The sequence below is a fragment of the Camellia sinensis genome, chromosome 1, assembly GCF_055761805.1.
Source record: "Camellia sinensis isolate YWXY chromosome 1, ASM5576180v1, whole genome shotgun sequence".
In the NCBI taxonomy this organism is placed as follows: domain Eukaryota; kingdom Viridiplantae; phylum Streptophyta; class Magnoliopsida; order Ericales; family Theaceae; genus Camellia; species Camellia sinensis.
In genome coordinates this window covers 150378594-150450682 of record NC_138961.1, presented here as the reverse complement: position 1 = coordinate 150450682, position 72089 = coordinate 150378594, and the positions used below count along the sequence as shown (strand labels likewise).

Sequence of the window (72089 nt, the reverse complement as noted above, 5' to 3'; positions counted from 1 at the left end):
TTAGACCTTAAAACCCTCTCTTTCAAAATATTTTTGAAATGTTTCTACGATGTTCTGAGGCTCGCATTTCATTTAAAATTGCACTTTTTGGCAAAAAAGGTCATATTTTACTATCATATCTTATTAAAAGAAATCTTTTTGCTAAAATAAAAAAAAAAAAAAGTGGGTTCCTAAAGATATTTTAACTCTATCAAATTCTAACTTTTACGGGCCCAAGAAAATATGGGTACTAATAGAAAAATCAATTTTTTGTAGGTATGTTTCAAGACAAAATCCAGTAACAATAGATGGTATCTCAACCGTGTAGACACCCCATTTTTGACTGTCCTTAAAACTTGGGTGCCTTTGATTGATCACTCAATGATGAAAGTTGTGTTGTGCAAATGTTCGATTTCTTTAGTAAGAAGAGTTCTAAATCCCAACCTTACACCCCATTTTTTACCAAAACTATTTTGACCAAAACTTTTTTTAGACCTTAAAACCCTCTCTTTCAAAATATTTTTGAAATGTTTCTACGATGTTCTGAGGCTCGCATTTCGTTTAAAATTGCACTTTTTAGTAAATCGAGTAAGGACAAAGTGGAAATAAATGAAAGGGAGGTGAAATCTTTGAAAAATCTTTTAAACATCTCATTTAGAGGTTTGGAGTTCAAGAAAATTAGAGGAGAAGGAAGAAAACTAGTTGGGGAAGAAGTTGGGCTTGAAACTGTAAGGGAGAACTGGGCAGCCTCACTAAATCAGGTCTATCTCTTTGTACACTTAGACTTTAGCTGTGAGGCTACAACCATTGGAAAGTGGACTTTCGGGGCTTCATTTCAGACCCAAGAATCTCCTAAAGCCGAGTCCGGATGAAGGAGATATAGCTGTTTGAAGTTAGGCATCAATCTGATTAAGTCAAAACTGAGCAACCTTCACTAAAATAGGCATATCTCATTTCACACCTATAATTTAGATGTGAGGCTACCTCCATTGGAAAGTAGACTTCCGGGGCTTTAATTTAGACTCAACAATGACCTAAAATCGAGTTTGGATGAAGGATATATGCCCATTTGAAGTCGGGCCTAGAAGCAAATTTTTCTTGTGGCCGGCAGGTAGCTGGCAATCACCATTGGTGGACAGCTAGCCACCATTTCTGACCTGCCGGCCACTGGTGTCCAAGCCAGCCACTGGTGACCAAAAATAGATTTTTTTTGCAGATATTTTCCTCCAGCTATTTCCACACTGTTCTAACTGTTGTTGAATATATATTTTTGACCTAAGACTCATGTTTTCTATATATACATGACCTATCTCTCATATTTCAAGGTTAGAAAAACTTTGGGAGCAAAAATAACCTCTCTCTCTATAATTTTCTCTCTCTACAATTCTCTCACTCTTGCAACTTGCATAGCTTATCCCCAAACACTCTAAACCAAACCTAGAGAACTTCTTGCTTAGGTTATTTGAGCTTGAATTTGAGCTCTTGAAACACTTAAGAGTGTGAAATTGGTGGTTTATGACTTACGGGTTCATTCCTCTTCAAGAGCAAGATGAACCTGTGCAACAGTGGCCGGCAGGCCACTTTTCATGGCTGGCAGGTGGCCGACAAACCACCTCCATGGCCGACTGGTGGCCGACAACCTTAATCTTTGGCTGGCTGGCCACTGATGCAAAATTCAGTAGAGTGTTGGTAAGGTGGAGCAAAGTTGTTTTGGAAATGTTCAACTATGCAAACAGAGGCATACAGGAGCAAAACAATGGTCTTTTCAGATGGAATCCAAGCATGCGCATGCACATCTCTCATTTCCCGAGGCAGAGTAGTTAATTGCGTAGTTTAATTATTAATTGCACTTGTGTTGTAATTATTTAATTAGTTAGTTAACTAATTAGTTCATTTGTTGTTGTAATAATTAGTTAAGTAATTTAGCTAGTTATTCATTTTGGTTTGGTTTAATTAGCTTTAGCTTAACTTTAATTAGTTAGCTAGTTAGTTAGTTTATTCATTCGGACTCTCCTTCGTGAGAGTGTAATGTAATAATGTGTATGTCTTCCAACCCCACGTCTTTCTTCCTTTTATTTATCCGCTTTTGATGGTTAGATTAGGAGCATCACGTTTTAATTAGCATATCCCATGTTTGCATCCATTCATTTCTATTGCATGCACCGAGGCTCGGTTCATCATTCTAACTGCATTATCATTTCAATACTTCTTTGAATACGTGCTTAGACCGCATGCTATCAAATTGTTGCAAATAACATGTTATGTAGCCGAGCCTATCCAATTACATATCTCATGCGTTGCATTAGCCATCTTGTATAGTTAGAAATCATGCATATTTTTCTAACTCTTTTGTTTTATCTTAGCTTGGAGTACTAGGTGAGTTTTTAGTGCTTTAACATACTTGCATGAGTGTGAGTGATGCCATGTCTAGCATGCATGCCATGAGGCTAAGTGCTTACTTGTTAAACTATTTGAGTATTGGTGGATGAAGGCTTGTTGCTTGAATTGGAATGATTCAGTGAATGTACGTTTAAGCCCACTTTGTCAAGTGGCAAATTCACAAACTTTAAGCCCACTTTGTTAAGTGGCAAAATCAAACCCTTTTCGAAAAACAAACATGAAATTGAAATGTTTCAATTCTTGCAATTTTAGTCTATACTTGGATGTGTGCATCATATAATAATGCTAGCTTCATAAACTGGAATAAGAGCATATAATGTTGATAAAAATCGTATCATGATTAGTAGAGGTCGATCTTTGATCGAGCGAACGGGGGTGTTCAAATGTATTCATGACCTTCCTCTCTCGTACCCAAGTTCTTGAGCCGAGGCAATCTTGGTGATGACGGGTACGTGGCCTTTGGCACGAGTCATGGCTTTCCTAAATTTTTTAAAAATAAAATATTTAGGCAGCGACTCTATATCTGGGAAAACAATCCAATTTTGGCAATTTGATTCAAAATCGATTTTTACAAAAGATTTGTAGGATTTGGACTCTTTGTTGTTTATCAATTTCACATTGCACTTGTGAGATTAGATTCAGAACCGTGGGAGTCCAAACTGTAGGACTTTCTTTCAAACTTCCGAAAGGAGGCGCGAAAAAGTCAAGCTACAGTTTCTGGCAACTCCGCTAGGGACTTAGAGAACTTGACTCGAACTCATGATATGAAATTTTATCTACATTTATATGTTTCTTTGCATTGCATTTGCATTGGTGCGCCTAAGTCACTGTGTTTGCCATCTGCTATTCCTGAACGGTTTGCTGGAGGCTTGCTTGAAAAGCTTGCCAAAAGGCTAACCGGTTGCGGGCTCTGCCACGATAGGAACATAACCCTTGGATCTGGACTACCGCTGTATCGTTTGATCCTCGTTTTACTTCTCGGTGTTAGGTGTGAGAGGTATATTAGGTAGTCTTGCTGAGGTGCCCTTTTTAACCATTCGCCCGTTGCATATCAAAAAGCCATAATAACTTATCCGAATTTGGACAGGATGCTCACCCTTGTACAGGATTACGTGAAACCGCTTGTTTGATATAGTGAATCCTAGATCACTACAAAGCTAGAACAGGGAAACCCTAAACCTCTCATAGAGGTGTTTTGAATGCTTTTGTGCAAAATGTGAAAATCTTTGGGAATGTATGATGCAATCCTCGGAGAGTCTTAATATTGAGGCGATTCCTTTCAAACTTGAGGATCATATCAGAATTAGATTTGGGTTGAAATCCTGGGGTTTGTGTTTGATATGAGTGAATTTTCAGCAAAACCAGAACCATGGTCCAATATTGTATCTTGTTTTATTTTGACTGGCATACCTGGTATCCTAATCTGATGAGAGGCATTTGTTTCTTAAATGCCAGGTTTGTTTGAACCAGAAAAGGAGCAGTGCCAACCTTAACCCATCACAGTCCATCCAATCCCAGAAAAAAATCACTCAACAAAGGTCCAGTCCATCTGATTCCGAAAAAGCCAACTTAGAAAAGATCCAACCAATGCAAAAAGACCCACTCTAAAAAAGCCCAATCTAGTCAAACCCGTCTAGACCAATCCAGTTCAAATCCATCAAATATAACCGGGTTAAAATCCTTGTTAGTCAGCTCTCAACTTACACCCATCCATTTTCCCAAAATTGCCAACTCAACTGACAGACCTGTGATGCACAGAGTCCGGAAGAAGCCATGATAGCGGTGTTAAACCAGGGAATTGCCATGCAAGATGAGACCAATGCTGAAATACAATGCCCATCTGGGGCATCTACCACACATCCAGTCTCGGGCCCCCAGCTGAACTTTGATCCACCTCCACCAACTGAAGATTTGCAAGGTCCAAATTGCCGAGAAGGGTTGGCTCAAACTCGAGTTTTCAGACCCTTAGTGTAGCCTAATGAGAGGCTTTATCCCCTTGACATTAATGATCTCGACCCGATCTCGTTAAAAATTGCTAACCTTGAGAAGCAGTTCAAAAAATTAACTTCATTCCTGACATTGAGGATGGGTACACCGAGGCTGCCGTAAGACTCCCAGACAGATTCAAAATGTCACACATTGACCGTTTCGACAGGTCTGGAGATCTTATGGTACATATCCGACTTTTCTTCGACGTTCTGAAACTGATGGGTCTAACTAAGCCTCATAAACTTTCTCTATATGGAAGAACCCTGTCGGGTATAGCAGCCACTTGGTATGCCAAGTTGAAGGATGCGGTGAAACAGAACTGAGAAGAATTGGCTAAGGCATTTGTTGATCAGTATTCTTACAATACCAAATTGAAATGACCACTCAAGAGCTTGAAGCAACCCACCAGAATCTTACAGAATCTTTTGTGGAATTTGTTGCAAGGTGGAGAGCAAAGGCAGCACAGATGACAGATCGCCCTTCTGAGAGGGACCAAATGCGGATAGTGGTGCAGAACCTTGAGCTTGATATGCTACAAAAGTTAATAGTTGCTCCACTATTCACTTTCAAAACTTTGCATAAATTAGGGGTTCAGATTGAGAGTGCATTTAACGAAGGGATTATTCCCAGAACAAGCGAACTAACAAGGAGAGTGTTTTCAAGAAGTACCATTGCTGGCAGTAACACTATTCCCAAACCCACTGAAATCAATACTGTTGTCTCCACTTCTAAAATTGCCGACCCATTTGCCAATATAAGCCCACAAACAGCCAGCCCAGCTCAAGCTCAAGGTAGAACGTTCAGCCCCCTCTATATGAGCTTAACCAGCACACTAAATTCTTAATGAAAAAAGGGTATCTCAAAGCCCTTGATCCTCAACCTCTGTCTGACCCACTCCCTGCCAGACATAACCCCACCAAGTACTGCGTGTATCATCAGTAACACGGTCATGGCACCAATCGTTGTTACTGCCTTCGTCATGAGGTTTAGAATCTTATCGACAACCAGATAATAGCTCACCTCAAGACCCCAATGTTACCACCAACCCACTTCCCATCCATGACCAAATATCTCCTACCCACCTTAACCTCATCCATATACTCCTATCTACCTTCAACCCCAGCATATACATCACCCCGGCCCATTTACCAAAGCCTGAGGTGTTCATTCCAGAAAATACTAATTTGTGCATAATGGATGCACCCAATCATATTCAACTAAGCCAAGGGCGCCAAATGGGTGAATCCACTACTGTTGAGATGTTGGGAATGATTGAAAACCTTTAAGGAACGATGGTAGATTTAACATTTAGGGTTTCGATCCTGTCAAAAAGCTCTCTAATCTTAGGGAGAGTTACAATTGAAAAGGGCCAACCCAAAACTATCTCAAGTTTGGGTGATGACAAATTAACAACAAATGGTCCTCGCTTCGATATAGCCACCCAATCCCTTGGCCAAGCAAAAGCAAGTAGCAAGAACAAAGCCGAGACAAGTATTGATCCTTATGCACAACTCTGGTGGGCTATTAAGACTTTGAAGGTCAAAGGGTTGAACAAGTAGCAAGTGCTTAAAGTCGTTGCAAAAACTACGGATAACACTTTTGTCGCTCAGGATAAGAGCATTTTGAATCAAGGAGCAAGCAATGAAAAGGGATGTTTTACTAGAAACACCAATCCTGATCCCAGTCCCAAGCCCAAGAATACTCGACCAACACTTGCCGACCCATTTGCCAACGTTTCTAAACCTAATGATTTCTCCTCCCCGAAACGAACCTTCACCCAACTCCATATGAGCCTAACCTATGCACTGCGGGTACTGATGGAGAAAGGGTATCTCAAACCACTCAATCCTCAACCTCTCCCTAATCCTCTCCCACCTAAACACGACTCTACCCAATGTTGCACATTCCATCAGCAGCACGGTCACCATACTGACTGCTATTTTCGCTTTCGCCATGAAATTCAGGACCTAATTGACAAAAAGGTCATCAACCCACCTAAAAATCCCAAAGCTATTAATAACCCTCTCTCTGACTGCAATAGATTGCCATTCCATAACATAAAATCCATACAGAGCTTGCCACCAACCAACCATTACCCTAGCCAACACAGCATACCCGCCACTGAGCTCAAACCCATTGTGTTTATCCCTGAATCTTCTGATTTCAATCTGAGCAAAAGGAACAAAATCTTTGAAGGGATGGAAAGTTTACTCAATCTTGGCGAGTTCAAGCTTGACGAAGCAGTGATGCCAGCACTAGTGGTTAGAATGATGAACCTCAGTCTCAGCTAGAGGAATTGTCAAAAGCACTTGGGAAGGACCTTCTGAACTAGGGCATGGTGTGAAACAACAATTGTTTCAATCAAGAAGATGTGTGGGGACAACATAATTCAGAGGCTTAGTCTGTGAGACTCAGTTTAAAAGTCTGAAATCAATCCATCTGGGTGTAGATGTGTGTTGCTGAATTGAAGGTAGGTCTGGACCTTCTCGTGGGCTACTTGAAGTTGTTTTTGAAATTCTACAGATGGACTTGGAGAAAGAAAACCCCCTTTTCGTCTCAGAAATGCTTATTTTGTTTTGAGTTGTGTTCTGCAAATAGTTATGTTATGAGTTTTATTTTTTTTTTGTCTTTTCTTGAGTTGTTGCGTCAGTTAAGTCATTTTCTTTGCGTTGCTCTCGTGTACCCTCAGGTCTTCATCTTTATAAGAAAGTAGGAGTCAAGTTTCTGATCATTTTATTGTGCCCATATTGATGCATGTGTGACCTTTCACAAATAGAAAAAGGCTTTCAATTTATTTTTGAATGAGATTCTGTTAATAAGCTCGAATATTGAGAAGGATCCCTCGAATAGTTTGAGTGAATTTTGACTTATCGGCGCAAAGTCATTCATGATTACAAAAATTTTATGTTGTTTCTTTTGCAAAACTTGCGAAGATAGATTCAGAATTGTGCGTGGTATTTTACATTGTCCTGGGAATTCTCTTCGCCGTTAGGTGATCATTTTGGCAAGCATAAGGCGGCTTTCAGACCTATAAGTACAAGGTAGTTTTTAGACCTCACAAATCATAGAATTTCTCCCCTGGTGTTTCCATTATTTCAAAGAGAAATAAAGGAAGAAAAGGAAGAAAAAAGGAAAGAAAAAGAAAAAAGAGGAAAGACAAAAAAAGAAAAAAGAAAAAAAAGAAAAAGAGAGAAAAAGAAGTCAACCATTAAGCCAGGGGCACTCATTGGAATGAAATCCAATCAACTATGAGAAAGGGAACTTCTGTCTGAATTCGGGGAAGCTGATGCAAGAAAGTACTGCATTGTAAGAAGAGTCAATTTTACAAATGGGGCGAAAAGAAAAAAAGAAGGCATGCATAAGAGAATGGAGAACAAAGCTCAAATCAAGGCAAAACTAGTTCCAATGATTAGGGCAAGGATGACTATTGATCAAATTAAACACAAATGTTGTAACATTATCCTTGAGAGGCTCGCTAGGCTGAAAACCTGAAAGGGCAACCTAGAAAAAGTTAAAGCATGAAAAATAAGAAATCAAAAAAATATAGCTCACAAGGTTGACAACCCCGAAGGGGGCGACTTTGGCAAAAGTTAGAGCGTAAAAGGAGAGTGTTAACACCCGAGTGAACCTCAGTCATGAACTACGTTGACCTAATTCCCATTCTTGGGATACGTAGGCAACTTCATCCTGAAGTTCAGTCTTAACCATATCCATCTCATCCATCTCAACTCAATCATCTTATCCAATTCACGTCGTCAGCTTTGCATCAATCTATGAGCTACACCGACTGCTGTGCATATCATATACTTGCGTTGGGTAAGAAAAAACTAGCTTGAATCAACAAGTGGAGAAATTTTCAATACTTGAACTTATTAGTAGAATCTCTATCTTGAGCAAAAAAGAATCAAAACTCGATTTTTTACGAAATTGAGCTTTAAAGGGAGCATAAGTAATACTAGGGGCACTATGAATGATCAATCACCTTGAGTCTTTTTCTGCTTTTGTGTCAATCATGAGTTATGTTGTGTCATGTCTGGTGTTTGTCTCAGTATGTCATTCTGTATCGAGTCACCATAGCATGTCGCTTTTCATCGAGTCATCAAAGCGTGTTTGTCACTCAAAAGCACTCTTTATCGAGTCACCATAGTGTGTCTGTCATTCAAATTTCAACGGAGTGACATGGTCAAAATTCCATACACAAATGTTCGCTCCAAACTCGAAAACAAGTCCATGCGAGGAATTCATAAACGAGTTGAGAGTGCCCATATAAGGGGCATCGCATTCATGATCATTGCAAAGTGTATATGAGGAATCTATCACTGCTTTGGAGGAGACATGAGTAAATTCTCAAAACATGCTGGAGTAGAGAAGAAGCATAAATCTGATGGGTTGACAACTCTTCTCGGATCTGATGATCCCCACTACATGTGCCTACATAATGATGAAAACAGTGGCCAATGACTGGACACTAAGGGCAATTTTCAATACATCTGATCAAGCCATCCATCGAACAAGGGGCATGAACCCAACCAGTGGCCAATGGCTGGGCACTAGGGGCAATTTTCAGTATATCTGATTGGGCCATCAATTGAACAAGGGGCATGAACCTAACCTTTCTCTCCATCTGCTCAGAACCATTTGTTAGGCATTTTCCCCTGGATTAGGGTGGGCTCACCCCCATGTTGATTTTGATATGATTCAGTTTTCGAAAATTGTCTCCAACCATTTCAAAACTCTCTTGGGATTGCCATCTTCCCTCTGATTAATACATGTGCTTTGTATTATGCTTGCATGTTTCTACACTCTGGTTGAGTTGAACTGCGTAATTGGTTGCTCTTGCTCTTGACTTTGTTCTGCATTTAAACATAGTTTTGTCAAGTTGCCTTCCTTTGTGTTGCATGTCAATGAGTTGTGGCAAGTTTCCCTACACTCATTTCGTAAGGTATATGACGCATTACTCTTAGTACTACTCATTTCCCTCTGCATACCATGCATCGCTCACCTGCATCACACTATTTTGTGCATTTCACTTTGCATTACATTGTTTTGTGCACCTTGCATTGCACTATTTTGTGCACTTTGTATCACACTAGCCTATTCACTTTGTACCGCACTATTTTGTGCAGCATTGCATTGTCTTGTGCATTCAACCCACATAACACTATTTTGTGCACCACTCGCACTGTTTTGTGCACTACATCGCACTGTCTAGTGCATTTCAACCTGCATCGCACTGTCTAGTGCATTTCAACCTTACATCGCACTGTCCAGTGCATTTCAACTAACATCGCACTGTCTAATGCATTTCAACTTACACTACACTGTCTAGTGCATTTCAACTAACTTCGCACTGTCTAGTGCATTTCAACTTGCATTGCACTGTCTAGTGCCTTTCAACGTACATCGCACTGTCTAGTGCATTTCAACGCACATCGCACTGTCTAGTGCATTTCAACGCACATCGCATTGTCTAATGCCTTTCACCTACATTGCACTGTCTAGTGCATTTCAACTTACTTCACACTATCTTGTGCATTGCACAGTCTTGTGCATTCGTTCTCACTCGCACTATCTTGTGCACTTGTATCGCATTATCTTGTGCACCTATATAGCACTATCTTATGCACTTCCCACCGCTCTCTTGTGCGCTCTCTGGGTCTAGGAGACCTTAAATCCTCTAAAAGTGCAATTCCTTTGGTGTTTGTCGTGCCTGAACGAATTCAAGTGGTCTAGTATAGCCACCTGCCTATGTTTGCGGTGAGTTCCTAGGAGATCAACTGAGACGGTGGAAACTAGAGTTCGAGTGGCCGAGGCCTAGAACGCAAAGGTTAGGAATTTCAGAGACTAAAGTCTAGTTTAAATACCTAGGGGTGTATCCTTGGCTTGAAATCTGTATGGAAGCCCCATAGGTTTAGGTAGCTTGTATGCGCCTCAATTCTGGATACTGAACCAACCTTGTTTGTCACCTTGTTGAAGAATAGGGAAAGTTGCGAGCATAACCAAGAAGAAAAGTAGTACATGTGGTTTAGAAGCACAAGATACAGAAAATGAAGATCCCTGTAGCCCGCCCGAACTTCCTCCGCGGCCCCCCTTTCAGAGAGGGCGCGGATTTGGGTTCATAGTTACTACAGTTCGGACTCCTGTCACGGTTCTGTATCTAGTCTCACAAAGTGCAATGTAAGACTGATAAATCACCAAAGAGTCCAAATCCGGCAAATCGTTTTGGAAAATCGATTTTAATCAAGAAGTGCCAAATATAGACTGCTTTGCCAAATTACAGAGTCGCCACCTAAATGTTTTATTTTTTGGAAAATTTAGAAAACCCTGACTCGTGCCTAAGGCCACGCGTCCGTCATCACCAAAGTTGCCTCAGCTCGGGAACTTGGGTACGAGGGGGGAAGGTCATGAAATGAGCACTCCCGCTCGCCTAATCAAAGGATTGGCCTCTGCTAATCATGATATGTTGTTTTGAAAACACATGTGTTCTTATTCCGGTTATTTAGCTGACTTACTACGTGATGCGCACAGCATACAAGTACAGACTAGATCGCCTGAATTGGAACAAAACAATTCAATGTTTGTTTTCGAAAATGGTTTGAATTTGCCACTCTCAAGTAGGCTTAGAAATACGGATTTGCCACTAAACAATGTGGGCTTAAAACATGATGATTTGCCACTCTAAGTGGGTTTAAAACTCACATTTTCATGAATTGTTCCAATTCAAGTAATGAAGCCTTTATCCACAGGCATTCAAGCAGTTAAGCAATTAAGCAAATAGCCTCATGGCAAGCATGCTATCATGGCAACACTCACACTTATGCAATGATGCTAAAGCATAACACTTACAGTATACTCCAAGCCAAAACAGAAAACTAGTTAGAAATATGCGTGATCCTAACTATGCTAAATGCCTAATGTAACACATGCAAAATGCAATTAATAGGCTCGGCTATCTAAGATGGCATATGAAATGCAACACTTGACAACATGCTTTGAAACACGTATTCAAGTAAGTATATCGAAATACAATGCAGTTTGAATGATGCGCCGAGCCCGGTGCATGCAAGATGCAAACATGCAAGGCATAAGGTATGCTAATTGAAATATGCCCTAAACTAACCATCAAAAGTTGATAAGTAAAAGGGAGAAAGAAGTGGGGTTGGAAGACATGCACACACACACGCACCCTTATTATAACAATATGCCCTCGCGAAGGAGGGTCCGAATGAATAAGCTAAGCTAAGCTAAGCAACTAATCTAATTAATCTAATTAGACTAATTATTACAAACCAATGAAGAAATAGCTAAACTAAGCTACTTAATTATTACAACACTTAATTAATTAACAAATTAATCAAATTACAAATTCATGCTAACTAACAAGAAAATGCATTAAACAATGCTGCCTCAGCTCTGTTGGAAATTAGGAGATGCATACCTCGGCTCCCGTCCCGAAAAGCTCTCCAAATGCTCTTTAGAGGCTCTATTTGCAGGGTGTCTTCAAGGACTTGCTGTTGAATCTTACCAAAACAAAGCTGGGGAGTGCACCAATGGCCTGCCGACTATGAGGAGTTACCGTCGGCCATCTGCCAGCCAAGGATGGGCCTCTGCTGGCCAACAATGAAAGGGTGCCGGCCATCAGCGAAACACTGCCGGCCACTAGTGTGCTGTGACACCAAGCTGCAACAGAACACAAAACAGAGGAAATTGAGGGTCTCCCTAGGGCATGTGTGTACTGTGCCACTCCTTCTCATCTCAAAACATCAAGGGAGAGGCACCATTGGATCCAAAACCACCAATCAAGCATGCAATGCATGATGGCCAAAGATCCAATCTTGCACACATTTCAATAAATGCAAGACAAACAAGACTCTAAGACCATTACCTTATCATGGAAGATCAAAGGCAATGGAGACAAAGGGGGTTGGCTCACTTTCATCACTTTGAGTATGAAGTGGACCAATCAACCTTGTGTTCAACATAACGTTCAGTTGAACACGATGCGATACAAACAACATGCTATGCAAACAACATGCTAATCTTAACACATTTTACTTGATTTATTTTGTTTACACATTTTAACATTACCAACCATTCCTTAATTGATTTGTCTAGATATGAAAGTCCTCTAATGATAAGGGGTCAACCAAAAGGGGAGTTTAAGGCATGAGAGGGATGATGCCTTTGACTAGGAGAAACCCTCAAAAGAGGGTTAAAGCCATTTGGGCATCAACCCTACCTCATGTTTAAACATAACCTTAAGACCAAACAACCCTCAAAGTAAGTTGAAGAATGAAGAAATAGGGAAGGTGGTAGCCATGCAATGCATGATATGGAATGAAACGCAAGACTCTAACATGCAAACAACGCATGCACAACATGCTAAGAAACTTAAGCATTCAAACTAGTGAAGGACACAACACTAGGACCATGCAATACCATACTCAAATGGACAAACCAACCATGGACAGACCTTAAGCATGCCAAAACAGTGGCCAAAATGAGCTGAAATGACAGCATGAAAAGCAAGAAAAAGCATGCTCAAATGATGGCTCGCAAGCAAGGCACAAGGCTCAATACTCAAAAGCACTTAAAGAGTGAAATATATGAGAGTATGACAATGACATATGTTCTAAAATTACATACAAAATGATGCCAAAACATGCAATCAACACAAGTACAACATGCTAATGGCCTTAAAACTCAAAGCTAATCAAGAGCATTTACACTATGGCTATACAAACCAAGGCATGCATGACCAAAGCTATTCAAAACAGAGCTAGAGCATGCTAAATAAAGGCCAAAAACATGCTGGAGTGGAGTCAACACACGCTAGAATTATGGACTAAAACATCAAGCATGCAAGGCTAGTGAGCAAGATTACACTGCAAGTGTAAGAAACATGCAAGAAGTGGCCAAGCTAGCCCAAAACAGAGTTAAAACATGTTAAAAAAGTCACAAAAACATGCTTAGATCAGGTCCAAAGATGATAGAAAAACATGCTCAACAAGTAGGCCAACAAGACATGCAAAGGAGAAACCAGGAGAGGGGATCACCCCCTCCTATTTTGGTCCTCAAAACCAAGTTTTTGCCACTGAAAATCCCCTAGATTTTAGTGGTTAAAAGGCCAAAAAGAGATTGTTTTAAAGGCTTTTAAACATGGCACAAAGCTTGGCCAATAAGCCACAAAAGAGAGAGGACCACCCCTAATCCCAAAAGGGCCTCAAACAATCATTTTTAACACTCAAAAATAGATATTTTTGTAGTTGAAAGCTAGGCCAAAAACAGCATGCAAGGGTGGCCAAACCAATGTACAAAAACAAAGCTTAAAGAAGTAGATTCTCACCCTTGAAGCACAACTTCAAAACAGCAAGCAAACAGCCAACTTCTGAGCCAAAATCAACTCCAAGGAGCTCCAACAAGGTCTCTAAGAACCTCAAGTCTAAGGCTAAGGTGTTTGGCTAGGTGTTTTAGTGCAAAAGTGAAAAGAAAACACACTTTCAAGCTTAAAATAATGAGAGAAAGGATTCTAGAGAGAGAGAGAGAGAGATTTAGCTAAGCCAAAACTTTCTCACCCTTTGCATGCAAGAGGAAAGCCTCTATATATAGGAGATACAAGAAGCCTTCAAAGCAATCCAGCCCTCTACGTGCAAGCAAATGGCCTATCCTACAAACAGCTGGCTCAAAAATATCTAAAATATATCTGTTGAAATAATAGTGGCCGGCCGGCCATCAGTGGTGGCCGGCAGTGCCTCATTGATGGCCGGCAGGAAGGATCCCATGGCCGGCAGCCCTTGATCATGGCCGACAGGCCATCATGAACATCAATATGAAGGGACCAAAGCATGGTCCAAAAATGAGACATAATGGAAATAGGGTCTGGAAGGATCAAACCTGGAGCATTCCGTAGCAAAAGTCGAGCGTTGAGCGAGCAATCAAACTTGTTGTTAGATGAACCTACAAGAATATCCAAGTCTTAAGGACGGTCAAAAATGGGGTATTTACAATCCCTAACAGCATAAGGTGAGTCATCGCTGATTTCCCCTGTAAGGTACTTTCTAAAGCATCACTTCCTAGTTGCATCATCATATCCATTATAATCTATTACATCTATCGCATTGCATATAGAATTTATTCCATGCATCTACTACATTATCCATTACATCCATTACATCATACCATTTTATCACCTGCATCCTTTCCATGTTTAGCTTAGTTTGGCATGTGCTCATATCTTTCCCTCGTTGAAACATGGTTCTGTCATGTGTAAGTACCCAAGTTACGCTGAGGCCAGTATTGAGGGTGTCAACACCTTTTCTGTGTTAGACGTGGTATGTTTTGTGTCTATGCCTTTTATAGGCAAGATGTGGTTCGGCTTGCGCCTTTTATCCACTGCATCCAATGTATTCATTGCATCGTACTTTGTCTTGTTGCATTAAGCATTTAAGATCATTATCTTTTCCCAGCAGATCATTCCTCACTTATATCATACCACCCAATTATTTGTACTCTTTCTCTTTCTACGAAAAACATAGTTTTGCATGTGCTCGCACCCTTTTCACGTTAAAATATGGTTCTGTTATGTGTAAGCATCCATGCTACTAGGGGTGGGCGCGGGTCGGTTGCGGCCACGGAACCTCCAATTTACCATCCATCCGCTAGATTGGCGGATTAGAGAAATCAATCCGCATCCGTCCGCCAATCCGACAGATGTGGATTGAGCGGTTTGGCGGATGGATGCGAATCGGTTTGGTGGTTTAAAATTTTATAAATTTTCAACATACTTCAACTTGTGCACTTCTTCAAAAAAAGAAGAAGAAAGTATTATAGTCAATGACTTAAAAAAAAATATTACAATCACTGCAAGTCTCATCCAAAGCAAGAAAGTTTGAAACTTTAGAATATCACAATCACTGAATACCTCATCCACATACTACAATCTCAGCATGCCTCATCCACATAAAGTATTACAATTTGTGGTTCTTAAAATATAAAAACAATTCAAACCACCAAAACTATGAACAGAGCAATAGTAGAGATTGTATGTTTCTGTATTGTTACATCTATATCTGTTTTTGAAAACAAAAACCAACCAACATATATCATATTTTCTATTTATTATTTTTAGAGATAGATTTAAAAACCAAAAAATATAGATAAATAATATGTTTATTTTTTTCAATTCAAAAAAGATATTCAAGTTGAAAACTTTTTTTCAACAGAATATTTAAACTCTTTTTTAACTGAAAACACAAACAAAATATTTAAACAAACTGAAAACACAAAGTCTTATAAATTACTAGGGGTGCTCGCGGTTTGGCGATTCGATTGCGGCCAAAGGAATCTCAAATCCGTCATCCGTCTGCCAGATTGATGGATTGGAGAAAATCAATCCGCAACCGTCCGCTTGTCATCACGCATCTGTCCAAAATGCGACGGATTGGTTCGGTTCAGTCAGTTTTGACGGATCGGTATATCCGCTGCTCACCCCTACATGCTGCGTTGAGGCCAGTATTGAGGATGTAGGCACTTAGCCTGTGTTAGGAGTTGTTTGGCTATGCCCACTTCTTTTCTGTATAAAACGTAGTTTGATTTGCATCTCCATCTCTATATGGTATTTGTGTGGTTTTACACTGCTTGTGGTTTGATTATTTCCTTATCTTGTATGTCATTACATTGTTTTGTTTCATTGCATTGTGTATCATTTGCATATTGCTCATGAACTACGTTGGTTTGATTACTTGCAACGGGATACATAGGCAACCATCAGGTTCAACCAACTACATCTACATTTTGTTTGTTTGATGAAGTATTACAGCCTTGTCAAAATGGGCCGTCTTCAGGCTTTGGTATTCACTCACGTCATTTCATAGCTTCAAGCTCTGTCAAAGAGGGGCAACTGTAGACACCCCATTTTTTACTACCCTTAGGACTTGGGCACCACTGATTGATCACACGATGATGAAAGTTGTGATGTGTAAATATTCGATTTTTTCAGTAGGAAGAGCTTTGAAGGGCTCTAAATCCCAACCTTACATCCCATTTTTGACCAAAACTATTTTGACCAAAAATTTTTTTAGACTTTAAAACCCTCTCTTTCAAAATATTTTTGAAATGTTTCTACGATGTTCCAAAGCTCACATTTCGCTTAAAATTGCACTTTTCGGTAAATCGAGTAAGAACAAAGTGAAAATAAATGAAAGGGAGGTGAACTCTTTGAAGAATCTGTTAAACATCTCATTTAGAGGTTTGGAGTTGAAGAAAATTAAAGGAGAGGGAAGAAAACTAGTTGGGGAAGAAGTTGGGCTTCAAACCGTAAGGAAGAACTGGGCAGCCTCACTAAATCAGGCCTATCTCTTTGTACACTTAGACTTTAGTTGTGAGGCCACCACCATTGGAAAGTGGACTTTTGAAGCTTCATTTTAGACACAAGAATCTCCTAAAGCCGAGCTCGAATGAGGGAGATATGGCAGTTTGAAATTAGACATCAATCCAATTAAGCCAAAACTGAGCAACCTTCACTAAAATAGGCATATCTCTTTTCACACTTAGAATTTAGATATGTGGCCACATCCATTGGAAATTAGACTTCCGAGGCTTCAATTTAGACTCAAAAATGACCTAAAGTCGAGTCCGAATGAAGGAGATATGCCCATTTGAAGTCGGGCTTGGAAGCAACTTTTTCTTGTGGCCGGCAGGTAGCCAGCAATCACCATTGGTGGACGGCCAGCCACCACTTCTGGCCTGCCGGCCACCTATCGGCCACTGGTGACCAAAAATAGATTTTTTTGTAGATATTTTCCTCCAGTTGTTTTTATACTCTCCAGCTGTTTTTGAATAGATATTTTCAACCTAAGGTTCATGTTTTCTATATATACATGACCTATCTCTCATATTTCAAGGTTAGAAAAACATTTGGAACAAAAAATAACCTCTCTCTCTACAATTCTCTCACTCTTGCAACTTCCATAGCTTATGCCCAAACACTCTAAACAAGACCTAGAGAGCTTCCTGCTGAGGTTATTTGAGCTTGAATTTGAGCTCTTGAAACACTTGAGAGTGTGAAATTGGTGGTTTATGACTTAAGGGTTCATTCCTCTTCAAGAGCAAGACGAACCTGTGCAATAGTGGCCGGCAGGCCACTTTTCATGGCCGACAGGTGGCCGGCAGACCACCTCCATGGCCAGCTAGTGGCTGACAACCTTAATCTTTGGCCGGCTAGCCACTGATACAAAATTCAGTAAACTGTTGGTAAGGTGGAGCAAAGTTGTTCTGGAAATGTTCAACTGTGCAAACAGAGGCATACGGGAGTAAAACGGTGGTCTTTTCGGGTGGAATCAAAGCATGCGCATGCACATCTCTCATTTCCCGAGGCGGAGTAGTTAATTGCTTAGTTTAATTATTAATTGCACTTGTGTTGTAATTATTAATTAGTTAGTTAACTAATTAGTTCATTTGTTGTTGTAATAATTAGTTAAGTAGTTTAGCTAGTTATTCATTTTGGTTTGTAATAATTAGCTTTAGCTTAGCTTTAATTAGTTAGCTAGTTAGCTAGTTTATTCATTCGGACTCTCCTTCGTGAGAGCGTAATGTAATAATGTGTATGTCTTCCAACCCCACGTCTTTTTCCCTTTTATTTATCCGCTTTTTATAGTTAGATTAGGGGCATCATGTTTCAATTAGCATATCGCATATTTGCATCCATTCATTTCTATTGCATGTACTGAGACTCGGTTCATCATTCTAACTGCATTGTCGTTTCAATACTTCTTTGAATACGTGCTTAAACCGCATGTTATGGAATTGTAGCAAATAACATGTTAAGTAGCCGAGCCTATGCAATTGCATATCACATGCATTGCATTAGCCATCTTGTATAGTTAGAAATCATGCATATTTTTCTAACTCTTTTGTTTTATCTTAGCTTGGAGTACTAGGTAAGTTTTTAGTGCTTTAACATACTTGTATGAGTGTGAGTGATGCCATGTCTAGCATGCTTGCCATGAGGCTAAGTGCTTACTTGTTAAACTGTTTGAGTGCCAGTGGATGAAGGCTTGTTGCTTGAATTGGAATGATTCAGTGAATGTACGTTTAAGCCCACTTTGTCAAGTGGCAAATTCAAAAACTTTAAGCCCACTTTGTTAAGTGGCAAAATCAAACCCTTTTCGAAAAACAAACATGAAATTGAAATGTTCCAATTCTTGCAATTTTAGTCTATACTTGGATTTGCGCATCACATAATAATGCTAGCTAATAAACCGGAACAAGAGCATATAATGTTGATAAAAATCATATCATGATTAGTAGAGGTAGATCTTTGATCGGACGAGCGGGGGTGTTCAAATGTATTCATGACCTTCCCCTCTCGTACCCAAGTTCCCGAGCCAAGGCAATCTTGGTGATGACGGACACGTGGCCTTTGGCATAAGTCATGGGTTTTCTAAATTTTCCCAAAAATAAAATATTTAGGTGGCGACTCTATATCTAGCAAAACAGTCCAATTTTGGCAATTTGATTCAAAATAGATTTTCCAAAAGATTTGCAGGATTTGGACTCTTTGGTGTTTATCAATTTCACATTGCACTTGTGAGATTAGATTTAGAACCGCAGGAGTCCAAACTATAGGGCTTTCTTTCAAATTTCCGAAAGAAGACGGGAAAAATTCGAGCTATAGGCAGTGCATGCTTAAGACACATAACCGGAAATAAAGCTATGTTCACCACACTTCAATCAAAAGATGGCGGATACGTAACGTTCGGCGACAATAGTAAAGGAAAAATCATTGGTATAGGTAGTTTTAGTAAAAATCTTTCTCCTATTACAGAAAGCGTTTTACTTATTAAGGTTTAAAAAATAACTTGCTTAGCATTAGTCAATTATGTGATAAAGGTAATCACTATGCTTGGTTACCACTTTTCAAAAACACTTTTCAGAAAATTCTACTTTCTTATTTTTCGTATTTTTTTGTTTTTACTGAATTTTTGTAATAGTTTGAGCAATTTTTTTTAATTTTTAGACATACCTAACATATATATACCTATAAAGTAAAAAAAAAAAATTGAAAAAAACCTTTTAAAAATTCACTAAATACCAAAAATATAAAAAATATATGAGAATTCAGTACATTTTTTATATTTTTATGTATTTATTAATTTTTAAAAATATTTTTTCACAAATTTTTTATTTTTTAGATACATCTAAGTAAGGTGCATCTAAAAAAGTAAAAAAAAAATATTTAAAATTTTAAAAATATTCACTAAAAACAAAAAAACACGAAAACCAAAAAACTCAGTTTTTAAAAAACTTAATTCAAAAAACTCAAACCAAACACACTGAATAGAGTTATTTCTGAGAAAACTCACTGCACAATTAAGAACATCAAAGATAATAAAACGTTATTTATAGGACATAGATATGAGAATGTATATGTGTTTTATTTGCATAACTTGTCTTCTCATTTTGATGTCAAATGTCAAATGTTGGCTGGAGTGCAGCTGTGTTGTAGAAGCTTGGGAGTGTAGCTGTTTAATTTATTTTAGGTGGGGCTCAAGAGTGTGGTTTATCTTATTTTAATTTTTGTTGTTTTTTAAAATATAAAATCGTGAGGCTAAGGGGTTGGTTGTAAGAACGTGAGTAGGAGTAGTAGGAGAGTGAATGTTTACTCTTCGAATCTCTCTCAGTGCATTTTTTTTCCTTGTACCTGTAAATTTCATATTTTTAATGGAATTTTTCTTTGCCGATCAAAAAAAAATGTTTATCTGCAATAAATGAAACTGGTTGGTTATGACATAGAAGATCAGGACATGCTCATTTAGATTTAATTTCAAAACTTTCAAAAAATGAGTTAGTCATTGGTTTGCCAATAATTAGTTTTGAAAAAGACAAGCTTTGTGATGCATGCCAACTTGAAAAACAAACTAGAATTGCTTATAAATCCAAAAATATCGTTTCAACTACTAAACCGCTTCAACTCTTGCATATTTATATATTCGGACTATCTAGAACATTAAGTTTAGGAGAACAATCATACGCTCGTTTGTGTTGATGATTATACTAGATATACATGGGCATTATTTTTAGCACACAGAAATAAAACTTTTTATAATTTCTCAAAACTTTGTAAAAGAATTTAAAAAGAAAAAAAAAATTAATATTTGTAGTATTAGAAATGATCATGGTAGAGAATTTGAAAATGATAATTTTATTATGTTTTGTGATGACTTAGAAATAGATCATAATTTTTCAGCTCCTAAGACTCCTCAACAAAATGGTGTGGTTGAAAGAAAAAATAGAACTCTTGAAGAAATGGCTCGTCCTATACTTTGTGAAAATAATTTACTTAAATATTTTTGAGCTGAAGCCGTTAACACTGCATATTATGTTGTAAATTGTGCCATGATTAGATCTATTCTTAAGAAAATCTCTTATGAACTTTAGAAAGATAGAAAATCTAATATTAGCCACTTGCGTGCTTTTGGTTGTAAATGCTTTGTATTAAATAACAATAAATATAATTTAGGAATATTTTATGCTAAATTGGATGAAACTGTATTTCTTAATTATTCGAATTCTAGTAAAACTTATAGAGTATTCAATAAAAAAACTTTCCTTGTTGAAGAATCTGTACACGTTTTCTTTGAAGAATCTAACAACGTTGTTTCCAAGAATCTTGTAAGTGATGATAATACAGAAACAAATCTAAGAATGGAGAGCATTTACACAACAAATGAAGAAAATTCATCTCCTGAACAAAAAGAAGAAATCACAATGAAAAATCTTCAAGAGGAATAGGCTCATCTAGAAAACAAATTAAATTTACCACAATAATGGAAGTATGCTCATGACCACCCTAAAGACCTTATCATAAGTGATGCGGCAGAAGGTATAAAAGCTCGTTTCTCTATTAGAAATGTTTGTAGTAATTTAGCATTTGTTTCACAAATTGAACCAAAATCGTTTTTAGAAGCTGAAAAAGTTGAAAATTAGATTTTAGCAATGCAAGAAGAATTAAACCAATTTAAAAGAAATGAAGTTTGGTTTTTAACCCCTCGGCCTAAGGATCATCCAGTTATTGGTACAAAATAGGTTTTTCGAAATAAAATGGATGAATCCAAAGTTGTTACTAGAAATAAAGCTAGATTGGTAGCCCAAGGTTATAATCAAAAAGAGGGCATTGATTTTGATGAAACTTTTGCATCAGTTGCTAGGTTTGAAGTTATTAGAATGTTACTTACTTTTGTATGTTTTAAAGATTTTAAATTATATCAAATGGATGTTAAAAGTTCTTTTTTAAATGGGTACATTCTCGAGGAAGTTTATGTTGAACAACCTCCCTGTTTTGGAAATCATAAATACCCGAATTATGTTTTCAAACTCTCAAAAGCTTTATATGGTTTAAAATAAGCTCCTAGAGCATGGTATGAAAATTTGAGTAATTTTCTACTTGACAAAGGTTTTTCTCGAGGAAAAATAGATACAACTCTTTTTTATAAAAACCAAAAAGGATGATATGGTAATTGTTCAAATTTATGTTAATGATATTATTTTCAGTGCTACTAATGAAAATTTGTGCAAAGAGTTTACTAAAGATGTGCATGGTGAATTTGAAATGAGTATGATGGGGGAGTTAAATTACTTCTTTGGTCTACAAATTAAACAAACAAATGATGAGATCCATTTAAATCAAACGAAATATATTAAAGATTTACTCAAAAGGTTTGAAATGAAATCATTAAAGCCTGCAGCAACTCCAATGAGCACATCAATAAAAATCGACAAAGATTAGCAAGGTAAACTTGTAGATGAAAAGAAATATTGATGTATGATTGGTTCCTTGCTCTATCTAACTGCAAGTAGACCCAATATAATGTTTAGTGTTTGTATGTGTGCACGTTTTCAATCCGCACCTAAAGAGTCACACATCACTGCAGTCAAACGTATTTTCAGATATCTTGTTGGCACTCCAAATTTTGGATTATGGTATCCTAAGGGAAGTACCTTTGAACTTTTTGGTTACTCGATGCCAACTTTGCGAGATGTAGACTTGACCGAAAAAGCACTAGTGGCACTTGTCATTTTCTTGGACACTCACTCACTTCTTGGTTTTGTAAAAAACAAAACTCAGTGGCTCTGTCAACTGCTGAAGTAGAATACATTGTCGCCGCTGGGTGTTGTGCACAATTGCTTTGGATGAAAAGAACAACTTTAAGATTTTGAACTTCACCATGATCATATTCCTATAAAATGTGACAACACAAGTGCCATTAACCTTTCAAAAAATCTTATTCAGCACTCACGCACTAAACACATTGAAATAAGGCATCATTTCCTAAGAGATCATGTACTCAAAGGTGACATTGAACTAGAATTTGTGCCTACAAATCGTCAATTGGCTGACATATTTACCAAGCCCCTTATTGAAGAACAATTTTGTTATATTAGAACTGAACTTGGTATGTTAAATACTCCTATATAGTAATTATATATAAAAAATAAAAAAAATAAAAATATTTTTTTTATAAATCCTCTCTCTCTGCTCTCCCATTCTTCGTTCCACTCTCACTCTCGCTTTGTGTTTTTCTCTCTTTTTTCCTATCTCCCTCTCTCTCTCTCTCTCACCTACTCTCACTCCCCCCTCATCATCCAACACTGACTCCATCACCACCATCATCCATCACTACCATGATCCACCCAAATCCCTCACCGATCTACCAAGATCCATCATTGCTCTACACAAAACCTTTATCATTGATCTTCGACATCATTTCCGATTCATCATGTTCAATTACCGATTCATAAAGATCCATTACTGATCCACCAAGATCCATCACCGATCTACAAAAATTCATCACCGATCTACAAACATTCATCCCCAATCTTCTCCATTCTTTCAGATCATCACCATCATCGCTAATCAAAATGTTAAAATTATTTTTGCATTGTGTTATATTTCTTATCCAGTTGTATGTGCTACAAACTCTTATTTATTTAATAACCATTGTTTCTACCTAGTATGAAGAAATTGTTTTTATTTGTATTTTCTATTTTTATGCTAGTGCACTCGGTGTAGTTGTTTATGGTCGAATCTTAATAGCCCTTCGTGTTATAAATTGGTAATCTATTTCTTACAATTTATGTAATTCTTAGTGCATTAATTTATGGGGAGACTCATATTATGTAATCTTTTGAGATTAAAAAAAAATAATAAATAATTAAAAATAAAAAACTGCGTAATCTTAAGGGGCATTTGTATATTTTATGTATCATTTTAGGGGGAGTATATATAGTTATCCACTAAAAATTTTTTACTCCTTCTCCACACCAACAATTTTTTTATATAGCAAAGATTGATAATTTTTTCAAAGAAAAATGTTTGCAATTTTATTTCAGAAAAAGAAAATATTGCTAGATTACATGTAAGTTTTGAGAAAGATTCACAAATTTTTTGTGTTTAACCTCTCTCCCCTCCCAAACACACATTAATATGTACCAATTGGGCGTTGTTTTTAACCTCTCTCAACAGCTTTTCATGAGTCTCCTTTACATGCCTCTCTCTATTTTTGACTTCTGTGAGTCTTGGCATTATTACCGTTGCATAATATTGCACCGTATTCTCCAACTGAGAATTTTTCCTTTCTAGCTCTCTCTTCTCCTGACAAGTATTAACCAATTGTTGTTTTAACAAGCTCATCTCGTCTTACAATTGTTGATTTTCTTGTATTCTTTCTTGTAGTCGTCGAGCCATATTGGAAACTGTCGTCATTGTTTGTGTACTAAAAGCCATAGTTTTATTAATAGCATCGATATCACTATGATTACCAAAAACATTAGGACTCTCATTTACTGGAATCGCATGCGACTACACTATATGTAATTTCTCATTTGCCTGAATTACAGGCACTTCAATCATGTCCGAACCATTGATGGCTAAGGTAAGGAATGACATGATTACACAGAAAGTTTAAAAAAAAAAAAAATCTCTAAAACCACTTGAAGATTTCGTATCTCTGCATATCATCTTTGTCACTTTTTATACACTTCACCGATCCAATAATTGATGCATATCTACTCAAATCTCTTATTTGTCAACATTTTGGACATCGCTACACCATTTTTCAAGCGATGATTCAAAATCCCAAAAATGATTACGAGAAGACATAAGAAATATTATTGTATTTTGGCAACTCAGATTATGTTCTCTAATGTGTTTGTATGCTTTTCGATTTGGGCCCTGCAAATTTTTTTCTCTATAAACCCTTCCTCTCTCCATATTTTATTTTGATGAGGTCAAAGTGAGATAAAAATATGGTTTTGACTTGATATGCATGTGCTTTAATTATATGTTGCAAAGTTATCAAATATTTTGTTAATTTTAATTTTGTGTCAAATACATACACGTACTGCCACCATAAAAAAAGGGGAGATTATTAATCATATTGTTTAATTTTAATAATATCTAAAACATTAATTGAGAAATTGTAAATAATATATATATTTTATATTATTTGATACAAAATATTATCTGTTTAAAATATCTATTATATGATACATTTGTTATAAATATGATTTAAATAAAAATATTTTGAAAATTTTACTATTCATGTTTTGAATAATTTGGTTGATCATTATTCATCTTTTGACAAATTTAATGTGATTGTCTCTTTTGAGTAAAATTGTATTATATCTTTTTGATACATATTGCACCAAATTCAAATTAATTTTGCATCTTATTGTATGTAAGACACACCCATGTGTTGCGTATCATGAACAACTATTTTATATCTTTTAAATATATTATGTAATATAATATAATATAATATACTACTAGGTAGGCAGTGCATACTTTACACACACACACATACATATATATATAATAATAAATAAATAAAAAAAAGATGGAGCAAATCATTTCATATCTTGCCTGTTTGAATTTAAAGTTTTTAATATTATAATATATTATTTATAATGTTCAATTTGCCTACAAGAGAAAAAGATGGATCCATGTTTGAAAAAGGAAAAAAGATGGTTGTACTTTTATCGTCATTTCAATCATTATCTTTTGCTGTCTATTTGAAATCAAAGAGCATCAGGAGCATCTGATCTGTCAAGAGAAGCGTTTCCTCTCCCAACGGATAAATTTTTGGGTATAAATAAAAGTGTTTTGTGTGAAGAAAAATTAAGAACTTGAATAGAAAAAAATCTGTGTGCTCCAAAATTCTAGTGTATTTTATACTCTGCTTTTCACTTTAAGGTATAAGTGTTGTCTTTATTCTTACATTTTCATATCTATTCTTTGTGAGAAAATTATTGTAAAAGAGTGTTAAAGTACCTCGTATTTTTATTCATTATTTTGTGAGAAAAATTCTGTAAGGGTGATGCATTTATTGTTTAGTGAGGCTCAATAGATAAGAGTAAGACATGTATAAAATCCACAAGCTTGGTAAAGCTCTGGTGCAATATATATTGATTCATTTTGATAATGAAGAAATTCTCGAGGAGGATCCTGAGGAGTGGACGTAGGCCCAGCGTACCAAACCACTATAAATTTGTGTTTGATTTTCTCACCATATCTCCTTTATTTTTATACTAATTATTATTGTTTTTTTTTTATTTGTTAAAATTTAAATATTTAGATTAATATATTTAATATTATGAAATTATTTTTAATACCTCAATTCCCCTCTTTTTGCCTACCTGGGATAACAGAAGCACTGTAGGAACAAATTCGGAACCTTACACAACTGGTTATGCAAGCAAATAATGATCGAAACCGCCGAAAAGATAGCAACCATGAATCTGATCACGGTACAGAGGTTGAGAATGAATTAAATCAACTATCTAGACGAGAAAGTGATGGTTCTAGCGATGGAAGGAGGCCAGATCAAGAGAGGACTGTGCAATGCAATCGAAGACCTCAACGATAGGAGAATCGCATTGTAAGTTCTCTATAAAATTCCAAAGAGTATGGTGTGCAAGTTAATATCTTCGAGTTTGATGGTGATATGGAACCAGAAGCTTTTTTAGATTGGGTAGACAACGAAGTTACTTTGATTAGAAAGAAGTACCTGAAGAAAGAAAAGTGAAGCTAGTATAAAGCAAAACTAAGAGGACTAGCTTCTATAAGGTGGAAGCATTATCAGAATGATCAAAGAGGTAAGAGGGAAAGGAAAGGTTAGAAGATGGGCTAAGATAAAAGAGAAGCTAAAAGCTCAATTCTTGCCTCGAGACTATGAGCAAACTTTGTATCAAAGGGAGCAAAACCTGAGGCAGCTTGAGAAGACTGTAAAAGACTGCACTCAAGAGTTCCATAGGTTGTCATCAAGGAGTATTAATCTTGCCGAAACTGATAGCCAAAGGGTTAGTCGATATGTGAATGGTCTTCGATTGACCATCCAAGACCAAATGAGATTACAACGACCTTATAAAGTGAGTGATGCTTATCAGCTGGCTCTGAAGTTGAAGCTCAACTCGCTCGTGACTCATCAAAAAAGCATGGTTATGATCGCGGTGGTGGTGCCTCTAGTAATCGTGCAAACAACACTGCTCCAGGTAGACAAACAACAGTTCCTACTCATCCAAACCAGCAAATAAACATTGGTAATGGGAAGATAATCTAGACACAGCCGAGTATCTGAGGCCAAATGGCTAACAAGTGTTATTGATGCTTTGAAACTAGGTAGAAGTCAAATGAGTGTCTAAAAAGGACTAATGTTCTTGTTACTCTTGCTGAGGACAAAGAAACAGGATTTGAAGAAAAATTCGTAGGCATTGAAGATGGGAATCAACACTTTGAAGCTAATGAATTAGTTGATGTCGAAGAAGAAGGAATTGATGGTGATGTGCTTGGTGGAGCACTTGTGGTTAGGCATTCGATGTTTGCACCACCTGTCAACAACAAAGATGATTGGCTTCGCAAGAATATCTTTCGTACACGTTGTACACCGGGAGGAAAGCTATGCAATTTGATTATTGATAGTGGAGGAAGTGAGAATTTGTTGGCTCAAGAGATGGTTGACATGTTACACCTGAAAATCGAAAAGAATCCACAATCCTATCGCATTCTCTGGTTCAACAAAGGGAATGAGGTAAGTGTTTCTTTAAGATGCCTGGTAAGTTTCTCCATTGGATCTTTTAAAGATGTTGTCTACTATGATGTGGTACCCATCGATGCATGTCATATTTTAATTGGGCATCCTTGGCAACATGACCGAGGATCAATCCATGACAGCACTTTGAACACTTATTCCTTCTATGTGAAAGATGGTGAAAAGAAGAAAAAAACTTGTGTTGAAAACCATCAGAGAAGATGATATTGCAACACTAGAAAGGGGTGTTCATTATTACTTCTCAATTCAAATGACTTCATGGAGCAAAGCAATGAGAGTGAAACTATATATGTCCTTATCGGTAAATAAAAATTAAAGCCACAAGCAGTTTCGAAAGGTGTAGGTGGACTTCTAGAAGAGTATAAAGACGTAATGCCTGAAGATTTACCTGATAGGTTACTTCCTATAAGAGAGATTCAACACCACATTGATTTGGTGCCTACTTCCACTCTTCCTAACCTACCACACTATCGGATGAGTCCAAAGGAACGTGAAGAGCTTCAAAAACAAGTTATAGAACCACCAAAAAATAAAAAAAGTTGATTCAAGTGTCCCTAAGTCCATGTGTTGTGCCAGCTTTACTCACCTCAAAGAAAGATGGAACTTGGAGAACGTGTATGGACAACAGGGAAATTAACAAAATAATTATCAAATACAAGTTTCCAATACCAAGGTTGGATGATATGCTTGACATGCTCTCAGGTGCACAAGTCTTTCCCAAGATTGACTTGAAGAGTGGTTATCACCAAATAAGAATTTGAGAAGGAGACAAGTGGAAGACAGCATTCAAGACCAAGGTTGAATTGTATGAATGGCTAGTTACGCCATTTGGGCTATCTAATGCACCTAGTACATTCATGAGATTTATGAACCAGGTGCTAAAACCATTCACTGGAAAGTTTGTTGTTGTCTACTTCGTTGATATCTTAATATATAGAAAAGAGGAGGCCCATATTGAACATCTTAGGGTTGTATTACAACTTTTGAGACAAAACCAACTGTATGCAAATGCGAAGAAGTACAGATTTATGGTAGACAAATTGGAATTTTTGGGGTTTGTTGTCTCAATTAAAGGTATAGAAATAGACCCGGTGAAAATTCAAGCCATCACAAGTTGGCCTACTCCATAAACATTAACAAAGATAAGAAGTTTTCATGGTTTAACTACCTTTTATTGAAGATTTATTAAGAATTTTAGCACCATGATGGCTCCAATTACAGAGTGTCTTAAAGGTGGAAAGTTTACTTGGAAGGCTGAAGAGAGTCTCCAAATGATTAAAAAAAAAAATAATGACACAAGTGCCAATACTAGTATTACTAAATTTTGATAAGCCCTTTGAAGTGGATTGTGATGCATCAAAAGTTAGAATTGAGGCTGTTTTAAGTCAAGAAGGGCGGCCAATTGCTTACTTCAACGAAAAACTCAATGGAGCTCCACAAAATTACTCCACTTATGACCTTGAATTTTATGCTATTGTTCAGGCCTTGAAGTTTTGGCATCATTACTTGATCTAATGAGAATTTATCTTGCATTCCGATCAGGAGGCCTTGCAGTATCTTAACTCACAAAAGAAGTTTTGCTAAATGGGTGGCATTCCTACAAGAATATACTTTTTTTCTTTGCGACATAAAGCTGGTTTGCAAAAATAATGTGGTTGATGCCTTGAGTAGGAGAGCTTATTTTCTAAGGACCCTGTTTACCAGTGTTATTGGGTTAGATGTCATAAGGGAGCAGTACAAGGAAGATCCTTATTTCCTGGAGGAATTGCTGGAGAAACATACAGCCCGGGATAGCAAGTTAAGTGCAAAATTTGTTATCAATAATGGTTATTTGTTCAAGGGTGTTAAGTCGTGCATACCTGAAGGTTGCTTAAAGGAATTTTTGATTGTCGAACTGCAGAGAGGGGGCCTTGGAGGTCATTTTGGCAGAGGTAAGACATTGAATTTACTAGCAGAAAGGTACTGTTGGCCAACTCTAAGACGTGATGTGCATTGACATGTTAATAGGTGTCGCACTTGTGAGGTTTCGAAAGGGAAACAACAAAATATAGGTCTCTACACTGCTTTACTGGTTCCTACTATTCCCTGGGTGGAAGCTAGCATGGATTTTGTGTTGGGCTTGCCTCAAACAACAAGAGGTCTAGATTCTATTTTTGTTATTGTTGATCGTTTCTCTAATTCATTACTTTTAAGAAGACTTTAGATGCTACCCACGTGGAAAATCTTTTCTTTTGAGAAGTGGTTAGATAACATGGTGTGCCAACAACTATCCCATCTAATCGGGATTCTAAGTTTCTTAGCCATTTTTGGAAAATTTCGTGGAAGTTGTTGACAACTAAATTCAGGCCGGCCCATTTTAAAATGCCTCAAAAGTTCTATTTAGTCCAATTGATAAAAGGTCCAGTTAAAAAATAAAATATAAAATATATATATATATATGTCTGTGGGGCCTATTCTTCTTTCTTCTCTTTTTATGGTTCAATTATGTGTTTTTTAGTGATTTTTAAATATTTTACACAATTTTCTTTATTTATTTTGTAAATACATCTAATTTAGATACACTTAAAAATTATAATATTTATACTTTTTTTATAAAAAAACAAAAAAAAGTTGCCAAATACAAAAAATATAAAAAAAAAAATACGAATTGCAAACTCAAATAATTATTTTTCAAAATTCTAAACCAAACAAGGTGATTTTTATTTTTATTTTTATGAATATCTGAAAGGTCTCGAAAAATTATTTCGCCCCTAACTAAATTACAATAGAACAATGCTTATCATCCCCAAACAGATGGTCAAAATGAAGTAGTTAATTGAAGTTTGGGAAATTTGTTGTGTTGCGTCACAAAGGACAACACTAGGCAGAGGGAGTTGATCGTGCCACAAGCTGAATTTGCTTATAACACTGCTGTGAACAGGTCTATTGGAAAGTGTCTTTTTTAGCCTGTGTACGGCCGAAACCCCAACCATGTTGTTGACCTTATGGATGTGTCAAATCTACCTCAAGCCAGCAATTACACCATTACACATGCACAAACTCTAAAAGAAGTTCAAGAAGAGGTTCGAAAGAAGTTGAAGGAAATGAATCAACACTATAACGAAGCAATTGATCGTAAGCGGAGGTTAAGGTTCAAAGAATATCAAGTGGGAGATTGGGTCTTGATTTTTCTTCAAAAAGAACGGTTTCCAGCAGGTGCATATCACAAGTTGAAGAGTAAGAAAATTGACCCTTGTCAAATCTTGTGCAAATTTGGTGAGAATGCCTCTCGCATGGCCTATATACATCACCCACAGGGCCGGCCTGAGGGTGAGGCGACTGAGGCGGTCGCCTCAAGCCTCCAATTTTGAAAAAAAATTAGGGTTTTCAATTAGGAGAGTGTATCATGTCATGTTATTTCATAATTACTTTAATATTAGCTTAATTTATTTATTTTTATGTTGTCGTGTGGTGTTATTTTGATTCGTGTTTGATTGATGTTTAATGTGAAAACTTTTACTTTTAATTAAAAATAACTTAGCAAGTGTATTGAGAGATTAAAATTTTTTTCATAAGTTGAATTTTATAAAATTTATTTCAAATAAATGAAATTATTCATAGAATGTTTGATTTTAATTCAATTGTATTTTTCTAATTAAAAAAATTGTACCTTATTACTATATATTTTTTATTAGATTGACTCTAAAATAAGTAACAAAAAATATATATCTTAAATGAAAAAAAAATATTAGTCTTAATTATTATTTTACATACTTTTTTATTCAGTTAGATAGTGTTAAATAAAATATTAAAAAAATGTCATGGCATCCCTTAGTGAACATTCAAATATATAACTAATAATTCATGTTATTGAGTTATGTCATACTTGGATTCATGTTGAAAATAGTCAACCTTAACTTGCTAATTTTATATATTATTTGAGTTGTGTCGAAAATTCTCATCCTTATCACCAATTAATTTTTGTTCTTATAGCATTGGTAAGCTAAAAAATAAATATTCGATTCAACTAATTGAAGTTCAATTATTATATATATATATATATATTTGTTATCTAAATTTTGTTAAATTGTAATGCAATAGAAATAAATTTTTATCTTTTTTGTTTTATCCAAACAATTTTTTTTTTTTTTAGATAATGATATATAAATGGTCCAATTTAAAAAATTCGCCTTAAGTCCCTAATAAGCCAGGGCCGGCCCTGATCACCCATCTTCAACATAGCGGATATCCATACTTTTCATGATGATTTGAAGGTTGAGACAGAAAATGTTGCAAGTGGAACATCAAATCAAACCTCTATTGTAGGGAATGACCAGGTCGAAAGGGTGATTCAGGTTCGAGAAATCAAGACTAGATCTAGCAACTACTTTCAATTCCTTGTTAAATGGGCGGGAAAACTTGATTTTGAGAATTCATGGATAAGTGAAGCGGAGCTCCTAAGTATCAACCCATAAATGTGTCATGAAGCAAAAAAAGCAACTCGCACGGAGGCGAGTTCTTTCTAAGTGAGGAATGATGATGCAAACCATGTAAATATGAATGTAGCATAATAATTATGGCTATCGTTGGTGAAGGGTATTTTTGTCATTTTAAGGTGTTAAGCCTTAAGTAGCCTAGTTAAAGTTGGGAGCTTTTATTTGCACACACAACATTCTCTCTATACATATCCTTTTTAATTCACACATCAAAAAAATATATATATGTATATTTACTCATTACACACACTATTGTTCCAATTATACCCATATGTACACAACTTTCCAACACACTCAATCCACCCACCTTCCCTTACCTTTTTCATTCTCCAAACCCTAACCCTAAACTAACCACCGTCGATGACATCATGGCTGCCCTCGCAGTCACCACATCCTCCACCCACCATCACAGCCTACACACCCGTCCAACCCCTCTGCCGACCACCTCTCGTCCCTACTACTACCACCATCGCAGCGGTGGCCCACCATCGCGACACACCTGTCGTTCGATAAACCAGGGTCGAAAATCACACATCGATTCGACCATCAACATCCGAACAAAACACATCGGTTCGACCTTCAACATCCGAACAAAACACATTGGTTCAACATTGTACTTCTGAATCAATGTGTTTTGTTCAAAGGCGGCCGCAGAGAGAAAGAGAGTTGCAGATGACAGGAAGGGGGCTTCGACGGGAGAAAAGAGGGACTAGGGAGTGTGAGCAACAAGCGATGGGGTGAGGAGAGGCTTCGATTCGAGAAGAGGGGGGCTGGTGAGAGAGGCGACGGAGGACGTGATTAGGGTTAGGGTTTTGGTTGAAGAAGAAATGGATATTTTAGTAATTTTATTTTAGGACAAAAATGTAATAAAAAAAATATCATTAAGTGTGTGAGAAGAGGAGAAATCGTGTGTGCCAATAGAAGCTCCCGTTAAAGTTGTGTGAGAGTTTTTTGGACTTTGGGGGTGTTTTTGTTAGATAAATTATGTTTTGAGGGTGTTAAAGATATATTTTTGTCTTTTGGGAGTTTTATTTGCAAGTTTTGAGTTGGTTTCTTGAAAAAGCCTCTTGACTTTCTATAAAATAAGAGTGATATGCAGAGAAAATGGACTTATGCTCAAGAGGATATAGATCTAAGCTTAGAGCTCTCTAACCAACTAGGGTTATGAAGATTTGGAGGCTAGGGTTTAGGATTTGATCCCGTGGCGCCTACCAATCCCTCCGTCACTACTGTATAAGCGAAGAGGCTAGCCAGTTAAGCCACTATTTTCCTTGCTGTCTAGATTTGGAAGACCACCAAATTCAGGTATCTTCCGTAAGAGTGTTGCTTTTTTTTGCTGCATATGCTCGCCTATTTGCATCACATGTGGTACTCCAGGACCACTGAATAATTTCTCATATGATATTCACTATAACAACTAAGAACTTTATACCCTCACTCTTTTTATAGGCAACATGGAATTCTAGGAGTATTCTGGAACAGATATTACGGTGTGTAGAAGTTTCATGGAGTCTTTTATAAGCTTACAAGAACTCTCTAAAATCTATTCTAAAACTTTCTATACCATTTTTGAATTATATACAATATTCTCACATTCTCCTGAGTTTTAGGAAGCTTTAGATTTTTATATTAGCCTCCATTCTACTAGTCCTCTTATGGAGACCGTGTCTATATTGTTTTTTCGAATAGTTGATATTTAATTGTATAAAAGTTGAAGGTATAATAGTAAAAAGTTGAAGATACAACAGTCATACAAAAAATCACTTCAAAAAAAAAAAATCACTCTAGAAGATCTAACTCATTACAAGGGATTCATTATGTATTCAATTTACAATGTTGCTATAATAGATGGCTTTTATTGTTTTCCTTGATCAAAAGATTAAGATTGTATTTAGACATAAAATTTTGTAAAAAGAGATTTGTCCAAACACAATTTAAGAAAATAGAAGGCAACTCTCTTGTTTACTCCATGTGTTTAGGTATAATTTGGTTTTTATACCCTACAAGTCAAAATACACCAATCACCGCATATGATACCAACGTAATAAAACTGTTAAAAATAATTCCCAAACTATTACATCAAAACGATACTATACTCTTGTAACCTTTACTTTCTATTTTCATTTTATATTTTATATTAGTAAACCATAGTTTTTATTATTAAAAAACAAAAATTCAACTTCCCATGCATAATAATGGTTGCATGTAATGAAAAAAGAAGGGTTTTGCTTCGATCCATGTTCTACATGAAATGTAAATGTTGCATGTTGAAACAAACAAAGCCGAAGTAAAATTAGCCAAGAATGTTGCTTTTTCCAAAAAGGCCAACAGAGATCAACCTCCAATTTGTTAGATGAAATGGAAGGTCTGTAAAGCCAATAACAGTAAGTCATCAAAGAAGTAGAGGATACAATTTTAAGCACATTCACAAAAAGAAAATCCTTGGCATAGAAAATTTTAAGATGAAAATTAATTATGTTAATGTAAAAATAAAAATAAAAAACAACCATGCCGTGCCAATGCCAAAATTGTGTATCACACCCTATATGCTAAACTGACGAATCATAATTATAATCCAATATATATAATCAGGTGGGGAAACCAAATATATAAGCACCTTAAAATTACGCTTTTCAGCCTCCTTCGTAAGCAAAAAAGCAAACAGTTAATCATCTAATAGGTCTGACTCCATCGACTAAATGTAATTTCATGATTTCCTCTTCTTATTTGATTTGGAACTACCACCATCTTCCTTGTCTCTTTTCTTCCCACTATTATGGCCCTCTTTCTGTTTCCCATGCTTTTCCGCCTTTTTTTTACTGGATTTCACACTAATCAGACCACCCGAGGCTATCTTCCCACCACCATTTTGCAGTGCCTTCTCAAAATCAGCTTCTCTGTCCGCAATGGCATACTGTTGGAGTAACTCTGGGTTTAACATACCATCCATCTTGGCTTTCATCCCCTCCTAACAAACAAACCGATCAAGTCAATACACCTGAATTCTTTCAGAAATGAAAGAGAAGGTGAGCATACCTCAACTTGCTGTGCTGCTTCATTGAGATCCTCATCCACAGAAACAGCATGAGGTTCCATCACAATCTGAAAACAAATTGAAAACGAATGGTGAGAAACATTTTGTACCCAGTGCATAAAGCTCCTGCTAGACTGGGATCTTACATTTCAAAGACAAATAAGGAAAAACAAAGGATACACAAAACAATGGAATTGCATCATAGGCATCACCCTTTCATCTGTTTCAGAAAGGGGACCACCCTGTCTACTTCAGTTTGCTTTTCATTTTGGCGATTGTGCTGCAACGTAATTGTCATTTATGACTTTTTTGGCTCCATTTATATTCTCCGTCCTTTTTATCCTAGGACATTTTTTACTCACTCAAAAACCATCAAAGCTGTTCCCTATTTTTAAGATTTGTATGTGTTCAAAAGAAATTAGGAGGCCTTACGTGCAAGTCTCAACAAGTGGGCTTATTTGTCCAATAGGTTCTGTGATAATTAGCAACGTTTTTATATTAAAAAAAAAAAATCACTAATTGTTAGTTTCTAGCGACATCTAAAAAAATTCGTCACAGAAAAACGTCACCAAACTCATTGACAGATTTTTAAAAACGTCCCGTTTCTAGTTACGCTACAACACCTATATATGCTAAGCTTCCCATGGTACACACTAAAAGAATGCAATGTTAAATAGTCATTTTTAAAGTTTTCAAGCACATCTCTACAGAGAACATGAGACTACAATATTTGTTACAATTAGCATAAATAGAATAGACCAGGTTCTTGCTATCAGGTGACAAGAAAGTTCATCAAATCTGATTCCAATGGAGGTAAAGTATAACTTAAGTGCAGCAAAATGTAGCAACCAGCAATTGAGACATGGCCGCAGCACACCATGCTTGGAAGAGTGATGGTAAAATTGTAGAAAAACCCTTCAGATTATGGTTAAGAGCAGCAAGCACATTTTCACTTGTCACAAAAAACAAAAAAAACCACGATTTGCAGACCCAAAACGCTGGGGCAAATACAGTATGAAGTTTAGAAGGTAATAACAAAGAGTTGCATGGAACTTGAAACAGAGCATCATTCTAATGTCTCTTCCAAATTCAATGTGAGAGCTTCAATGATTTGAATAAATGACTTTAGGTTTTTCTTTGGATGTTCATATTGATGATGCCCCATTTGGTTTGCTTTTCTTAGCTCCCATAAAGTACTAGTAAAAAAGACTAGACTGAAGATCAAAAGCAGTATTTACACTCGTAACAAACATTCTACTTCACTTACTTCTCTCAGTCGAGATTGGACTGAATCAATCTCCTTGGCTGCAATATCATATAGGTATTTATAGAACTTCTTCATAACTTTAATGAACAGTGACAATATCTGCTGCCTTTCCAACTTCATCGCTCCCTGCAAACAACAGATAAAGAGGACATGATTCAAATGATTAATTTCATGACTTTTGACTTCGTATTTTCTGTCTTCCCTTAGTTTCCCACACGTCAAATACATTTCAGCGTGGAACATCCTCATTGAAGCCTCAGATCCCAAACATGGATATCCTTAAACAGAATGTAATTTGTCCTGTGCATGGTAAAAATTTACGATCACCTAAGAGATCCTACACAGATTGAAAACTAAAATACGATATATCTACAGACTGCCTGCTTTATGGAATTGACCTAGCACTTCTCTTATCCATTGTCCTTCGGAATGAAGATATTCAGTGAGTCCTGTATAATCTAAGCACCAAAACTTTAGCCTAGTAAAGTCTGTTAAATGAAAACAAAAATCATTGGGTGACAATAGTCTATTTGCAAAAAACCGCCACAAGTTTGCAATTTTGCTTCAGACTAACTTGTTTGGATCTGGAATATTGTTTAATGAACCATTAGTTGAACAGGTCAAGAACCAAACCTCAATGTAAGAGATGTCATGATGATGCTGCAAACCAATGCAGAGTAAGACAGACGCCTGGGTATATGACAGTGTGACCGGAATTTTCTCCCGAAAATATTGAAGTGAAAGGTTTGCTACGAGATCCAAAATCTGTAAAATGCAACACAATTTACACACAATAAAAACAAATTTTTTTTAAAGTAAAGGTAAAATTTAGTAAAAGAAGAGCATCAAGACGATGCAAACTAATACATCCACCACCAAACTACCTAAACAAATAAAAAATCTATAAAGTCCACGAAAGAAAATAAATCTGGAGCCACTCTCCCGAAACCAACTATACAAGACCACCAAGAACCTACTCTTCAAGAGAGACAAATGGATTTAAAAAAAGGAAGAAAGAAAGAAGAAATGAGGTGAAGATGGAGACAAGCTTATCAAACATTGAATATGAATTAGTTGTGCAGTATTGGAATCGTGGTTACAAACCGAAACTGAACTGCTTTTAATAGGTGCGGTTTGATTCAATTCCACAATTTAGATGGTTTGGTTTGGTTCCAAAATTTCTGGAACCATTGAGATCAGTTCGGTTCCTGATATTCCAACAAACCAAAATAAACCAAACCATACCAAACCATGTCCACCCCTAGATAAACAAAAAAACAAAAAACAAAACAAAACAAAAAAACAAAAAAAAAAACAGCCCAATACACAAAAGAAGCAACGTTAAGCATCACGTAAAGATTTTACCAAACGAAAATCAGCAAGATTGTTTGTGTAAGCTTCAAGTCGTTTCATGTCATGAGGTGTCATAATTTCATTAAGCGACTTCAACAATCCATTTGAAGTGGTGGACAATGCAGGCTCCAGCTCTGCAAAGTTGATCTTTGGATCCAAGACACTGAAAGATTATATGTAGCATAAGCATACTGAAAACAAAGACATTACCAGAAGAAGTTCACATTTCAAAATCTAACCTCATGGCAAGCTTGTACTCCATATCACGGAAAGAATATTGCAATAGTCCAATAAATCTCTGCCTGAAATCTGAGGATGGTCTAGAAAAAATCAATCTACAAACTAAAATCATCCGGTTTTAAAATAAAAAATAAAAAAACAGAGCAACATGGTGTGTAATATAATGAACCCACCCTGGTAAAAAGGACCAAAGAAGCCCCATTGGTCTAAACCACTGGATTCAACATCGTCATTGTTCAATGGTTTTAGAACCATGCATGTATGCTCACCGGTCACAGCATTCTGGTTCATGGAAAGAAATGTCAGGATACTAAATTACTAATTAATCGTCCCAAGGAGAAATAATATTAAATATCTTAACTGGAATCTGGCTAATGTAGAATGGAGCAAATTTGAGTTTCCTCCAAAAACGGAAAAGGTCCTGGGTAAGCCCAAATGAGACACCAATGTAATGAAGCTTTTCAGACTGCTGTTCGTGAAGATGAACAAGCAGAGGTGGAAGGTCTGTCCTTGGTTTAATATTTTCTTCTAACAAGGAAACCTGACAAGAAGGGGGAAAAAGAACTCCAGTCACCAAAGAGTGTAGAGCACACATTTCTCCTGATGAAGTAGCATGAAGGCATAAAACTGAAATTGACAGATACAGCAAAACAACTAAACAGATACCCCTCGAGTTTTGCAGTAAAAGAAATAACCTATCAATCAGCAAAAAATGTAGAAGACAATCAGATCAAAAAATTGAGGGCAAATGACCACGGGCACCCTTATTTTGTATAAAATACAGTAGCTAATTTTATCGTATGATAAGTTAGACCAACTTCCTTCGGTTTCAATAACACCCTTCTGCTAGTACACCATCACTTGAGCGGATAAAATTTGCAGCTGTCTTAAATCTTTTTAAATACCTGATTTGACACTTTGAGAGGTTCATAAAAGCAGAAAATAGCCTTTCATTTGAAATAAGTAAAATATTTTGAATTAAAATGACAGTTGTACCCTTCAGTAAGTAAATCAAATAAAAGCTGGGCCAAGTATATGTTACTGTCTCATATTCCTCTGTCTGTTCTTTTCTTCCTCCACCCTTTTCTGTCTCTCTGTCTAACCCAGCGCAACTACCTATCAAAACAATCATTCCACTTCCCTCCCATCTCTTTCTAAAAATCCCTAAAATCAAGTACCATCAGCCAAACCCCTTTATCTAGACACTAAGGCCATGTTTGTTTGGACGGACTGGATTAGCATTCCTATGACTAATAGTCCTAGGACTACGAATTCATTGGATTATGTATCCTATCTTAACTAATAGTCAAGTTTAAAATAATTAATCCGTACTTTAATTGCTTAACCAAACATCAGATTAATAATTTTATTGGACTATTAGTCCAATCCCAAACTCATATCCACCCAAACAAACATGCCCTAAGGGTATGTTTGGTTTGAGTTTTAGAGATGAGTTTTAGAAAAAAATTTCCAAAAAATTGTTTGGTTTGAAATTTTTGTCAAAAAATTTCCAAAATCACTTTCTCTCTCTTACACATCAATCAATCACTTTTTCTCTCTCCTCTCTCCTTCTCAATCACTTTTTATCTCACACACATCTACTCAATTACAACAAAATATCAAATCATCCCAAACTCCCAAACTCCAAAACTACTTTCAAAATATACAACCAAACAAACCAAAAAAATTTCTAAAACAACTCTCCCAAATTTTTTTCAAAAACAACTCTCCCAAAAACAAACCAAACAAGCCCTAAACAGTTCACACCATCAGCATCACCACTACCACCACCATATTCATCGCTACCATTTGATGAACAAAACAGAATGATAATCATTTCGATTAAGAAAGCAGTGCAGAGCAGAGAACAATTTATTTATTTATTTACATTTCCATCAAATTGACCAAAAACCTATCAGTTTCCTAGGAAGCAGATGTGAAACATCAGTAGAAAACCAAAATTTCAGAATTTTCACCAAAGCACACCAAAACACAATGAAACATGCCAAAACAATAAGTCGTTACAAGTTACAACACGTGCTAGGAGTATCAAACAAAAGTTATCTCTATTTCCCATTTTATTTATAAATAAATTGAGAAAAAAATATCTTAAACTTACTAGAATATCTGATAAAGTAGAAATGATAAGAAAATAGAAAGAGGTAAGAAGAAAATGGACACTGTTATGTTAGTTTCCTAGAAGAGAAAGAAGTGAAAAATGAAATGGTAACAATTTATTCTCTTTCTTTGTTCTTATAGGTACTTCCCCTCCCTCCCTCCCTCCCTCTCTCTCTCTCTCTCTCTCTCACACACACACACAATGCTGAATTACTAAACCTAGCTCAAAGTTCATCACTTTCATTAAGCTAAGCCTGTGGCTAATCACCACCTCTGCAACTCACTGCCCACAACACAACCACTACTAGCACCATTACATCTTGTCATCACTAATCCTACTGGGACAGGAAAAGCAATCAACCTGCAAATTGTTCAACTACACTCAACTACCATTAATTTAGCCCATTTCAAAGTCCAGTCAGGTTTATTCATTAAAATTTGTCTAAATATATGAATTTGTTTCCTCAGATTGTCCAACTACACACACAGATTAGCAATTCAGCTGTTTCTGTCAACCTTTGATTTTACTTACCATGCCACAACTGCATTACATATTAGTATTACAGTTTTAAGGTAAAAGTTGGAGGAGATGGTCACAATGATTTCTTGGCATAATGTTAGTCATGGGGTATGCTGATGAGGAATTGGGAGGAAATGATCCGCAGCTATTGCTATTCATGGTGGTCACAGCACTTTGTGGCCATTCAAAGTGATGAAATTTGCAACCTAGGGATGATGGCAGGGATCGCATGATTAACCCAGTCAATGAGTTGACCTGATAAGTAAGTCAATAAATTTACATAAATTTAATAAAGAAAAGAGCCAGAGGGAAGGCAAACCAACCTATAATAGGCTATTTTTAGGGCTTATTGTTGTCTTTTCTTTAGTGAACTTTTTTCATTACTCTTTAGGTCCATCTAGACTAGACAATCCTAAAAATAAAATAAAATAGTAAAGACAAAATAAGCCAACATTCATAGGTTTTTTTGACAAAACTTGAGTTGTATTTTTCTTAATGATTTTTTTACAATTTTTTTTAAAATCTCTTTAATTTTCAATGTCATCAAATCTATACAGACCTAAAAAGTTCAAAAAAAATGATATAATTTTTCAAAAAGTAGACTGAAGGCAAAAATCTCAACAAAAAAAAATCTTATAAGTTGATGCCTAGGGGTGTGAGCGGGTCTGCAGTGAGCATGTGGAGTTTTTTTCAGCCCAACCGCCAATGGTGGATTGGGAAGTTTCCCACCCACCACCAAATCGTGAAACCTCTAAACTGGTAAGTCAATTGGCTTTTTATGGCAGTTTCAACTCAGCAAGTTGGACAGCTAGACGGGTTAAAATCTAAATTTCAAGTTGGGCCTTTAGTTGTTAAATTTACCACATTTTACTTTCAACTTGGGCCTTCAAGCTATAATCCAATAGACAATAGACACTTATTGGCCCACACATTCACAAGATTTCAGAATTTGAAAAAGAAAAAAAAAATGCAACAAAGATTTCAGAATTTGAAAAGGAAAAAAAAATGCAACAAAGTAATGAAAATTTTCTAAACATTAAAGAAAAATTAAAACACAGTGCAAATCTCATAGGGAGAGGGATTTTGCTAGAGTTGAGGGTGGGGACTTTGGTGAGGGAATTGAGGGGTAGTAGCAGGTGAGGGAGATAGTACAAGGGTGTGGGATATGTGTCCGATAATTTCCATCAAACATTTCTTATATATTGGTATTTACCAGCTGGTGAGGGATATAGTATGAGGGTGTGGGATATGTGTCCAATAATTTCCATCAAACAGTTCTTATATATTGGTATTTACCACAGTCATTATATATATTATTGTATAATTCCTATAAAATTAATACAATACCTTTTTGGCACTATATGTTACATAAAAACTATTTTATCTCACATAATATATTAAAAAATATGAACTATTTTTGTCAAGTCCACATACTCTTAAATTAAAGGTTTGATAGATCCAACCTCTAAATACGCACCCACACTCGACAACCGTACCTGATTCCATGTAAGGTAAGAGGATAAGAATTTTCAGATGTGTGCAGAGAAGGCTTTCAATAAGGGAGCAAAGGCGGGAGGGGACCTTGCAAGTTTGTTGAAAATGGGGGCTTTAGTGAGGGAGACCTGAGAGTTTCAGAGACAGATGCAATGAGATCTGAGAGAAAGTACCTTATGCGACCTAGCTACCATTGAGGTTGATGAAGGTAACTCCGTGAGGTGTAGGCACACTGGCAGCCGCAGCACAGTGACTCCACAAGGTGTAGGGATGCTGGTGGCCACAACAAGGTGGTCATTGGGGCTTCGTGAATATGACTTTGTGAACCGGATGGAGGCCGGCAGCCGCATTGCCATGATCGACATTGGGGCTTTGGTGCCTAGAGGTGGAAAAGGAGGGCAGTAGCACAAGGAAGTATTAGAGAGATGGAGATGCGGATGGGGGTAGCAGAGCGTAGAAAGGGTTACGGAAGTCTCTAGAAAGAGGAAGAGAGTACTGATGTGTGTTTGTTTGACTTAGGGTTAGAGACTTGTGAATGGGGTGGTGTACGTTACATGTTAGTAGCGGTAGGCAGGTTGGGTCAGTCAAATGAGGTGTTGATAAATTTGGTCAAACCAATCAGCAAAAAATAGAAGGAAAAAAAAACATGCCAAACCGCGTGGCCCACCCTCTCAACCTATGCGGATCAGCACGGATTAGGCAGTATTTTATACAACCCTAATAATTCCAAAAGAAGACTAAGCCAAACACTCAAAAAGACATACAATAACCAACGCTAAACTCTTGCCCTTGAAAAACCTATATTAGAAGCAATGGTAACAAGGTAAATAGACCCTCCATTACTGACCATCTCACTGCAAACTCTGGCAAGGAACATCACTATAATTCTCATACTACAGTTGTATCAAGTGAAGTGTTTTAAAAGGCGTGCCTAAGCGCGCGCTGAAGAGTGAGGCGCACCTAAGGCGCCTTGGACAGCTTGAGGCGAGGCGCTGTAGAAAAGGCGCATATGAGGCTCGAGCCTTAGGTTCAGGCACACGCCTCATGCGCTTCATTTAAAGATTTGCTCTTGCCTTATTCTTTGTGTGTAGCCATAGGGAATTACTACCCCTTTAATATAAAATGCAAAGAAATGCTTTGAGCCCCAAAATTCAAATTAAAAAAAAAAAAAAAAAAAAAAAAAACTAGTCATTGAGCAAAGGTTTTGGGATTGTAAGATGGTAATATGATTTTAAGATTACTTTCAATGTAGTGAATTATGACAGCTTTGTGCCAATTATTGAAGCTATCAAGCAATTTGATCCCAGTTTAAAATTAAAAATACTAAGTTGCCATATGATGTGAGTTCCTTATCTAAAAAAAGAAATGAATCACGTCAATAAATGATGGGTAAAGTAAATTATTTTTGAAATATTGAATGTTGGTCTATGATTTTTGAAATTCCAGAAATATTTGCTTATCTTCTACAATATGTGCCTCGCTTTGGTGGCGTGCCTCACCTTGCACCTCGTGCTTAAGCTCAAGAAGACCTTAGCGCCTCAATGTGCCTCAAGCTTTTTAAAACACTAATCAAGTGTACTTTAGGCAAACCTTAATGAAAGTGAGGAAAATAGTCCCAATTATCAATGATGATGCGTATAAATGCCAAATCAATACAAGTATGTACTGTATGAGTGTGGCTCAGAAGCCTAGGGTGATGCTCAAGCTAAGCTGAAAATTTAGGCAGTGTGAAGATTTGCTTACTAATATTGCTTGAGCTCCACTGATAATTTTTTATTAGCTTTAGTTAGAAAACCTCATCATGGAAACAAATAAAAGACATTCTGGAAAAGCACACCATGTTTCACCCATTATTACTGACAGGCACAACATATATTTTATGAACTTTATCAAAGTTAGAACTTTTAACAGCAAAGGAAAGGATAAAGACCAAGGACAAGCTACATTAAAATTAACCACTCATCTCCCAATAGGACCAATATTATGACAGGTACTTACCGCTGTGATGAGGCATATATACTGAAGGTTAAAAATAGACATATCAAAGGCCCCTTGCAATCTAGATGGTAACAAGAAACCCCTTGCTAAACTGAGCTGAGCTGAGCACGCTACTCATCATACTTAGCTCATCCTAACACGCAAGCGAATTTAAGTTCGAGATCAGATTCTCTAGAATAATGAACAAGCCTTAACAATCTTTTCATGGGTTAAGCACAAGGGGAGCTAGAGTAGCCGGATCTATTCTACAGTGCTAAAAATGACAACTTTATTAACAATGGAAGAAAAAATATGCACATAATAATATGATTCAAGCTTCATTCATCCAGATACAAATAAACACAATGAATTTTGAGAATGAACCTTTTCTGCTGCCTCTGTAACTCTAACATTTGGAGACTCAGAAGCATTTTCAACATCTACTTCAGAAATAGGAGTCAACTGTCCTTCAAAGTACCTGCAGAAAAAATTCTGCAATTCTTATATTCGTAAAGATTCCTACATGTTAAAGTCTAAAAACATAAGCCACAGTGAAAAAACCATATGAACTTATGTTTCATATATCCACTTTCCCTTGGCACTCCTTTTGTACAAACTTATCTTACTTACAATGGGGAAAAAGGAATAGCAACCAACCAAGTAAAATTGCCATACATGAAAACCAAAAGTACTTGACAGTAAATGATAAGCTAGATCAGCATCACATCGCTATCAGCAGTAAAGAATAAGCCTGATCCCACAGTTTCTATATCATCTGTAAAGATACTGATTGCTATTAAGTCATTTCTCAGCCCCAAGACAAATATTAGATAATAGTATTTTAAATTTTACTCACTAGTTTTACATATTCTTTTCCATAATTGCATGATCTAGCCTGTGCCTGCCAGAAGTTATTGCCAAACATGATTTTAAATATTGGAAAATATTGCAATATGTTGGTAATGGAAAGAGTAAGAGAAACACTATTTCAAAATGCCAAACAAAAATAACTGACTGAAATATCAGATATCGGTAAAAAAAAAAAAAAAACAAAGAATATATATATATATATATATAAAAACTATGGATGAATACAACTTTCAAATGAATATTTAACTATGCAGAAAGGGTCAAATCTAAAATTTGAATATACCACCAGAATTGCCTTGGCGGGATGAACACTTTTGAAAAATGACATATGGGAAAAATTCTAACAGAAATGGATCAAAAGTAAACCGCTAATAGTCCGTGAACTGACCAATATGAGAACCACCACGGAAACCGTAAGGCCTTTAGTGAGCTAGTCGAGGCAAGGAAAGTAGCCCCAAAACAAAACTAGTAGAGTAAACTCATCAAGATGCCCTCAAAAGGCGAGATGGGACCAATTGAGGTAGGATTTACCAAAGCACAACTAGTTGAGGTGAGACCAGCCGAGGTGAAACCCTCTAAGGTGAGTAAAGCCCTTGAAGTAAGACAAATCCCCGAGGTGCCCCCTGAGGGTAGAGTCCCCTTAAAGCTTATAGCAGGCTCAGGGTACCAAAATACCGTGAACAAGTCAAAACCATGACTTCTGTGAAGATGGAAAAAGTGAGATCTAAAAGCAAGGAGTCTCCTTCCCATAAATATAATACCCAAGCTAAAGGAGCCTACCCCGGTCGAGATGGCAGGACCCAGGACGTCCCTAAGGCTTGGTGCGCAGCATAGTCCAGCTGATACAAGGCTGCGCTATGACCCTTAACCGAGATGTTAGGGAGCTTGTGGCTTGGTGGCTAAGAGTAGGGGTTCGATGAAGTGGTTGCCAGTTTGGCTGATACAAGGCTACATTTCCTAAGTAAGGTCTTGCTGAGCAAGGTCCTACCAAATGAGGTCCTACTAAGGGACTTAGGTGGTACCAAAGGGGAAGTGCCAAGGGAAGCACATACCCACCGAGGCCTGGCATCTAGGGAAACGAATATTCCCACGTGATCCCCTAAGACACGTGGCATCAACCTATTGGCTATTTGGCCACCTATACATATGTAAATATATATTAACTTGTCATGTTCACGCCATGTCGTGTCCTTACTAATCGAAGAAATAGTTGTTATGTTACATGTGTACATATATAAATATATAAACTTCTTGTCGTGCTCATGCCATGTCGTGTCCTTATTTTTGTGAAAAATGTTGTGTCAGTATGTTTGTATCGTGTTGTATTTGTGTCCTATGTCCATATTCATGCTTCTTAGCTTAACACCATTGCAAGATTTTGTGATTAGTAGAGGTATCATAATTAAAGCTAACAATTTCATAGTCACACCCCCAAAATTGACTCTCTCTAGCCTTCCACTTCCCTATTATTCAGTATGTCATTCTCTATAAGAGAAACCACCACACAGATTGCACATTCATTGGTTCTAGTAAAACATTAGCAGCTCTTCAAGAACAGATATGTGGGTCCTGAATCCATACGTACTGACTGGAAATGAATTCTTCCAAAACCTGGTGACTCACATTTAAAAAAAAATTAAAAAAAATCTGGTCCAATAATCACAAGAACTTCTACAATAAAGCATAATTTGCAAGACACCTATGCAACGTTCATAACTAGTTAATAGTCACATTTATGGAAAGTCCCCAACACATCATTTCATACATTACTTTAATAATCTTGCCAGCAACCCTTAGCAACGAAAAAATAAAAATCAAAGAGCATAATAAAGCACATGCATTTCAAACAGAAGCATGTGTTCACAAAAATACCTAGTATGGATCACAATTGTCCAAATCTGAGCCTATAAAACCAACAAATGACTAATTATCGGCATCCCTAAGGAAAATGTAGATTCCAAAAGAAATGACCACCAATTTTTTTTTTAAATAACTCCATTACAGATCCAGGCAAGACAGAAGAGCCAAGACACTTCAAACAAGGACAATAATAGGCTCCACATCTCCCTTGCCACTGTACAGTGAAAAAGAAAATGATCCACCACATCGCCACTTCCTTGCACAGACAAACACTAATGAGGGAGGAATTTTCATTTTTTAATCAATTTTCAATGGTAAAAATCTTCACATGAACTACCAACCACCTAAAGTAACCTACCTTGAACGGGCTTCAGTGTTCATAACGTGTTTCCAAGGAAAATTCCCCAATTCCCTATCAACTTCTTAGTATCTTTTCTTTTCCTTCTTTTAACTTGTCAAAAAAAATCTTTTTCTCTCACCTTTTTGGGGGAGTTGTACAGCATCGTAGACATATGGCAGATTATAGTAGAAGTATAGTTTTTGTTTTTGTTTTTGTTTTTGTTTTTGTTTTTTGTTTTGTTTTGTTTTGTTTTGTATGCGCCATGTGTACTAGAGTGTGCCACCACTTTTGGGGGTATTTAATAAAATTATTTTACAAATAAAAAAAAAAAAAAAAAAATTTGTTCCCACCATAAACACTATATAGACACAAGACATGGTTCCCACCACAACTGATCATGCTTGTCATTGATTACTCAAAAGAGGAACCCACTTATTGAGTCTCTGAGCTTCAGTTTGCAATTCACATAGATAAAACTACAGAGTAAAATGCTTACATTGTTAGACCTTCAACTTGAAAAGCCAAGTCTGTAAGCATGTAACAATGACATGCAAAGAGGTCGACACACTGCCACTAAGTTTTTAGGTATTATTGCATTGATTACCATCAGAATTTACCAACACACACACCCAAAACAAAAAAAACAAAAAAAACCAGTTATTTACACTGGCTTTCCTGGAAAGTAATGTCAACACAACTTTGAAAAGAGTTTAGAGACCCAAAAAAAAATATTAAAACTGTTCACTTTTTTCAATTTTTCCATGTTTCGTGGAATAAGTCCATGTTTTCTTCAGTACTTGCACATTCTAATAAAGGTCAATGATGCTAAGCAGTGGGGACTTACTTATTGAGTGGGAACAACAAAATGTGAGTACAATTTCTGGTAATTGGTAAGATACTAGATGAAAATACTATCTAACAAAAAGAAAGGATCACAAAAAAAGAATCAGTCATCCTTTAAAACCAAGAGAAAAGCAGCCTAACAAATATGTGCTTACCTTGTCAAAAGTTCCACTGCAGTTGAACCATATCCAAGCTGAAATTAAAAATAAAAAAATAAAAATAAAAAAAAAATAAAAAAAATCACAAAAGAAATAAAGTTCAGAAGTCTTGACGAAAAATCTTGGTTAACAAGTCAACTTAATACGGATAAAAAAATTACCCTCATTGCACTTGGATGAGTAGCAATGCGCACAATGCGAGCACCAGAAAGAGTTGGAAAAACTGTATCCTGAAACTGTTCACAGAATTTCCATGGTATTTGGTCTCCAAAGGGCTGATGACCATCACTCAAACTTTTCATGGCAGATCTACGAGAAATCTGCCCTTCAAGGCAGACCTGTAAATTTGATGGCAGAAAATATAGTTCAGGTACTATACAGATAATTACTTTGACTATTAACTAAGATACAAGTAGAATGCATTACACCTACGATTTTTTACCATTAACAATGACCGATACATTACATGACGATAGACACCCATGAATCCATTTCCTCCATCTTTCACCAAAACCCTTCCAACACATTACAAAATCCAAAAATTGCCACTCAACATGATCATACACTTTCACAAAGTCAACTTTGAAAATCACGCCCTCCTTATTTAGCCCCCTGGAATTCCTCAACCACCTCATTTGCAACCAACAAAACATCTAAAAATCTAACACCCCTCCACAAAAGCTCTTTAAGTCAAAGAAATGGTCTCCTCCGACACTCCCCTCAGCCTTTTTGACAGTATTGCAAAGTTATGATCACCACAAAACTGACAAGTGACAACTTATTCCAACAGCAAATAACTGAAATATAAGCACCAAGGAAATGAAGCCAAGGTAATCATTCAGACCTGTCAATCCTTTTGGTCCTAAATTGGGCTTGCCCATCCACATCACATAGCTACAAGAGAATGTTGCGGATTTAACAACTAGAGAGGATCGGCCTCATACTTGCTACTATGCCCTAGTTTTCATGAGCTTTTTTTGCTAGTGATCAAGGCTACATAGCTAGCTTGTATTCTAATTCCAGATAAATAGGTACACAATAGAGAAAAATTAAGTTCTAACAAATTAAGTTTTCCTTTCTTCTAAAGTTAGTTGAGTCTGGGATGAATAAGGGAGAGAGATTGAGATAGAGGAAGAGAAACATAAAGAAACAAAGATGCAGGCACATGTTCAAACAGTAGAATCACAGAATACCAATTGAATGCAAATAGGTAGCAAGTGTAACTACCCCCGCTCACAGGAATGGCAATTTTCCCCACCCCTCCCCCATTCTACCCCACTCCAACTATTATTATATTTATTAAACATATTTATATGTATATAATATATATTATATAATTTTAAATTTTAAATATAATAAGACTAAAACACTAAAATATTACACTTACCATTCATTTTAACTTCTTTATTTCTTATTTTACATCCTTAACTCTCATCTCATCATTCATTAAACATTATCCATAATATACCGTATCATCTCTCATATATATTAATACCATCATTCCTAAAGTTACAAAATTAACCTCTTCCCACCTCGCCCCAATTTGTCCAGCCCTCGATATGACACAGGGTAGTGACGTAGCACTACAGGGTACAGACCTCCACATGTCTGCCATTATGGGACACATGTCGTACAAGCTTTTTCATATGTTACAACAGTTCGCCTATAATTCCATCTTTATTTGACTTCACATCCAGAGATACTTCATTGCTGATATGAATTTACACAACAAACAACACCCAATACCTTATTCCTCAACCAACAGTTTGACACCATGCCAATGTCAAGAACTGCAGAAAACCATAGGCTCTGCTTCCCTAAAGGCATGTAGAACATACATTACAAAAACTAAAACATGTATGGATCAGTTGCAAATTAACTTCTTAATTTAGTGCCAATTCCCTTGCAAGCAGGTGTCTTTTAATATGTTACAGCCTATTTCCTTCAAGAACATACTTATTTTTCTAAACTATTATGCTTAGCAAATGTTCCACGTTATAGTTTATTATGAAGAGGATAGAACTCTAGCAACAATAGTATTTGATTGATATGGAAGTCTGGTTAAAGAGGAGAAAACATTGCACCAAAAGGATGTATAAAAGGGGGGAAATGGATATTCATGTCATGTCAAAGAAGTCACAATAGAATAATGTTTGCAGTAACAGAAAAGAGTTGCAGACATCTCCTCACTTGTTTCTCTCATTCAAAACCGTGCATGAGACTTTCATCTCACACTACTCCTAAGTGATAAAACAAAGAACTCGTCTTCTTTCTTTTTTGATTACCTTCCTCACGAATGTATAATAAGACCAAAGTCATTCAATTTCTAAAAAAGATTACCAATCCTTAACTTTCGAGGAATCCTTCATCAGTGGTTGTGAATGATTGATTTTTTTCAATCTTTTCGAACTTGGTTCCGTAGGAGCAAGTCAGAAAGATTGAGAAATAGAGCCATCCGACTTCAAGTTAAAAGCATAAATAGTGTAAATACTGGTGTGTGTGTCACATAAAAAAGAAACAAACCTGGATGACACAGAGAATATCAGGGAGGTGATTTTTGGACTCATCAACAGGACCTGCATAGAGTTCAATAAATACATCAGGCATTAAGGGAGATAGACAAGCATTAATGGATAGCAAACATAACAAGTAATATACCAAGTAACACAAATAAGTGATGCGCTGGAGCATCCGCCATTAATTGTAGATCATTTGGAGAATTTTTGTAGTGTGAAGCAACATACAGGGCCATCATACGCTGCAAGTATTGGAATATATAAGCATCAATCACATCTCATAATAGAAAACAGATAACCAACAAAGAAAATAGGTTACCTGCAAAAATAACTCGCTATCTTTGTGATAGGAGAAAAGTGTATCCCGATTAACATAGTAGAGATCACACTCACTAGGTGAAGGTAACCTAATTGAACAAGATAGAGGTCATTAACAAAGATGAACAAGACAATTTCATCTCCCATATGTTTCAAATAACAAAATTCTAACCTGTTGATATTAGGAATGAAATTTGTAACATCCAAACAAAGCAAAGAATGAAGCCAGGATTCAATTGGATCTCCAGATGCATATCTGATAGATTCACTCAATTCTATCTTCTTGAAAAGGCGACCTACATTTGAGGAATTAAGATATGAGCAAAGTTCCCAAATAATTGAACCTAGAATGCAAATGAATGTCGTTCATCCACAAGAACCAAAAAAACTATGTTATGAACTAAAAAACATGGAAACGGACACGGACACAGATACGGGCATGGGACATGGTAATTTTAAAAAAATCAGTATATGGATACAACAGGTATACGGCAAGAAGTATATATTTTTTATATGTCACACATATGAAGATTGTATTAAAAGACTAAAAAATGCAACATAACACCAATCAAATCACTATCAAAGTACAGCCTATATTAAACAAAGAAAAATCCATATGAAATCTTAACTACAATCTACATCAAAATCTCAACCATTGAGGCATAAAGAGGTTATTTTTTAGCAAGGCTTCTTCGGTGACAGTTTCTTTCTTTCTTTCTTCTGCTAGATTTTTGTTTGAATAAACCAAGTATTTATGATTTTCCAATTTTAATTGATTGGAACCTTTTAACATTACAATTTGACTCCAATTAAAAACTTTTATTATTACAAATGTGTCTAGGGTGTGTCTAGCCATGACATGTGTCCTAGTAGTGTCCCTGATGTGTCCTCCAAACAAATAATAATAAATATTGTTTGACACATATCCTAGCGTGTCTGAGGAGTGTCTATGTCCAACACCTGTCGTACAGAGACTAAAATGAAGTCTTCATGTTTCATAGGTTATAAAGCATGGCTGGTAAGCATGAAATTCTACTGATTGAAGCTTTCTCAAAACCCCCAAGAAATAATGAAAAACAAAACCTAAAAAAAAATAAATAAATAAATTAAATGCCTCAAACAATATGATCTCTCCATCAGCCAAAAAAGAAAGGGCTAATATTATATTTCTTCGTATGTAAAGCCATGTTGTTAGATGTTCCACTCTAGAAAAAGAGTCCTTTGTCGCATACATGCTCAATGGAATAGAGTCTGGCAAAGGTTTCGCTTTAAAATGGAAACATGCAGGTCTCTTGGCAAGCTAAACTCATTTTATCCTTGAATAATAATAATAATAATAAGGGTAAATTACACAAACCTCCCTTAAGGTTTGGTGAAAATACAATAATCTCTACAGTTTTGGCATAATTACATTGAGCTCCCTTGAGATTTTAATTCACATAACACTTGGCCCCTTTTCATCAATAATTTGTTAGTTATATGGATGGAAAAATGATGTTTTCGTCTCTTTTACACGAAAATGTATATTTTACACTATTTATTTTTGTATTTTCACATCATCTACATTAGGTCCAGTCCATTTAAACTTACTAAAAGGGAGATCAATGTAATTATGTCAAAACTGGGCTTACTGTATTTTCTCCAAACCTCATGGGAGGTAAGTGTAATTTACCCTAAATAAATAACTAAAACAACTAAGCCTGAAAAGAGTATAATATGATTGCGGAAGCTGCAAATCTTAGAAGGGGCAGCAGGACAAAATAAGATTCCGTAGGCAGAAACAATATCTGAACAAAGATCTTGGAATGGTAATACTTCATCTATTTGGGATGTGAGTTCGAACTCCGTGCAATCCATATTAATTTCCAAATATCTAATCTTTAATTTTATTAGTCTGTACCGCATACATACAAAATAGGCAGTATCGTGGAAGCTTCATGCATCTTGAGAGCTGAAATCCGGCTATGGCATTTGGTCCAAAAAGGTTAATCGAGCCCAAAACTGATTGTCAGACAATCGGGGCATAGGCACATGCAATGATGTTTGATGACTTATAAACTGTCATAAAATGATAATCGACACAAAATGTTGACAAATAGCAGTCCCCAGCTTAGAATAGAACCTCAAAGAAGTTATGCAAGTATAATATTGATTCATAGAACTAAAAGGTACAAGTGAAACATAGAAATACCAGAGAGGGAGCCCTCCACACTTTTGGTTGACATCTGACTCTGCTCCTCCAATTGCTGCAAAAGTTTTAATGATAAAGACCGACCAGTACCTTCATAGCTTTACGTTTGGAAAAAAAGGGGGAGCAATTCAGTAGGTTGGAATAATCAGGATTAACCTCCAGAACTAGAAACCACATCAAGCATCCTTATGTGATTAGCAGCAACAACCAAAAATTTCGGAAAATAAAGGGAGGATTCATTGAGGACTGGTTTCCAATAAGATAAATGGAGAAGTGCTTTAATGGAAAATTCACACATCCTACCCATTAACAGTAGATGAAAGGAAGACCAGATACGGGCCAAGCAAGGACTTCACAACTGGCAATGGAATGGCTGCTGCTTCATCAACAACCAAAAGTTCAACTTGGGACAGTTTTTCATGTTCATGAGGCTGTATATACTGCCAGAACATAGAAGAAATACATCAGTATATATGTAAGCAGTTAACCACTTATGAGAAGACTATCTAAACTGTTCATAAACCTGCCCAAGCCAATAGGGAAATTTTTTAGTAGGTATGGCATTTGAAATAATGAATAATCAATCTGAACCCCAATAGGGCAACATATTTCATTCATACAGAAATTACACTTTCGAAGAAAGTACTAATATTTCAATTAAAATAATATGCCTTCATAATGAAATGCAATGAACAGAGTGACCATCAAAAGACAAATACCCAAAATGAAGACTTCTCCCAAATATTTGGATCGCCAATGAGATCTTTTTTCTCAAATCTGCTATGTTATGTCTAAGGTCAAAACTAGAGTTAAACCACGTGTTAGAGCATCTCCAACGATATTTGCCATAATACCATTGCTATTGCTATTTTTTTTTTTTTTTTTTGATAAATTTTGCTATTGCTATAATTTGGCAATGAATAGTGGTAATTTGCCAAATTATAGCAATGGTGCTCTAATGGTACACATGCTATTTTGGCAAATCTCAACCAACTTTCCCTCCAAGTTTGTAGGTGTTTATTTTTTGTCTTTTATGACCATTTTAAAAAAAAATTCTAAAAAGATTAAATATTTATATTCTACTAGACAAATATAAAAAAAAAATTGAAAAAAAAATTACTCTTATTTGAAAAAAAAAAAAATTACTCTCTCTCTCTCTCTCTCTCTCCATTCTAGAACCTTCATACCAAACTCTCCACCTGTAGGAGATAAAACCCATTGGAAATAAATTCATTCTGCTTTTTTGAGCTTCAAAGGTAGAACAACCCAGAACAACCAACACTATCTCTCTCTCTCTCTCTCTCCCTCTCCCCCCCCCTCCCCTCCCTCAATCTTTCTCTCTTACCACCATGTTGTCTCTCTTCCTCTTAATCACTCTATCCCCTAAATCAAATTAAAAAAAACCCTAAATCGAAGATGAAGAAACCCAAAACCCCAAGTCAAACCCTAAGCACGAAGATGAAAACGAAGAAGATCAAGCTAAAGCATCAGAGTGTTGAAATCATCTGAAATCCATCAAGCATCTTGAAATCTAGGTATTTATTGTTTAGAATTTGCTTCAAATTTATTTAGATTACCTAAGATTTGCTTCAAATTGTTTGAGATTTGTTGAGATTGTTTGAAATTTGTTTGAAATTGCTTGATTGTTGTTGTTTTTAACCTGATTATGCTTTTTGTTTTTTTTGGGTTAATGGTGAATTTTGTTTCAAAAAAAAAAAAGAAAAGAAATTGGCAATTGCCAAGTTGTTTAAAAAATTTAGTGAACAAATTCTATTTTTCTAGGTGAACGAATTCTATTTTTTCAACTGATATGGAGCCAAAAATCTGTTAATCTTTGATGATGTGACATGACTGGCAAATGCCAAACCTCCTGCCAAATTTGAGAACATAAATGGTCTCTGCTATCTTTGGCAAAAAGAATAACAGGTCATTGGAGACCCTTTTTTTGTCACTCTTGCAAATTATAGCTTTGGCAGGTTGTTTGACAGCTCCATTGGAGATGCTCTTACCATGTAGCCAAGGTAATATTGCCTTACCCTTTCCCCGACATTTCTCTCAATGTGTCCTCACACAGACAGTTGTCAGCCTGTGTTTGCACATTGCCAAAGATGAAGGAAATATGACAAGAACTACCCCTTTAACAGAAATCATTATTTCAATTTTGTTTCTGTTGCAAATTTTTGATGCAAGACATTCCAGAATCTTATGGCATGATGTACAAGCATATTGTGTGAATATTGATCCACAATTCATAATAAACCTGAATTGTTTGTCTGTGTTGCTTATAAATATTGATTCGCACAGTTGACTTCTTGAACTCTGGATTGGTACTTTTCACCACATCGTAGTCTAAGTGTTCCTGCAAACAAAAGTTGCAGTAGTATGTCATGGTTCAGAACTTGTTTCAAAAAAGGAAGATGCAAATCATGCATAATTATAGAACACAACCATTTCTAATGTTAAGTTCCTGGACCAAAATTCCCAAGCACAAGTGATTCTCTGTATGTGTGCATGTGTTAGAGAGTAAGAGAGATGGATCATGGATCACTAATACCACAGTTGACAACTTAATCATTACGATTCACAAAACTGACAGTAACTTAAGTATCAAACAAATCCCAAAATACAAAAGTTCAGTAGGTTCAGACTAAGAGCATTTTTAACTAATTAACATGCATTAAATGACAAAATAAAAAGTCAATTTATAATGAGGGCATGATCAATAATATGCCAAAACAACTTGGCTGAAGAAATTGTAACAGAAAAACAAATGCTGTGTTTGGTTGTATTTTCAAATTAACTTTCAACAGGTGAATTCCCGCTTGACGTTTGGATAGGACACTCAAAATATGATTCCTCGTGTTAATTCAGATTATGGTTTGAAAATCCGTTTGGCATCTCATAGTTCATTTCTCCGCTTTCAACGTGTCTGTCTTCTTCCTCTTTTGCTCTGAAAAGCTTCCCCTTCCTTCTCCATCGTCTTTGAAAATTTTCCGTGACCCTCGTCTTTCTTTCTCTTTTGATCTGAAAAGCTTCCATGTCTTTCTCCATCGTATCTGAAAATTTCGCGTGAACCTCATATTTCTTCTCTGTATCAAACATCAGACATGGAAGCTTCGACTATCTAATAGGAAACTGAGTGGGAGGTGTGAGATGGGATGACCGGCCGGTTGACCTCCTGGTTGTCCCGGTCTGACTTCCTGCTCTTCGACTATTTGAAGCTAAGGTTCAGAAGGTTCAGGTTGTTTTTTATTTTTTATTCTTACTTTTTATTTCTTATCTATTATTTTTTTATAATATTAATAATTTTTTAATAATATTACATCCGTATACTAAATTACTAAATTAATAGCGTGTAATAAATGAGAAAAAAAAATTGATAATGTTTTGTAAGGTTTACGTTATGATTTGTATTTTAAAATATTACACTTAGTGTATTTATGTTAATTTTTATTAATATGTATTCTCAAAATTTGTTGACTTTAACAAAATTTTTAAAAAATATATAAAACATATTGTACAGGCGTAAAAAATGAATTGATAGAAAATTTAATTGACACAAAATAATTGACATAGATTTATTTTAAAATGAAAAAAAAATTATTCAAAAAAAATTACTGAAAAAAAATTAATTGAAAAAAAAAATCAATTTTTAATTTCAGTATTTTAAAAATAGTTTGGTTATTACTATTGATAAAAAATACGGATATTGATATATGAGTTGTGTGTTTGATTATAAATTATTGATTGAATTAAGTTTTGAAAACTATTTCCAAAACACATCGCCAAACAAATTTTCTTATTTCACATGTCACATCAAATTTTCAAAACTTAATTCAAAATACATCTTCAAAACACATTTCAATACTCTATTTAAAAACCATAACCAAACAAATTTTTTACACTCAAATCATAATTCCACAATACACAAACTCAAAATACAACTCATACTCTCAAATCACATTTACAAAACTCTACCAAACGCTACCAAAACTATGAATGGAATCCCCCATGCCCTAGAAGGGCTTCATTAAAGCCTGTTAAACGGTAACAATATAATTTGGCAATGCAATACTACAAAGCATTTCATTACTCAGACAGAAGGGACACAAAACATGCATACCTTATATTCAAGTGCATTAAATCCCTTGCATACAAACTCGAACAAAGTTTTCAAGTTCTCGGGGCTGGGTGCAGTTACAAAGATATTTGAATACCTATACCGATGATTTTAGTATCAAAAGTTAGCAATGGTCAATATGTAAACAAAAAGAAGTAGGAACAAGGGACATGACACAAGACTAAAGTGATTAATATAGTTCCAGCACGTACCCTGCAGCAATAGCTCCAGAAATTGCTAGACCTAGTGCAGCTGACTTGCCACGGCCACGACTAGCAAGCAAAGCAACTGTGCTACGAAGTGTCTTATCCAAAATTGCATCAAGAAATGTAATGACAGCTTTTCCCTATCCAAATATTTTAAACAACGAGCTGAGCTACCAACAATTGTTCAACCACATGAAAGAGAATTTTGAATTTCATAAAGTTGAACAAAGAATTTTTTTTTTTTTTTTTTTTTTTTTTGAAGATCAACAACAAAATTTATTAAAGAAGAAAGTTTGGAGGACAAGAAGTCCTCGTACAGTGAAAAGGATACAAAGAATCCATACCTGGTCCAATGTGCAACACTTTCTAATTAAAGGACCAACAGGAAAATCATCATTTAGTTGCTCTTTCAGATTCTTCAGATCACGCTCCGCTTCCGAGAGACCCTCAGAGTCCTTAAATTATCAACAGGAAAAAAAAGAATTGAAGATTTGGCTAGATTGAATATTTCAATATTAAGCATTACGGTACTATTCAATCATTTGAAATAACTATCAATTTCAAATTAAAACATAATGAACCATAACCCTCCCTCCCAACAGAAATTTTCACTTGGGAAGCAAGTTCACATGGCAAATTTTGCACTCAAGGTGCCACTGGCAGTGGCAGACAACATGTGAAAACAACTGCACATCAAAAGAATTATTGTTCTCAAATAAATCAACATTTACAAAATTGGAAAGGTTACCTCATTGACTGAAAATGGTTTAATTGACTTCATATGAGAAGAAATCGGTAGAATATTTAGTTCATCATCCATAACTACACATGCTTTACATGAAGCAATCGACAGTAAGAAACGTTCATTAAAACGTCCAGTAGCCTCAGAATGGGATTCTGTACGAAACCTCTCATGAACATCCTGTAATTAGTACGCCTTTTATGAGCATTAAAAAATAAAAATAATGGTTTAAGAACTTAAAACATTAGGGAAAAAAAAAATACAGAAACAACAACCATCTCACATCTGCTCCCTTGAACAAATAATTATGCAATAGATATGGGCCCAACATCTTATATTGGCACAGCCTAAGTTAGAACAAGTGAAAATTCTCCATAACGACTTAAAACTAATATAAAAATTAGTATATATATCATATTTTAAAACTAAACAAAAATACTAAAAATCAAGATGAACCTCACTAATGATTCTGAAATAAAAACATGCCCATTGGTATGTTTTCCTAAAGTTGTGTGAAGAATTAAAAAATTCATGGTTGCGATGGCCGTCACCGTTACGATATAGCCATTACACCCCGCAACCGCGTCAACGCTACTGTTACTGTTACTGTTACGGTAACCGCCGCCATTATTAAAAACCTTGCACACAATATTCATTGTGCCACAATGCATGAGATATAGAACAAAAGAAAATTTTACATATCTAAATATAATATAAGGGATACTTTTTTTTTGCTCCAACAAAAACATGTGTTGATAATCATATCAAATGTAAGATCACAAAATTAATTGAAGGGAGAAGGTTAAAAAAAAAAAGAACAAAAACTAATTGTGGAAATGAGGTCCCACAATTTTGTAACTGCTAGGATAATAGGTAAAAATAAAAAAGCTGTAAGACAATTATGAACTATGATTTTTACCATAACCATGGTGCACAGACTTGTGAGTGAGGATAAAGAACGAAGTAGCAGTATAATTAATCCACCCCCCTCCACTGTTTCAATCGTTCTTGCAAGGAGATTTGGTGTCAAAGCCTCAAAATCCTAAAAACATAACCAAAAGGAAAATTAGAATAAGCACTAGGAAATAGAGACTTTTCACATGACTGGAGAAGATCATGCAACACAAATCAATTCAATGATGATAGATAAATGGTGATCTACCTGTAGTATACACATGCCAAAAGTATTTCCGAGAACTCTTTCTGAATCTTTGTACAGGCAGTATGTAATTCCTCCAGTTTCAACAAAAAGTGAAAAAGGATCAACCTTCTCAGGATCTAATAGTCCCCTCTGCATTAACTTTTTGACTTGTTTCGCACGTTTTTTCTTGTGACTGCAAAAAATAATTTATTGAATTGATAATTGACTGTCTTGGTGGAAATTTGTCCAATAATACAAATTGAAACAAGAGAAAAATAAGGAAAAAATCACACCAAAGAATTGAGCTGAAAGTGAACGTAATAGCGACAAAGCAAACTGTTTATTTGAACTCTCTATAGGTCTCTCCTATTGGATCATATAAATCTAACACAGACAGGCTGATCAATAATGATATGATAAATCAAATAAACTATAATGAAAAGGATAGATTAAATATCTTAGGTAATCACCCATTCTTCAGTGATAAGCTCTAGCGAACAATTCTTATAAAACTGTATGTATATGCATTTGTGTGTATTTTTATGAAAAAGTAATATTTTCAGCATCCTGCAGGTACATTTCATTTAGCATGTTTTGCTTACTCTAAAATGCATGTGTTTGTTTAGTATACATATAGACCATGTTGTTTGGGCAAACATAGCCTTGAGATTGGATTAATAATCGAACAAAATACATAATCTGATGTTTGGCTAAGAAAATTAGAGTCCGGACAAATAGTCCATCCCCATATGGGGGACTATTGAATCCCAAGAGCAGGGGTGGTATACAAAATGGAGGACTAAGGAGAGGTTTGGACCAGTGTTACTAAAGGCGATAAGTGCATTGAAGTGCCAAGGTTTACTAGGGCCTAAGTGCTAGGCGCAAGGCAAGGTGCAAGCTTCATCGAAACGAGGCTCGTGTTGACAACAAAAAATAGATAATTTAATATAAGAAAACAATTGAAGGTTCAACACAAGTAATGCAATATTAAATATCTTAAAACATAAATACCAACAAACACCAATATTTTATCATAGCCAAATAATTCAAGGTTACACATAAACTCAATCATCTAACCCATAAACATTTTAAAATAGAGACGAGATCGAAGTGCCTTACAAAATAAGCATAGAGAAGGAGAAGGAGAAGAAGAAAGAGATTGAGGGGATGAAGAAGAAAAACGACAAATGTTAGTGTAGTCAAAGAGAAAGCTCTATGACAACATCTTTTTTATATTGCAATGTATATTTAAGGATTTAATCCCTTGTCGCAGCATGTAAACAAACAAAAAAACGATAAGATTAAGTGAAATCAATAGTAGTAATTGTAAGAAATAAACATTTAAAAAAAAAAACGCACATGTCATGCGCCTTGAGCCTAAGCCCAAAATGCATGCTTCATGTGCCTTCATAAGGCCTGTTTCACATCGCTTGGCCTGAGATGTTTTGAAGCGCATTGACTACACCTCGATGAGCCATGGGCCTAGGCTCACCCCTAGGCATTCCTTTAATAACATTGGTTCAAACTAATTAATTAAATTGCCAAATTGATAGTTGTTTGTTTATCCCTTCTTGTAATCTTGTGTCAATTCAAACATTGGATAGAATACACAATCCAAGGAAATTGATAATCATAGGACTAACAGTTAAGAATGCTAATCCGATCTAATCAAGTCCACCAAAACAAACACGACCTGTGCTGCTGCAAAATAGCATTACAATAACAATAACAGAAGAAAAGGAGGTCCAAATTAACCAAGGGCATCTTGGCTAACACCTGGGCTATGCCAATATTGGTGTGAGTTCAATTACTTGTTTTTCCATAAAACTAAGTTACCAACTAAAAATTCAAATGAGAAAGACTATTTCCAAGTTTACAATGATTTGCAATCTCGTAAAACAAAAAAACATAAAATTCTAGAAAACTAGTTTGATTTTACTTATTATGCAAGAGCTGAAGAAAAGCATAAATTTTGTGTGAGTCACTGGTGAAAGAATGAGCTAAACATTTACCTGCTAAGTTCAAGTTTGTCCTTGTAGCACCATAGAACACTTGGCCTTGACTTGACAACAGCTTTAGTAAGCATGTAGTGAAGATTCACAATCTATACAAATCAAAACCAGTTACCATTGAGAGATACAAACTACACTTTACACACACACACACAGAGAGTTATATATATATATATATATATATGTAGATAGATAGATAGAGAGAATGGAAAGAACCTGATCACGAGATTTGTCGCCGATAATGAAGAACATGGAGCGGTGTCTGGTTTTGACGCCGTTTTCGATGAGAGTTCGGATGCGTTCGTCCACCTTCTTCCTCATTTCTCTGTCAATTCGGAGAAGTTATAATAATGGCGGTTGATCAGTTTTGATATTGCAGTCTAGTCTAGGGCAACAAGAGTTGAGTTAGGAGCTGCGAATGGATGAACCAGAGTCCTTCAACCGTTTATAAACAGAGTCATGGCGCCTCAAACCCTCCTCTCCTAAAACCCTTTAGCTACAATTTTAATTTACGGCAAATTATAGCGAGCCTACCTGGTAGCGTTTGTTTACTTCTTAAAATTTAAGTTCGCTTTTAAATCAGAATTTGAATAAAATATATTAACTAAATATATTTTTTAAAATATAATTTAAAATCACTTTTATTACTATTATTAATTAATCAATTAATTATTATTTCTTTCTCATATCTCCTCTCTTATCTTAGAGCATTCCCACCGGTTTATCTAAATTTTATCTTAAAATATTATTAAAAAATTCATTCCTTATCTTAGGAATCACTTTTTTATTTATTTCTCCCCAACAGACTCTTTATTTTTTCTCTATTCTATTAAAATAATATTTTTCATTACTTTTAAATTTAAATATTTTTTTATAATAAAATAATAAAAACAAAAACAATAAAATAATAAAAACAAAAGCAAGAGCACACACAACATGATAGCTTCTGTGCAGCGAATGCATTTGACCGACGGGATGACCAGACGATCGATCGGGGGATGTCCAGGGACGTCCAGGCGTGCCTTCAAAACGAAAAAATATGAATTTACCCTGAAATATTATTAAAAATTTCATTTCTTATTTTAGGAATCATTTTTTCATCTATTTCCCCCAACAAATTTCTTATTCTTTCTCTATTCTAATAAAATATTATTTTTTAATTATTTTATATTTTATATTTTTGGGGACGGAGATGCTCAAGGTTGAATAAAAAATAATTTTATATTTTTGGGGAGTGAACAGTGGCTCCCTACATTTGGGGAGCAACTGTAGCAACACTTTTATTTGAGGGGTGGGTTAAGGGATCTGATGGGGGTTCTTTTTTATAGCAAAATCTCTTATTTTGAGTAAGGACACCATATAAGGCATCTGCTGGGTATGCTCTTACATTTTATATATTAATCAAAAAAAATTACAAATCATCCTAAAACTATTTTCAAAACTTATAATTAAACAATTTTTTTCTTTTTATATCATGATTCAAAAATTCCAAACACAACTTTACACTCAAATTATAATTCTAAAACTAAACCAAACAAATTCCTAGTTTTTTAATTATGAATTTTGGTAGACATTTAAAAAAAATAATAATATTTTTTATGAGAATAAAATATTAATGAAATATAATTACATTTTACACACCTTTTATATATTAGCTTAAAAGTTTCAATTAAAATTGTTGACAAAATGGGACACATAGGCCTTGTTTGGTTAATGTTTTGAGATATTATTTCAATAAGTAAATTACAAATACATCCCAGAGGTTTCCTTAAAATACAGATTGCCCCCTCTAATTTGAAAAATTACAAATACCCCCTCGTTGTAATTTTTTATTTAACAGGATTAACTGAAAAAATGAAATTCATAATTATTCTCCTATACAATAATAAAATTACCTAAATTACTAATTGAAACATATTTTTAACATCATTAAAAACTATTAATTGACTTAATAATTTATTAATAAACTGGGCGATTTGTTATGAAATTATAAACCTTAGATGGTGGAATGTAATTTCCAGAACCATAGGGGGCGATTCGTATTTTAATCGAACGTTAGGGGGTGTATTTGTAATTTACATTATTTTAAAAATAATTTTCTTGAGTGAGTTTAAAAAAAAAATTAATTTTGTTTTGTTGTATATTTTAAAAATAATTGTGGACTTTGGGATGATTTTTTTTTTTTTTTAATAGTTGAATAGATGGGTGTAATAGAAAAAAATAATTAAGAATGAGAGATGAAAGAGAAAAAATTATTGATTAATTTGTAATTGAGAAAAAAGTGACTTTTGAATTTTTTTTAAAAAAAATTCAACTAAACATGTTTTAGAATTTTTTCTCCGAAAATATGTTTTGAGAGACAAACCTTGTTAGATAATGTCTCAATGGGACCACATAATTAAATGTGGTGTTATCATTTATAAAAAACCTACAATTTAAGTGATTCAATCTAGTTAATAGGCTTAAGGGTATATGTGTTATGGACCTAATGTGTAGATACTAGTTGTATAATTTCTATTTCTATGAGGGGCAGAAATAGAAATTAAAACATATTGGTTAAAGTTGGTTTTCATTACCTTTCAGTTTTAAAACCAATAATGGTTAATTTATTGGTTTTCATTACCTTTCAGTTTTAAAACCAATAATGGTTAATTTATTGGTTTTCATTACCTTTCAGTTTTAAAACCAATAATGGTTAATTTATTGGTTTTCATTATCTTTCAGTTATGAAAACCAATTACAACCTTTAAAAGGTTATGGTCCCTATTCCTTCCTAAGGTGGAAAAACAAGAACACTGTTTGTTTTTCTAAATCCTCTCAAGGAGAAACATAAGGCACCAAAGGGAAAGGATTATAAGGCTTTAACAAAGTCAATATCAAATGTTTTATTGACAATCAGACGCTTCCGTTTAACCGTTCATCGATGGATTCGAGTAAGTTTTAGTCTTGTTTTCTTGATGATATACATGGTAGATGATCCGAAACATGAAATTTCATGTTCTAAAATTTATGTTTACAAGTGGTATCAGAGCGGTTATATCATGTGTATTATCAGAATAGATATGCTTTTATTCATCCTATTTAGTTTCTTGGAATCAGATTCTGTTTTTTGTATTTCTGTTTTTCCCTCTGCTGCAAATTCTGTTTTGTTTTCTGGAAATGGAACATAATTCGGATGGGCGGTTCATTTTTCAAATGGTGAACATCATGTATTTATATATATATATATATATAATTGGGATGGATTCAGATTATATAACATATACGGGGTAACAAATTTAGAAATCTTTAAATTTAATGTAATTTCATACAACGTCTACAGAAATTTAATTTTCTAATGTTCTAAATATAAGTCAATTCAAACAAGATGTCACAAAAGTGATCTCTCTTGTCTAGATTGTTTTATATGGAATGTTTTGAAATTCATGTCTGTGTATCTCATGCGGGTATTTATCGGTCCAAAGACATTATTAAGACTTGGCAGAATTACACACACATTTTGTGGTGATAAACATGTGCCAATTGTCAAGGAAACCTAATGTGAATAATAAATCCATCAAAAGATAGATTTGTTATTTGACATAAGTTATTGTCAATGTTTGATCATTACAACAAGAATACCACTTACAGTTAATATCACTACCCAAAGGTTTGGTATTAATGTTGTGCTAGGTATCTTGAGATGTTGTCATTAAATTAATTTATTTAGAGATTATCTGTTTGGTAACTTAATGCGAGTATAATTGTTTATTCCTTTTATTTTCTTTTCGATTCAGCTTTAATGTCGACTACTTCAATCTCTGCCAACATGAACAATGTTCCAATGTTAAATGGAACAAACTTTAAGGACTGGAAAGAGAACATATTGATTGTTCTCGGCTGCATGGACATAGACTTGGCATTAAGGATGCCAAAACCGAATGCTCTCACTACGCAAAGTACTCTTGAGGAAACTGTGTACTTTGAAAAGTGGGATCGTTCTAACAGGCTAAGTCTTATGATCATGACGCGTGGGATTCCAGAAGTTTTTCGGGGTGCAATAACAGAGGATGTTACCGTTGCGGGTGAATTTTTTTAGAAATTCAAAAGCGTTTTGCTAAAAACGATAAGGCTGAAACAAACACGCTTTTAGCAAGCTTGATTTCAATAAAGTATAAAAGCAAGGGTAATGTTCGCGAGTACATCATGGAAATGTCTCATCTTGCTTCAAAACTTAAGGCACTAAAGCTCGACCTATCTGATGATTTGCTCGTGCATTTAGTTCTCATCTCTCTTCCTGCACAATTTAACCAATTTAAGGTCAGTTATAACTGCCAGAAGGAGAAATGGACTCTCAATGAGCTCATTTCATTTTGTGTGCAAGAGGAAGAGAGATTGAAGCAAGAAAGGACTGAAAGTGCTCATCTAGCAAGCACCTTCAAGCATATGGGCAAAAGAACGCATAAAGGAAAGGAAGTTGCTATTCCTCAGGGTCCGGAACCAAAGAAACAGAAAACGCAGGATGGTTGTTTCTTTTGTGGCAAGCCCGGACACAGAAAGACGGATTGTGCCAAATACATCGCCTGGCGTATAAAGAAAGGTCCATTTCATGTTTTGGTCTGTTCTGAAATAAATTTAGCTTCAGTACCAAGAAACACTTGGTGGGTAGATTCTGGTGCTACTACTCACATATGTGTTTCTATGCAGGGTTGCCTGAACTACCGAAAGCCAACTGATGCTGAAAGATACATCTTTATGGGTGATGCAAGTCAATAGAAGTGCAGGCAATAGCGCACTTTAGATTATTACTGAAAACTGGTTATTATTTGGATTTATTAGACACTTTTGTTGTACCGTCCTTTAGACGGAATTTAATTTCTGTTTCTGTATTGGACAAATTGGGATATTATTGTTCTTTTGGAAATATGAAGTTTAGTATGTCTATTAATTCCAATGTTATTGGTACTGGTTTACTTAATGTGTTTGATAATCTATATTTGCTCGAAACTATTGCATCTTATAATGCAACCTTGCACGTGGAATCACGAGGTACAAAGCGTAAATTAACTAAGGAAAATTCAGCCTCATTATGGTACAAACGTCTAGGTCACATCTCTAAATCTAGAGTTGAGCGCCTTGTGTCTGATGGAATTTTGGACTCTCTTGATTTTTCAGATTTTGATGTCTGTGTTGAGTGTATCAAGGGAAAACAGACCAAAATAAAGAAATATGGTGCCCATAGGACTACAGATGTCTTAGAACTAATTCATATGGACATTTGTGGCCCATTCCCTATGGCGTCTTGGAATGGTCAACAATATTTTATCACATTCATAGACAATTATTCCAGATATGGGTATATATTTCTTATCCATGAGAAATCACAGTCTTTGGACGTCTTCAAAAGATTTAAGGCCGAAGTTGAGTTACAACTCAACAAACGGATTAAAAGTGTCAGGTCTGACCGTGGTGGTGAATACTATGGCAGATATGATGGATCAGGTGAACAACGTCCAGGACCGTTTGCAAAATACCTGGAGGACTGTGGAATCGTCCCACAATACACCATGCCAGGATCACCTAGCATGAATGGTGTATCTGAGAGACGAAACCGGACTCTTAAGGATATGGTAAGAAGTATGATCAGTCATTCTACTTTACCAGAGTCCCTCTGGGGTGAGGCTCTAAAGACAGCAACTTATATCTTAAATCGGGTGCCAACTAAAGCAGCTGCAAAAACACCTTATGAGCTTTGGGTTGGGCGAAAAGCCTAGTCTAAAACATTTGCATGTGTGGGGGTGTCCTGCTGAGGCGAGGCCTTGTAAACCTCATGAACGAAAATTGGACTCTAAAACCATTAGCAACTACTTTATTGGCTATGCCAAACGATCACGGGGTTACAAGTTTTATGATCCCACAAATAGGTCAATATTTGAGACGGGAATTGCAACATTTTTTGAGGATATTGAGTTTGGGGGGGGAAATCCAGTTAGAGACATTGTCTTTGAGGAGGAAGCAGGAGTAATCCCACTTCCTACTACTACTTTTGACCAATCACAGGTTCCTATACCTGTCATTGCTCGAAAAGTAATTTCGAATCCTCAACCAGACAATGTTGTTCAAGATAATATAGTTCAAACCCCCATTCAAGATGAGGTAATTGTTCCTGAGGAACAAACTCTACAACCTCAACCTCAAGAATCTGTGCCATTAAGGTGATCCACCAGAGAAAGGAGATTTGCATTTTCAGATGATTATATTGTATATCTCCAGGAACATGAGGTAGAAAATGGAATGTCGAAAGATGATCCAATCAACTTTCGTCAAGCCATGGAAAGTTCCAACTCTCATAAGTGGATAGAAGCCATGAATGAAGAATATAAGTCTATGCAAGACAATAAAGTTTGGGAACTTGTCTCATTACCAGTTGGTGCGAAGGCCGTAGGTTGTAAATGGATATTTAAAACCAAAAGGGATTCAAATGGTAATGTGGAGAGGTATAAGGCACGTCTTGTAGCCAAAGGCTTTACTCAAAAAGAAGGAATTGACTTTAAAGAAACTTTCTCTCCAGTTTCTTCGAAAGATTCTTTTAGGACAATTATGGCGCTTGTTGCATATTTTGATCTTGAGTTGCATCAGATGGATGTCAAAACAGCTTTTCTTAATGGTGACATTAAAGAAACAATTTATATGGTGCAGCTAGAAAACTTTGTGTCAGGAGACCCAAAGAATATGGTTTGCAAATTGACTAAATCCATCTATGGACTCAAATAAGCTTCTCGTCAGTGGTACTTCAAATTTCATCAAGTTCTCACTTCGTATGGTTTTGAAACTAACGTTGTTGATGAATGTGTGTATCGCAAGTTCAGTGCGAGTAAACATATATTTTTGATTTTATATGTTGACGACATATTGCTTGCCACAAACGATATAAACTTATTGCATGACACCAAGAGATTTTTATCTAAGAATTTTGAAATGAAAGATCTTGGTGATGCTTCCTTTGTATTAGGAATCGAAATACTCCGAGATCGTTCTCGGGGTATTCTGGGATTATCACAAAGGAGCTATATCGAAAAAATACTCATTAGATTTGGCATGCAAAATTGTAAATCAGGTGAAACCCCGGTTGCTAAGGGAGACAAGTTTAGTCTCAGCCAATGCCCGAAGAACAGTCTTGAAATTCAAAAAATGCAGAAGATTCCTTATGCCTCAGCTGTAGGGAGTCTAATGTATGCTCAAGTATGTACGCGTCCGAATATTGCGTTTATAGTTGGCATGTTAGGCAGATATTTAAGTAATCCTGGCATGGATCATTGGAAAGCAGTCAAGCGTGTTATGCGATATTTACAGAGAACAAAGGAATATATGCTCACATATAGGAGATCGGATAAGTTAGAGGTCATTGGATATTCCGACTCCGATTTTGCTGGATGCCAAGACAGTAGGAAATCCATATCAGGCTATATTTATCTGTTAGCTGGCGGAGCAATTTCTTGGAGGTCTGCAAAGCAGACGCTCATAGCTTCATCCACCATGGCTACAGAGTTTGTAGCATGTTATGAGGCATCAAACCAAGGGATATGGCTGCGGAATTTTGTCACTGGGTTGCGTATTTTGGAATGCACTGAAAGACCACTTAAGATATATTGTGACAATAAGTTTGCAGTTTTATATTCCAATAACAACAGGAGCTCGACAAAATCAAAGCATATTGATATCAAGTTCCTAGTTGTAAAAGAAAGAGTGCAGAGTGGATAGATTTCCATAGAGCACATTGGGACAAACTCCATGATAGCGGATCCACTTACGAAGAAACTACCACCCAAGGTCTTTCATGAGCACACTGCTCATATGGGTGTTGTTCTATTTGAGAACATTCTGGTTTAGTGAGAGTTTGTATTTATATTACTGCTTTATGTCAGTCTTGAGTTTTATTTATGTAATTAGATTAATTTCTGCAGAAATGAAGTATTCAGTTTATTACGCTCTGTTACGTATTTTGAAGTATTGATCTCAATAAAGTTAAGTAGGACCAGTTGGACATAGGCATGTATGGATCACATCACATGTAATTTCCATGCTACGCATCCATGATTGATCTATGTCATTTAGCTATATTTGTATACGTGACCATTGGCGGGTCGAGTTATGATTGATGTAACGAAGACCGCTTTGATCCTATATTAATATAGTTAATGGACAAGATTGTTTGGATACCCTCAAGTTATGATAACAAATTTCTGAGCTCACTAAAGTTAAGCACATTTTTCAAGATACATATGTGGTCTAGTGGGAGATTGTTAGATAATGTCTCAATGGGACCACATAATTAAATGTGGTGTTATCATTTATAAAAAGCCTACAATTTAAATGATTCAATTTAGTTAATAGGCTTAAGGGTATATGTGTTATGGATCTAATGTGTAGATACTAGTTGTATAATTTCTATTTCTATGAGGGGCAGAAATAGAAATTAAAACATATTGGTTAAAGTTGGTTTTCATTACCTTTCAGTTTTAAAACCAATAATGGTTAATTTATTGGTTTTCATTACCTTTCAGTTTTAAAACCAATAATGGTTAATTTATTGGTTTTCATTATTTTTCAGTTATGAAAACCAATTACAACCTTTAAAAGGTTATGGTCCCTATTCCTTCCTAAGGTGGAAAAATAAGAACACTGTTTGTTTTTCTAAATCCTCTCAAGGAGAAACATAAGGCACCAAAGGGAAAGGATTAGAAGGCTTTAACAAAGTCAATATCAAAGGTTTTATTGACAATCAGACGCTTCCGTTTAACCGTTCATCGATGGGTTCGGGTAAGTTTTAGTCTTGTTTTCTTGATGATATACATGGTAGATGATACGAAACATGAAGTTTCATGTTCTGAAATTTATGTTTACAAACCAAACACGTCCTTAACCTCTAAAACATTATTTTTAAAACCTAGTGTCATTTATATCATTAATCACATAATATTTATTCTTTATTTTCATTGCATATTATTTTCTTAATTTAATTGGTCTGCATTTTGATTTATGAAATATAATTATCATGCATTCAATTAATTTGTGAGATCTTATTAGGATATAATTTAAATAATAAGCTTTTCAGTTCAAATTGTTAAAAAAATTAGGTTATTTGATATTTTTCTATTGCTTTTTATTCACCTCACTTATTTAAATACTAGTTTAAAATGTTAAAATATTTAATTAATTCCGTGTCTTTAGGAATGAATGGGTTGATGTTTTTTCAAAATTGACTAACACAATTAGGAGGATTAATCTAATTTTGCTAAATTTGTAAATTTTATTATAATTTTATTCAAGGGACATGGGTGTAATTCGCCAACAAATAAAAAATGAAAAATTTGTAGACAAATCTAAGTTGAAAGGTGCGTTACCTAATTAGCTCCATTGATTAATCATATTTTGTGAGAATAACACACGTTAAAAAATACTAAAAAATTAATTAAAAAAGTCGTCGACTGACGATAGCTGGCAACGGTGGCCAACGGAGACAACTATAGTGGCACTAAATTGAATAGATGGTTGATACGTTTAGAAATAGTTTGATATTTCAATAGACAGTTGCACAGAGAGATGACAAGTATACAGATAGTGAGACATTTGAATAAATAGTTTGATATTTCAACAGATCAAATGGCTATTTCTCCGACCTTTCATTTTTTAACACATAATGCTCGCTAGCTCAAAAAAACATACTTACACTGTCTGTTGTACATATAGGTGACATATGTACATAATGGAACATTTGGACAAATAAGCGACATTTGAATAGATAGATAGAGAAATAACTAAAAAATAAGGTTTCAACAGATAAGTGTCCTTTTGACCCCAAAAAGAAAGGGAAAATTAAATAATAATAAAAAAAACAAATTCAAAGTTTAACCCGTTCAGCAAAATAAAGTTTTTTTAAAAACTTTTTTTTATCAATTTAAATTTGATTTTTATTTTCAATATAAATTGCAAGCCTATTTTCAAGGGAAACTCCATGATGTATATAAGATGTTTAATTTTTTTGGATAAATTATACTGACACCCCCTAAGGTTTTGTCTAATTACATTTCACTCCCTAACATTCTAAAAATCACATTCTCACCATGTAGTTAATAGTCTCATTTCACAAACCTCCCTATTTATATAAAAGGCAACAACTCCTAATAGAAAATAAAGAAAATTACATTGGAAAAAAAAAAGAAAAAAGAAAAGAGTAAGGCATAGGAAATGAAAAAAAAAATAAATAAACAAATGAGGTGAAGCAAAGCAATAAAATAGAAAGTATATGAGTTCAATGTTTTCATTCCATCTAAATAATTACAATGACAAGAGGTTAGTGTAATTTCTCAAATGTCAGGGGGTAATATGTATTAAATCCAAATCTCAGAAGATGTAAGTATAATTTACCCTTATTTTTTTTAGTTTAATGATTAAAATATAATTTTTGTAGTCAATTTTATTTAATAGAAATAAATAAATAAAATATAAAAAAAAAAAATTGAATGTTTATTTTGTTAGAAAAGTCAAATTTAAAATTATGTTTATAATTTGATTAAAAAAAAGTATTTCTATTTACACACCATCAATTATTTCAATACATATCATTACTTCACATTAATAATATTTTGAACTTCTGATTTTTCACTCAGCACATACCATAATATTACTCCTTTAGCCTAACCCACAAAATACAATGCACACCCTGTCACAAGATGATGTACACACCATCAAAGTTAAAAAGATAATAAGGTCCAAAATACAATTTATGATAATTTTAGATTATTGTGTCTCTTTCTCTCCTCGATCTGTGTTAAATCTATG

The 72089-nt window shown here is 35.5% G+C and overlaps 1 protein-coding gene and 1 pseudogene across 1 annotated transcript; one reads left to right on the top strand and one right to left on the bottom strand.

Moving 5' to 3' along the window:
• Positions 1-26508: 26508 nt before the first annotated feature.
• LOC145820330 (uncharacterized) lies at positions 26509-28603 on the top strand (annotated as a pseudogene).
• Positions 28604-34372: 5769 nt separating this feature from the next.
• On the bottom strand, positions 34373-61804 carry LOC114321767 (GNAT acetyltransferase (DUF699)). The gene is made up of 26 exons (XM_082887016.1): positions 61485-61804; positions 61269-61360; positions 59278-59449; positions 59035-59157; positions 58122-58295; positions 57718-57828; positions 57380-57513; positions 57171-57264; positions 55308-55406; positions 53351-53487; positions 53048-53145; positions 51029-51152; positions 50858-50945; positions 50681-50780; positions 50546-50598; positions 48184-48360; positions 48020-48057; positions 44336-44429; positions 38204-38383; positions 38016-38124; positions 37842-37911; positions 37615-37765; positions 36883-37014; positions 36250-36375; positions 34985-35050; positions 34373-34916 (listed from the first exon to the last, which is right to left on the bottom strand). Exons 1-26 carry the CDS (start codon positions 61587-61589, stop codon positions 34656-34658), a joined length of 3108 nt encoding a protein of 1035 aa, XP_082743142.1. The 5' UTR covers positions 61590-61804; the 3' UTR covers positions 34373-34655.
• Between the last annotated feature and the right edge of the window lie 10285 nt (positions 61805-72089).

Excerpts from the sequence above, each read along its gene's own strand:
- LOC114321767 (XM_082887016.1), bottom strand. The coding sequence starts at position 61,589 with ATGAGGAAGAAGGTGGACGAACGCATCCGAACTCTCATCGAAAACGGC. Across the intron at positions 51,153-53,047 it reads TGTGGAGGGCTCCCTCTCTG|GTCGCCTTTTCAAGAAGATA; the intron begins GTATTTCTATGT and ends CCTCAAATGTAG. Across the intron at positions 44,430-48,019 it reads GCAGTGGAACTTTTGACAAG|GTACTTTGAAGGACAGTTGA; the intron begins GTAAGCACATAT and ends TTTTTTCTGCAG.